Raw genomic sequence first — 72,089 nt, forward strand, 5'->3', positions numbered from 1 at the left:
GGGTGACATCTATGGACATAAGGGATTTTGGATAATTTGTTTACTCTTTAATAGTACGGCCCCTAGACCAACTCCACATGAGTTCACGTCCGTGAACTCATGGATGAGGGTTTTAAGGAGCTAAATGGATTTAAAACACTTGAGGGTGGTTGTTATGATTTAATCTAAGACATGGGAATGAGTTTTACCACCAAGGACATTACCAAATGGAGTTTACGGTAGTAAACTAGGAGTTTACAGCCGTAAGATCCTATGTATCCATTCCTTACATGATATTGTGGCCCTAGCTCAATCACATGTGATTCAAACAATTTTTACAAGCCTTAGAATGGATTTAGGGCATCATTTCACTAGTTTATGAGAGTTTACGGCCCAGGAACCCATTCTTGGGGGGTTTATGGCTGTGAACTCTCAAAGAGGTGGTTTTCATCATGTTTTTGGCCTCCAAATCCATTGTGCTTGGTTCTAGAATTTAATCCAAGGCTATTGGTGTGTTTAAGTGGCATTTAAACACTTTGAAATGAGTTTACTCCCCATGAAGATGAGTTTACGGCCCAAGCATGTTCTTGGGCAATAAACTCATGTTTACTCTTCAAAAATGATGTTCAAGGTGTTCTAAGTCCGATTTGGTAAGCCATTAAGTCATATTTAAGTCCCAAAGGTCGATTAGAAGGGTTTTTGGGCTCTAAAACCCAATTTATATGAGTTCACGGCCTAGGACTGTTCTAGGGCCGTAAACTCATGATAATGGTCATATTCCATTGTTTGAGCTCGGATTTGGAAGCTGAAAAGGTTGAACAACAAGTTAGGGTGATTACCTTGATTTTTTGGAGCTTGAAATTGAATGATTTTGGACCTTAAGTTGGATTGAGGAGAGAGGTTAGAGAGAGAGAGAGTAGTGAGAGAGAGTAAAAGCTTCAAACGGAAGCTTAATCCTCTTTAAATATGGTCTAAGATTTGGACACGGTGGAATTCTACCCGATACCGACGTTAGACGTGGCTTTTGGTCACACCCGATTAAGTTGTCGTAACCCGGCGGGAACGATTCTAAAAATTTTCAAATAAATAATTTGGGCCGTTTACACGAGTTTCTAAGGAGTTTGGACACTCATGAGGTTATAATAAACATATAAATTTAAATAACTTATCCCAAAAAAGAAATCAGAACGATTTGCTAAAGACGGTTTTACGGACGGAACGGGTTACGGCAATGGAACAAACTTTGGGTTGTCACAAATTTTGTAGCATTTTTTTGTTTTTTTAATTTTATATTGTATCGAATAAAATACTTGTTGTATTGTGTTTATTGATTAGTAAATAAAATGAGTTTTCTTATGATTTCCTTACAAATAGTATAGTATATGAACTATGCATATATGCATTTGAAAAAATATGCATAAATGTACCAAAAATGTTGATTTTTTTTGTTAAAAAATTATAGTACTTTTAAATACTCCAGTATTTTTTTAATTTTATTGAATTTTAAATACTTTAAAAAAATTGCAGTTTCTTTTAAAAAAAAAGTTTTTTCAACTTTTTTTTTCAAAAATTCATGTTTTCTATAAAAGATTAAAAAGTGTGCATTTTTTTTTAAAAAAAAAGTGAAAAGTACTATTTTTTTAAAAAACTGAAAATTACTATTTTTAAAAAACTCCAAAATTTTTATTTATTATGTAATTTTTTAGACATTTCTATTAATGTTTATGTAACATCTCAAAAATACGGACCAAGAATTTCATTCTTGATATAACGATTCATAAAACAATTTATAGAAAACATCATCAAGTTATTTGATTTCATAAAAACCATAGATCATATGTCTCAAAAGCATGCCATCAGATAGTAACAATGTCAGAGTACAAATCTAAAGAATCTCATATGTGGAAAATTATGTGTGTGATGCGCTGCTATCATGCCGGCTCTTTTCCCTTCGAAGGAGGACCTGAAACCAAAACTGAAAATTGTAAGCACAAAGCTTAGTGAGTTCCCCCATCATACCACATACCATACAATAAACATAATGCAAGGCATATCTAGGTGCCCGGCTTACCCTGGTGAGCATATCTGTGTGCTCAACCTACTCTTTTGAGGCATACCGGGGTCCCCAACTATGAGAACAAGGATATGATTGCGCATGGACAAGGTTTGAAAACTCAAACCTTAAGTTAATGCTTAAGATCAATGTCTGCTACTAAGTGAATGTTCCAGTCAAGTATGGTAAAATAAGTCAAGACTTGAAGTTAGTGATTCAACAAAGTATTCAATTCATAAATAAAGCTAGAAGATAATGATCAAGGTAAAGAAAATAAATGAACAAGAAGAATGTTTGAAATAAGTGATTTGAAAGAAATATGTAAGTGAAATAAGTGTGAAAATATCTATCTTTAGAGAGAATAATTTGTCTTGTGTTCTTGTCATTAAATGCACCATAAATAGGTGCAAAGGTTACATTAAACAAACTCCAAAACATACGTACGACTGGATAAAAGAGTTATTTCTGATACTCTGATTATCCAAGTTGATAAAACATATTGAGTCCTATGAATAGTTACATCAAACAAAATGACAAGATATATTAATACATATGGATACATCATTTCTGAACATCTTCAATTCGGACTTCCTTCACTTCGTAACATAAGCTTTTACTCATAACGCCAACTCCACTTCTAAACTGACTACAGAACATTTTCTATTTTGGAACTAAGACTGATCTCGGAACCTTGTTGTGTGATTGCTAGAGGTTCATTTCCAGGTACTAACACCGACCTACCCCTGTCAAGCATATATGGGTGCTCGACTTACCCTGTCAGGCATATCTGGGTGCCCGACCTATCCTCCAATTTATTTCACCTGACTACGGGGACTATTTCACCCCTACCACTACAAACATAAAAACATAGCATAACATACTGTCAGGCATATCTGGGTTCCCAACCTACCCTGACGGTATATCTCAACCGGGTCCGGGGACTGGTCCCCTTCTTACCACTATCACAAAATATCATATCATACTAGCACATAACACATAACAGATAATGACATACCAGACAATTATCACAAAGACAATCATCTCTATTATAATCAACTAATAGTGGGCCGGCATTGGTGACTTCATCACACTCCTACTGGAAGGTAACTCACCTCAAAGACTGTGAAGTAGTTGAACTGTATGTGGCTCTGAAATATGCTCCCCTCAAACTCCTAAGCATAAAATATTCTTTAATTACCTTTTCATACTCATAACCCCTTCAAGGGTCGACTAAGGTCAACGTCAACACCCTGGTCAAAGTCTACTACCTGGTCAAAGTCAATCTTCTGGTCGAAGTCAACATCTGGTTGACTCAAATCGCCAAGTTGGTCCATCAACTCGCCGAGTTCCATAAATCAGAGAACCTCGAACTCACAATCCAACTTGTCAAGTTACCCTCTAACTCGTCGAGTTCTTCCTTATGAAAGAATTGGGACTTTTTGCTTGAACTCGTCGAGTCCTTCCTTGAACTTTTCGAGTTCTCCAATATTCAAAGCCTCGGAAACTTATCCAACTCACTGAGTCATCTCCTAGACTCACTGAGTTTGCTCAGTAACCAGAAAAGGTTGGGGCCACGATCCAACTCGTCGAGTGTGACATCCTCATTTTTACGGCCAGAAAAGACCGATTTTGTTTATGCTTTGTTTGAAAATCAGAGAAACATTTTAAATAAAGATTTATCAAAAGCATTTCCAAAGGAATGTAGTTCATTACAAGACTCGGGATGTCATGTTTGATAAAAATCAAAAGCATAAACAGTACAACATAAGCCTTACTACATTATTTCGTATTTACAGGCCTATAATCCCTTATCTCTCATCAAAACATCTATGCTCGTGCGCCACTACCTGTTATGCAAGAAACTGAGTGGGTCAGGCTTAGGAGCCTGGTGAGCACATAGGGTTTTCAACCCACAATAAATAAGTTTATTAACTTTATCAAATCAAACAAACCCGATTACCCATTCCCGTTATCCTCACATTACGTACCTAAGCACTTATCATAAGGGACCTAGACTAAGGATCAACATCAGGATGGACACTATTGCCAAGGGTATTCCTTAGCAATAAATGTCCTATAGGCAACCATGTGGGGGATGGAGTACCCTGGTGAGCACACAGTTAAAATATTCATGCAGTTCAAATAAACACCTACAGGTTGCGAGCCTGCTAGCGTTCCACTGGACTGTCTAGAATAGTCTGTGGTCATCATCTGTACTCCGCTAGATGATTGGATCATCAATAACATCTATAACGAGGCCTCTCATTATTTTATTTTGCCACACAGCAACTATTACATCTACCCATGTTTTACCCAACACATTTTGTAGATATAAAATACATATACAGTTTAAATCATTTGAAACATGTATAAAATTGTTCATCTAGCATAATATACACACATATCACGTAATTTATATAAAATACTTCATATCTATGTGTAACCTGAAAGTAACTATGCACTCACAACAGATAATTTATATTAAATATTTCATATCTATGTGTAAGATGAAAGGGACCATGCAGTCACTTGATAAGGTGGTGACTCGGTACTCGGACATCGCTTCGTTTACTTTAAAATAATTTCCTTCGACGAAACTTAGTATTATTACCACTAGAGTTTAGTATATTATTCGCCAAGACTAATTAATAGTCTAGCTATTATTACTATTATATAAGCGTTAAACAATACTTATATAACCCATAATAATAGCCCAAATACTTATTATAAGTTCCTAATAACGTTACTATAATTAAATAAAAGCTATATTAAAAATACCGTAGGTGTAGCTCACTTACAGCGGGTTTATAGAAAACCAGGCTTTTCTTGGAGCCGCGATCCCGATCTGAAAAGCTCTTCTTCTCGGAGCCGTCGAGCACTCCGGGGCTTCCGCCTCGTGCTAGGGAGGTTCCCTAGGCTTTTTGGGGGGTTTCGGGGCTAGAGAGAGGTTCTAGACAGAGAGGAAAGAGAAGAAAGAATGGGAAAGGTGTCAAGAAAATGAGGGTGGGAGAGGTTCTATTTATAGGATGAAAAATGGCTGAACTTGGTGCCACATGTCACCATCTTGTGGCAAGAATTGGGGAGAAAGCAATGGCCAAGATTGTGCCACATCATCCATTTTCGCTCAGCACACTTCCGACTTCTAAAATCTGTAACTTTCACATACGACCTCCGCTTTTGACGTTCTTTATATCCACACGTAGGTGAAATAAGATCTACAATTTTCATTTTGACTTCGTCGGCTAATTCTCGACCGATCTTAAATTTAACAGTACGAGGAGATTATACTGTTAAATGTCCGCGTAAAATTCATAACTTCTACAAACGGACTTCGTTTGCGTCTGTCTTTTTACCGCTGATTTTCTATTAATGAGATCTTAAACTTTCATTTAGGTCGCATAGGCCAAAAACAGCTCGAACTAAAATTCAAGTTCCGGGTCGTGCACTGCTATGCCATATGTTAGAAAATTCATAACTTCCTCATACGAAGTCAGATTTAGGCGTTCTTTTTTTGTATGTTCACGGTTTAACATATACTATAACTTTTGTTTAGATAAATAAGGCTAAAATTTCCTCTATCGTAAATTCACTATTTACGCTTCCCGGTGTCGTGCCGGTTTTGCCGTAAAACTTCAACGGGCCATAACTTCTTCGTTATAACTCGGATTTCGGCATTCTTTATATCCCCAGAATCCTTGTTTCGACCACTACAACTTTATGTAAAGACATCGGGCTTATCTCACACTTTAATTTTGACGCTTATTTTTATTCTTTATTTATTACACATTTATAAATAAGTAATAAGCATATAAATTCACATAATTCACATAATATTCAAATAATTCGTCTTTATTAGCTCAAAAAGAGTTACAATAGTTGACCTAGACTATTACATCATCTAAAATGCTTAGCCCCAAAATGTGGGCGTTACATCGAGTCCTTTCAAGATATCGTCGAGTTCCCCTTCATAACATAGTCGGGACCTCTCACTCACAACTCGTTGAGTCCTTCCTTGAACTCGTCGAGGTCCTCAATCTCCGTAACCCAAAACCATGGCTAACTCGCTGAGTCATCTCCTAGACTCAATGAGTTTACCTAGTCAGAAAAGGTTGGGGGACCATGACCTAACTCGCCGAGTTGTATGAACAACTCATCGATTCCCCCATAGTCTAAATCCATATAGTCGTTTCCAGTCAGGTTCAATGCTTCCAAAACATAGATCTGGTCCCCTAGAGTCGATATATCACGTAAAGTTTCTAACTTTACGTCCATGCATGAGTTATTTAGCTCAAAAGGCCCTAAAAAGTGATTCGCAAGTTGCATGGGACTCCCATGGCCATAAAGTTGGCACCTTTATGCCATGGAGTCCCTCAAAGGTTCTAGATCTAAAGTCATGACTCCAAAACATGCTTTCATCCATGAATGGTTCCAAAATAGGCTCCTTAAGGCCCTAAACTACTTCATGAAGATATCTAGTAAATGAATAGTCAAGGTATAGACTTTATACCTCAATAAGGCTGCTTTGAAAGAGAACTCTCTGGATACAAAGCTTCTTCCTTCAACCAAGCACTTCTAATTTCCACTCCTTCAAGGAAATACCAAGGAATCACTTTCTTTTCACTCATACACACTCAAAAGGCTCAAGATCATGAATTAGGATTTTTTTGGACTGAGGGAGGCGATAAGGGAGGCCACAATAAGGTGTTAAGGTCCTTAAATAGGGCGCAAACCGTGAAAATTAGGGTTTCACTCTAGCAGCTCTACTCGTAGAGTTGAGGCTTCTCAACTTATCGAGTAGACTTCAAGTCCCGCATCCAAAAATCTCAATCCTACTCGACGAGTTTAGGGCCTCCAACTCGTCGAGTTCCTTTGCAAAAAATGAATTATTCGTATTAAAATACATACCAGGAACCGGGCATTACAATTTAGAATAACACAAAAAATTAAAAATTAAATGAAATTGATAAGATTACGATCATGCCCCTAATGAATTAGTTTTGATCTAACGCTCCACTTTTAGTTCTAGGATTCTCGGGAAAGTATGAGTTCTCAACCGATCTCACCCCTATATATATATATATATATATATATATATATATATATATATATATATATATATATATATATATATATATATATATATATATATATATATACACACTAGACGTGTACCCACGCAAGAGAACAATTATTTTAGACTAATAGTTTGTATAGGTGTATATTAATCAAACACTCCAAATATATCTTTCATTTTATAGTAATTAAACGAAAAACACTTTGTATTTAAACAACAATATTGTTATATTAGTGTATTTTCAAATTGCTTGGGTATTTGAATGACCCAAGTTACTTTACATTTTGATGATATTAGAGAGATGTTTAACTCATTTTTACTAAGGTAGAATCATTAAAAAACATGAAAATTTTAGGTTGCAAAAATAGGTATACATATCTATTGCGATATTACTGTGGTGGTAGATATTCAAATTTCAACATCTGACAATTTTACATTGCATATAAATTTAGTTCACGTCTTATAAAAGATCCAACGGGATACCAAAAGGCCAGGTAATCTACAATCTTTTTCAAAGTTACCCAAAGCTTATGCTTTCCTATGCAAGGCAAGCTACAATTGCATTAGTATTAGCATTCTTTAGAAGTTTATTTAAGACAATTAATAAAGTTAATAATGTTTTTTCTTTTATATGTAGTTCTTGATTTTGTCTCCTCCATTCTTGTAGATGCTTAATAATAATAATAACTAGATGAGGAACTCTGCGTTGTTGGGATGGATTTAGACAGCTCCTCTGAAAAAAAATCAATTAAACAACTTGTCCTAAATTGATTCAAACTACAACATAGATTAAGAAATCCAGTGTTTGAAGGAGCAAGGATTTCATATGCCAACCCAAAAAGTTTTACATGGATCTAATTCACTTCTACCCATATGGAAACATCAAATTACCAGCGCATCATCAATGACAACATGCTCACCACAAATCCCAACAATTGAATCCCAAAACTGTAGGCAATGTAATTTTCATTTATTTATTTCCATTAACACACTATAGGCAATGCAATTTTACACAATTATTGTATTCTCCATCAACAAAACAACATCATTTTTATAGCATTGTACTTTCATTTATTTTCATTAACACAGTGTAGGCAATGCAATTTTACACAATTATTATATTCTCCCTCAACAAAACAATATCATTTTTTAACGCAAAAAGTAAACGATAAAACTAAATAGATCTAATATTATACTTTCAAAATAGAAGTTTGTTGCTATTTTAAACTATGTATGCATATAAATGAATATTTACATTCATTATTTCTTTACAACATTTGTTCTGATCAAAGGAGATTATGAGGATGTTTTATACTAATAGTAATAGGAACTTAGATAAATTAGTCTATTTCTAGAGCATTTTAATTCAAAATAGTCATATGGTAAGGAAAACAATAAGTTACCTGTCCAAACACACCATAAGAAATTTCGAGGATGTTTTTCATTTTCTTCTTCAGGAAATTAATCACACTATGCTCATTCAACCCAACCCCTGTCACGTAAAAGATTAATTGAAAATGAAAACCTCAGATCTTGGATTTTTGTCTTTTAAACTCATCAAATATTTACTCAATGTCCTCCCTGTTGGAATAGTGTCTAAGGCTGCAACTATATTAGGCAAGTATTTGACCCGGTTGTGCATGGTCCTTTTGGGTTGCCTTCAACATAGCAACTTGACAGGATGATTTATTATGAGAGAAGAAATATTATTAATATGTTATGAGAATAAGATGAAGAGTAATAATATTATTATTTGATTGATATAAGTCATAAATTAATTAAGAATTAATTTGGAGACTTAAAGAGATTAATTGAATAAAGGGGCATAAACTGTCAATTGTATGATAGTTGTACTTTGGGCTGTAATCCTTTATGGATAATGGTGGACGGTTTTAAGGACTTTGGATAGGCCTTAAAAATCGTCCAAACGCTAATCATGAAGGGGATTGGATTGCTTAGGGCCTAAGTTATCCAATTAGGGTTTAAGGGTGAAACCGTAGGAGCCTTACAAGTATAAATAGACCCTAGGGGTCAAGGGAAATCGGCACTTGTGCTTTAGAAAGAAACCCTGGCGGATTTCTCTTCCCTCTCCTCTCTCTCAAATCATCCTCTTGCTAGTTGGTGTTTGTAAGCCATTAGAGGAGTGACAATTGTGACTCTAAAGCTCCAAGGACAAGAAGATCAAGCAAGTGATTCAAGGTATACTTCTAATTCTGATTTCATAATGTTATTATAGTCTATTAGCCATTAGAAGTCTTGGATTGAATGCATGTTTAATTAGAGAAACCTAGATCTAAGCATTAGGGTTTGCATGTGCACATAGGAATGTTCATATGGCTAAAACCCATTAGTGGTATCAGAGCCTAGATTGGTTTCTATTGAATTGATGCATTGGTTGCTTGTTTGATGCCTTCAAAATTCGATTTTTGTGTTTCTGTCTGATGGACTCGGCGATTCCCATAGTGGACTCGGCGAGTAGGCTCGACTCGGCGAGTCCATTGGGGTACTCGGCGAGTCCAAGCATCAGAAAGAGGAAACTTCAGGATTTCTCGCTGTTTATCTTTGAGATACTTGCCTTAATCATATTAGATCAATATAAATCCGATTTTATGATATATATATATATATATATATATATATATATATATATATATATATATATATGAGCATATTTTTGATCTAATTGAAGATATTTATCAATTAATAAAATATTTATTTCCTTATGTGATAATTGATTAATTATTTTAATTTAATTGGTAAATTTTTTTGCAAGAAATCATTAAATAAATCAAATATGGATAATTATGTAATTAATTGTTAATTTGGATTATTTGTTATTTGATCCTCTATGTTTTGAAAAGTTTAAAACTCGCCCTCAAGTTTTGAAATTTATGTTTTGTGATTAATAGTTGAATTTAGACAATTTAAATTTCAAACCCTAGAATTTTACAAGTTTAAAATTCAACCCTATACTAATATAATATTACAAGATTAATATATATATATATATATATATATATATATATATATATATATATATAAATATATATATATATATATAAATATATATATATATATATATATATATATATATATATATATATGTATGTATAATTAAAATGCTAGTCTTACCGTTAGTAGGCCTCATTCACGAAGTCGGTCTATAAGGTGGGTATAAGGTTGCTGCCTATAAAATGGCGCTTAATGGGTGTACACTCACACCCACCGCTTGCTTGATCGGTGGAGGGTCGTTAGCCGAACGGGTAGGATAGGGCAACCTCATCTCTTCATTAAAAGTATAATATGAAATACAAAGTAACTACATGTTTTCAAAATTTCCCAATCTTAGTTACTTTAGGAAAAGTGAATTGATGCAATCCCATGAAACTACACTTTGTACCCTTGCTAAGAAGTTAGTGGAGCGTGTGTGGTTTACCGGCACACTAATTGGTTCTAAGCAAAGGTGACAAAGGGTGATTCATTGTTTATCATAGTTCGATGGAGCGTGTGTGGTTTACCGGCACATCGAATAAGTGATCGTTACAATGAAGGCACCATGTGAATTTGCATGGTAATTCACACCCACTTTGTGATACTCGGTATCCCAGTCATAAACGAGAGGGGCATATCGAGATTTAAACATGCCATTGAAAAGTTTCAATGAATCTCATCCAAACCTAGGAATTCTCAATACATTTAGAACTTAAAGTTATGTTTTCATGGTGGAGAATTAGTGAATCGTCATTCACTTACCTTCACATTGTTTGCATGTTAGATTACGGTATCCCTTTTCTAATATGTAAATATTGTTGTTGGATCCAAGCCCTAATTTTTCTTATTGGGTGATAATTAGGGATTCAAATTCTAATCTATCTTTGTCCTTTCTATTTGTATATGTCGAACGCGAACAACGTTGCTGCTAGTTCGTTTACATTGATGAGCCTTTGCCAAATGGTGACTTTCGATAGGACAAACTTTAGCGAATGGATAAGATACATTCGCACAATTGCTCACTACGAGGACAAGGAGTATGTCCTCGATGAGAAGCTCGAGAAGATCAACCCAGAAATCGCTACTCCGGCTGAAATGACTGCTTTTGAGACTCATGAACGTGATGCAACGAAGGTACATTGCATAATGATAGCCACGATGAACGCCAAGTTCCAAAAGTCCTATGAGGACATGTATCCGTACGAAATGCACCAAGACTTGTTGGAGAGATACCACCAAAACGCGAGGCAAGAGCGTTATGAGATTTTCACTAACATGATTTCCACCAAAATGGGTCATGGAAATCTCTTACCGTGCACCTGCAAAAGATGCAAAGGTATGTCGATCGTCTTCGCAAGTTGAATGTTGACTTTGGGGAAGATTTGGCGATCGACATGGTGCTTCACTCTTTGCCTCCGTGTTACAATCATTTTAGGATGACCTACCACATCAACAAAGAAGAGGTCACCCTAAGTAAGCTCCAAGGTCTCCTTAGGGTTGTTGAAAGCAACCTCAAGGACAAGTCTGTTGCACCCACTCCCAATCCACCCGCTGCTCCTGTTTTGGCCATTGGGCAAGGAAGAGGCAAGAAGAGGAAGGCTCCGTCTAAGAGCCACCGCAAGGGAAAGTACCGAGATGGTTCCTCTTCTAGTGGGACCAAAGTTTATCCCGCTAAGCCTAACCCTAACCCAAAGGAGGAAAAGTCCCATCATTGCCATAAAATAGGGCATTGGAAGAGAAGCTGACCAGACTACCTACAAGCCATCAGGGAAGGAAAGATCAAGCCGTCTTTCGTAGGTACACACAATTAAATCTAACGATTCATCTCATGCTATTTATTGGGTCCTTGATACCGGTTGTGGTTACCACATTTGTTCTGATTTGCAGGGACTAAGAAGAAATAGGGATGTGTAGGATGGAAGAATAAATCTAATCATGGGGAACAGAAGATCGTCGCCTCTGACCAAGATTGGAGTGTATTCTTTAGTGCTTAGGAATGGTTTATGTTTAGATTTGAACAATTGTTGCTATTCGCCAGAAATGGCAAGAAACATCATTTCATTTCATGGTTTGTTTAGACAAGGTTTTAGATTTTCTTTTAATAATGAGAATGGTTCTATTCTTGCTTATCTAAATGGTGTCTTATATTTTGAAGCAATACCATGTAATGGAATTTATGAAACTGTTAGGATTGTAGATAACTTAGGAAATGATGTTTTATGCATGGATTCTTCCAATTGTATGGATAGAGCATCCTTGTGGCATTGTCGTCTTAGACATGTCAACAAGAAGCGCATAGCCCAACTCCAAAAGGATGGAGTGTTGGAGTCATTTGACCTTAGGGAAGATGACACATGCGAGTCTTGTTTGATGGGAAAGATGACTAAGTCACCCTTCACTAGTACATGTGAAAGGGGTGAGGGTCTATTAGACCTAATACATACCGATGTATGTGGACCATTTAGATTAACCACGAAGGATGGGAACCGCTTCTATGTGACTTTTACTGATGACAATAGTAGATATGGGTATATCTACCTAATCAAGCAAAAGTCAGAAACGTTTTAAAAGTTCAAAGAGTTCAAGAATGAAGTGGAGAATCAATTGGGCAGGAAAATCAAGATGCTTCAATCCGATTGAGGAGGAGAGTACCTAAGTTTTGAATTCCACGACTATCTCAAGGAGTGTGGAATAGTTTCACAATTGACGCCACCTAGGACACCGCAGTTGAATGGTGTGGCAGAAAGGCGTAATCGAACCTTGTTAGACATGGTTCGCTCTATGATGAGTCGTGCTTCACTACCTATCTCTTTTTGGGGCTATGCCTTAGAGACTGTCGCCCATATCCTTAACCAAGTCCCTACTAAGAAGGTTGCCAAAACACCTCACGAGATGTGGACAGGGAAAGCTACCTTGTTATCACATATCAAGGTTTGGGGTTGCAAGGCTTTCGTAAGACGAGATACTCACGACAAGCTCGAACCTCGTAGTGAGCGATGTATTTTCATCGGCTACCCGTAGAAATCCTTTGGATATCTCTTCTATAGACCGAAGGACAATGTTGTCTTTGTTGCGAGGAGAGGAGTTTTCCGAGAGCGAGAACTCATAAGCCAAGGAGACAGTAGGAGGCAAATCGAGCTTGAAGAGATTCAAGGGTCGATAGATGAAGGAACCTCTACCGCTGGCACTCAACCCGAGGAGGAAACTCTGGTTGAACCAATTGACGATTCATTACCTCTTAGACGTTCCGAAAGAGTTAGAGTTCAACCCCAGTTTTATGGTTTTCATATTACTACCGAAGGGGACACGTATATTAGTGATGGTACACTAATAAACCTTGATGAACCTAATAGCTATAAGGAAGCCATAGCAGGCCCGGAGTCTGCGAAATGGAAAGAGGCAATGGACAGCGAGATCCAGTCCATGTATGACAACCAAGTTTGCAATTTGGTTGATAATGTAGCCGGACGTAAGACCGTTGGGTGCAAATGAATCTTCAAGAAGAAGACCAACATGGATGGAAACGTACACACATATAAAGCGCGATTGGTTGCGAAGGGCTTTAATCAAACTCTCGGAGTTGACTATGATGATACCTTCTCACCAGTTGCGAAGATAAAGTCTATTAGAGTGATTCTAACCATTGTCGCATTTCATGATTATGAGATTTGGCAAATGGATGTCAAAACTGCTTTCCTTAATGGGAAGTTGTCGATCCGAAGCATCCAAATAGAGTGTGTAAGCTTGAAAAGTCCATTTATGGACTTAAGCAAGCGTCTCGCAGATGGAATCTTTGCTTCGATGAGAAAGTCAAAGAGTTTGGATTTGTACGAAGCGAAGATGAATCATGTGTATATGTCAAAGCCAGTGGGAGTATAGTAAGCTTCCTCGTTCTGTATGTCGATGACATACTACTCATAGGAAACGATGTCCCGACTCTACAGGAGGTTAAGTCCTGGCTCGGGAAGAGCTTCGCTATGAAGGACCTCGGAGAGGCTTCCTATATTCTGGGAATAAGGATAGTTAGAGAGCGAAGTAAGAGACTAATAGGACTTAGTCAGAACACTTACTTAGATAAGGTACTAAAACGTTTTAGTATGGAAAACTCGAAGAAGGGAGAATTACCGATACAAAGTAATGCCTAGTTGAGCAAGACTCAAAGTCCGAGTACCGAAGCTGAAATAGCAAAAATGAGCCGAGTACCATACGCTTCCGCAGTTGGCTCAATCATGTATGCTATGACTTGTACTCGCCCTAATGTAGCCTTTGCTTTGAGCATGGTTAGCAGATATCAAGGGAATCTTGGCAGAGCCCATTGGATTGCGGTTAAGAATATCCTTAAGTACCTTCTGAGGACGAAGGAATGGTTCTTAGTCCTCAGAGGGAGTGATGACTTGAAGGTGCGCGGGTATAGTGACGCCAGCTTTCAGACCGACAGGGACAACTACCGTTCGCAGTCGAGCTGGGTCTTTACACTGAATGGAGGAGTAGTAACTTGGAAAAGTTCCAAGCAGGAAACCGTAGCTGATTCAACGTGTGAATCAGAGTACATTGCAGCGAGCGAAGCGTCGAAGGAGGCAATATGGTTAAAGAACTCCATCGGTGATCTTGGAATTGTACCTACCATAAAGGAGCCCATGGAGATTTTCTGTGATAATGAAGGAGTGGTTGCCTTGGCCAAGGAAACAAGGGATCATGGTAGATCTCGACATATCGACAGAAAATATCACTTTATTAGACATCGTGTAGAAGAAGGACAACTCGTGGTGAAGAGGATATCATCAGAAGATAACGCAACAGATCCGCTTACGAAGGGACTGAGTAGGGTTAAGCACTTGCAGCATGCTAAGAGTATTATGCTGAAGGATGATATTAGTATAGAATAGATAGTAGTAGTATTGGAAACGTGTAATAGATAAATGTAATTAACATTTGATGATTAAATAAAAGAGTATTATTTATGAGTAATGTTAGTGTCTTATGTTAATTGCTTAACTATTGTTTCACTTTGCATGTTTTGACTTCCAGAATAATTGAGTTTATTAAGAATAATCGAATTATTCAAATTGTCCACAATCGTTCATATGTTGGAAGTAGGTATGAATGAAGATTGTCATGAATTGGTGTGTAGATTGTCTAAATGGTATTAGACATAGCAAAAGGTTGCTGCAACGTTCATGAGTGCTTATGAACTAGTTTTGAGCATTGGAACAAACCCGCGCTTGCTAGAATCACCTTATGGAATGTGATAAAAAGGGTGATCGCAAGACGATAATATCATATGGTCTTAAAACCTAGATATATGGTTTGTTATTTGTTAATTGGTTGTACATTGATAATGTGAAACCGCATCAGTAACTTGATGTTATAAAACGCATTGTTGTGTATAGTTTATTAATGAATAAGTAAAAGCATATAAGACGAAGTTTATCTGTTACTTTTATCCTAAGAGGGTAAAAGCGATATCTCGGCCGCTCGATGATTTGATTTGACTTATGTGTCGGGCCCGGTCAGAACTAAATTGATGTGTTCGATTAAGTTCTATGTCAAATAAATCGGAGATCGAGAAACCAAATGCTAGACAAATTGTTCCATAGAATTGTCAGCATGATATCTAAACAGAGGACCGTACGATCCCTTATCTAAAGGACAAGATTGATTAGATCATAGTTTGACAGCGTCTTTGAGAGCTACGATTGCTAATGGGATTATACTTGTATATATAGTTACTAGACTTATCCAAGTGGGAGACTATTGGAATAGTGTCTAAGGCTGCAACTATATTAGGCAAGTATTTGACCCGGTTGTGCATGGTCCTTTTGGGTTGCCTTCACCATAGCAACTTGACAGGATGATTTATTATGAGAGAAGAAATATTATTAATATATTATGAGAATAATATACAGAGTAATAATATTATTATTTGATTGATATAAGTCATAAATTAATTAAGAATTAATTTGGTGACTTAAAGAGATTAGTTGAATAAAGGGGCATAAACTGTCAATTGTATGATAGTTGTACTTTGGGCTGTAAATCCCTTATGGATAATGGTGGACGGTTTTAAGGACTTTGGATAGGCCTTGAAAATCGTCCAAAGGCTTATCATGAAGGGGATTGGATTGCTTAGGGCCTAAGTTATCCAATTAGGGTTTAAGGGTGAAACCCTAGGAGCCTTAAAAGTATAAATAGACCCTAGGGGTCAAGGGAAATTGGCACTTGTGCTTTAGAAAGAAACCCTGGCCGATTTCTCTTCCCTCTCCTCTCTCTCAAATCATCCTCTTGCTAGTTGGTGTTTGTAAGCCATTAGAGGAGTGACAATTGTGACTCTAAAGCTCCAAGGACAAGAAGATCAAGCAAGTGATTCAAGGTATACTTCTAATTCTGATTTCATAATGTTATTATAGTCTATTAGCCATTAGAAGTCTTGGATTGAATGCATGTTTAATTAGAGAAACCTAGATCCAAGCATTAGGGTTTGCATGTGCACATAGAAATGTTCATATGGCTAAAACCCATCACTCCCATTCAATGGCCTGTAACATACACACACAAAGCAATTATTTTTTCTAAAACGATAAACGATATGGTTTATAAATACTAAGTATTACTTATTAACAACAAAATTATAAATAAATATAATATAAAAAGCATTAGCAAATTATAAAACCAAAATTATCCAAGCAAAATATATATATATATATATATATATATATATATATATATATATATATATATATATATATATATATATATATATATATAACGTGACGCTCTTTTTTACCTTCATTACTATTAAAACATCTTCATTCATCATTTCAAATCACCACCAACAACCCTCAAAGGCGCCAAATCGAATGATGTTACTTTTGGTTTGTGTTCTACTACCGCAATGCATGACAAGCAGATGAATTTCAGTAATGGTAACTAAAAGAAACAAACTATGTAATGTTTAATTTCGTTTCATACTTTAGCAACTACAACCATCATGCACACGGAATGGAATCATGATTTAAACTAAATAACAATATTATTTTCTAAAAATAGCTAGAAAATATAACTTTATTAGGATATTAATAAGATTCTTTTATAAATAATTTATTATTCCTGTAAATAGAGTTAGAACCATACATTGTATTCCCATATAATATATAATATTCATTTGAGTCATATTGGCAAATCAAACAGTCTGATGTATTACATCACCTTTCTTATTCTATATTTCTATTTCATTCCATCCAATCAAACAAACCCTGAATTTTAACATCCAATATGATGTAGGACCAAATGGAGAAACATGTCTGATCTTAAAGCACCATATAAGAGGTTATGTGGTATACTATTTGGAGACATATGATTAAATGGGGTTGAACTATTTTTTCTTGAACTTGACACATTTGAGGTGCAAAGGATGCAATTGGAAGTTTGTACTTATCTTCAATAATCTACAAAGCAAGAATATGTAACACAACTCTTGATGAGAAAAAAGAAGTATACAATTTCTTTATTATGGAAACCTAAAAGTGTTGATGAAAAAACTGCTTCAATTAAAGGTCCCATTCCATTCTGGAAACAAATGAATTAAACTTTGAAGCAATTTCAGCCTTTCCATTATTATTTTACAAAGAATATCATATGTCTTTGTTCGTACGTTGTCAGTGTTTTTCTTAGATGTGGACATGATCTTTTCACCCTCCTTTTAATCACGAGGTGCATAAAGAGAAAACAAAAAGTCACTTTAATCTACTTTTCACTCTTCTAAAAATGAAAAAGAAGTGGGATTGCTCTTGGTTTTGATATTCTTTAGCTTACCCTTGAGCATGTAAAGTGAAATACATCTGTTACGCCTATAGAAGTCCATATACGTTATACTCTAAGGAAAACGTTGTGAATGAAAATATGAAACAAACTTGAGAGAAGTTTTTATATTGTTTTAATATATGTAGCAAACAATACTCACCCTATAAAATAGAAATAGTCATGGATTCTTTCTACTTATATCGATCTGTCGATCTTTGTCTCCACTAGTGCAGATGTCATCAACCACCCTAGTAAACCCCTTCTATGTCTACCGGTATTACTTACTCCCCATCTTGAAGGAATGGTGCAATAGTGAGCATCACATAAACCCTAGAAGAAGAATACGTGCAAACTCCGGTCAAGTCTTTCTCTATTGGCTACCAATTTCTCTGTTAAACTGACTAACCTGAATAAAGCAACGGTTGATGCATTCGGTGATAGTTCCCTTTGTAGACAACTTTAAATAATCCGAGACTTTCTGACAAGGGAAATTTGTGAATTTAGTTTAAATGATGCAAATAGGAAAACCTACATCAAAGGTAGTTATTTACATGTGACTTTTGCAGGCCATCCACAGCTTCAATTGTCATTCTTCGATCCAAACACATGATTTCCTCGGACTCCAAACATTTGTTGTAATAGTATAATGCATCATCTACCTCTCCAAAAAGTAAACGTCAGTTGGAAATAGGTTATAAATAGAAAATTAGGTTATGATTTTTCCTATGTAATAAGTAATGGAACACCTAAACGGTGGATACAGAAGATACCATCACGTAAAAAACACATGGAAACACAATATACAACATGGCAAAATATGACCCCATAAAAGAAATAATCTAAAATTGTAACTACACACATAGACAGAGGACCATTTCTGCCAAAAGACCACCTAGTTCACTATTCCTAAGAATGGCTCTTCTTTAATATATACTAGGGAAGAATCCCGCATTGCGGGTGTTGGAGTTGCGAGGGTTGGAGGGTATAGCATTGTCTTATTAAAAAATAGAAAATAGCAATAAACTTTACAATGTTTTACATATACTCATACGTTTTTCAACGTACAGTGTCTTAATAAGAAATATAATTGAAGTATAATTGTGTAATAAAAAGATTGAAAGTAGGATGCTACTTCTTGTATTTAGCCCTAAAAGAATTTGTAACATCAACTTAAGGAAGCTTCATCGAAAAACTAATCAGTTATTGAATGAAGAAAATACATAAGAGAAATGTTAAAGTATATGCACTCTAAAGGCATTTTTGTAAATATATGAAAAACGGGGAAAATTGTATAACTTTTCAATCAAGTAGGGACTATCTATGTATTTTTGTGAAGCATAGGAATCATTTCTGTAATATCTGGAAATAGAGGCACAAATTCTATAAATTCACTATTAGGAAAGGAACATTTATGTAGCTTTATGAATTGGTGACATCGTTCTCTACTTTCTGTAACCAATTTATTCAATAGAGAATCAATCACTACCATAATTACTTTCTAAAACCATCAAATTGTAACCATGATTTACCAAAGTCGACCATTAGCCACTATCTAAATCATAATGTGAGTCGTAGAGAAAGGGAATGATGAGCTTTAGAGCATAAGGTATTTAACTGATAATTACAACTTGAAGTCTTAATCATCTGATAATTTCTTTTAAGATGCACACCTAAACACCCGTTCTCATTTTGTTACATAATCACCCATTTTTGCTTCCATTTTTGTCTCTAATTTGTATATTTGGTTTGCTTTCGCCTCAACCCTGCTTTGTTAATGCAATGGATAGTTATAAGCACCTGATTGCTATAGCGATAGCAATTAAAAAGTTAGGTTAAGTGCATGGAATAACAATGCACACCCTACTTCTATTTCTTCCTACTGTGCATTCTTACTTTAAGAAATCTACTTGATTATAGCACTTTGCTATAATTGGGTAGATTGCTCATGCACAATGTCTTGATAATAAAAATATCGCCATCCCAAAGTTATTTCTTACATCTTCCAAAAGAACCAATTTTAAAACCATGGACAATCCGAATTTAACATGTTAAACAGATAAAAATCGGAAAATAAGAAAGAGCCATTTCGTTATATATAAACTAAAAAGAGAGGAGGCTTATGAAGAGTACCCGAGTTGGGTACCATCAAAAGTTCTAATAGGATTTTCATCAAACGGTTTATATTACCTTGATGCTATTCATGTCCAAACGGTGCCCAAGGAGTCGTGCAAGAATCAAAGGCTGCAAGAAAAGGTATTTTGGTCATTTAGAAATAACTTATGTTCTAATTCTTTTAACAAATTTACAGACGAAACTATTATAAAAAGCAAGGGCGTTAATAACCAATTAAATATAGACACAATTAGATTAAATATACAAAACTTTAAATAAATAGTTACGTGCATACACACACGATCCATTGCAATTACCTATCTATTTTTCAATTAATAATGAACAAAAGTCATGAAGTTTTGAGTTATAAAAAAAACTACACAACATATTTCCAACAATAAATTTCAGAAAGAGTATTACCATTCATCATGAAGTACCAGTTTAATTAATATTATTCTAAATTTTTGACAAATAACTACTTTTTTTAACAAATAAGAGACCAATTACTTACAATGAACATGATCCTTAATGTCTTCATGATTTGAATATTTGTTCTTTTCTCACAGCTCGATCCAGCAAAGCAAATCGCAAAAATATCACATATTGCCTAAATTAAATAATATTATGAATAGAAAGAATGTATATTTCCTAAATTTGCTAAGAGAAAGTAAATTATGATGTCGTTACATGTTATGCTAAATCTTAAGTTATTCAATAAATGAAAAGAATTCACACTTACTCTTCACAGATCCCATCCTGCAATAACATCTGCATTCAAACAAAAACTTACATGTTATCAACAAAATCTTATTATCAAACAACTTAAAATTCAGTAATGCAGGGTGCGAATGTAGGATAATACCCTTTGGGGGAAAGGATTTCCTTATTTATCATTGGACAATAATGCCCTGACCCATAGAACTTGTCAATACCAATCTATACATGACACCAAATTTCCTTCATCTTTACACACACACACACACACACACACACACACATATATATATATATATATATATATATATATATATATATATATATATATATATATATATATATATATATATATTATATGTTAACATCTTCACCGCGTTTTTAATTAAAGAAAGAATACAGTTATATTACCCTCCTCCATAGATAGTTGAATTAATCTCTTTTCTACGTCTGTTGCAACTCTGGAAATACTAAGTGACGTCAGAGAGCGAAGCACTGACAAATGAGGCAAAAAAAGAGTCAATATTGTGTGATTACAGTGTGATTAATGATTACACAAACTGCACACCATAACTATCAAGATTGAAGAACGATTCACATACTTTGGCAATAATCATCTTCAATCGACAAATCTAAAACCTTAACAAAGATCTGCAATATGAAATATTACCATTCCAGCGGAAAACACAATGAACTATAATAAAATAATTATATGTTTTTCCTCCTGAGTTGCATCTTATCCATTCTTTCTATACACACAAAACATCAAAAATATAGAGATTATCAATTACCTTTGATAAAGGTGAAATTAGGGTTCAATAATTTCACCAACGGAAATCATCAAGGTCATCAGTGTTAGGTTCCTGTCAGCTAAGAACCGCATCGTTCCATCCTCGTCCACCCTCACATCCAACCACTCCTGCACCGTACACTCCATCACTCGATTTATCGGAGAATTGAATAGGGAAAAGAGAGAAAACAAAAGTGTAACAACCGGACTTCCAGGTATATTGCTTATTTATGTTTTTGGAAGGACTATTGAGAAACTCGACAAGTTGGTGCTACAACTCGTCGAGTAGGGTCGTGATGTGCCACGTTGATTAATGATCTACTCGACGAGTCCGAGAGCCGACTCGTCGAGTAGACGTTGTGAAGAGAAAGCATAAATCCTCGGTTTGGGGCCTATTTAAGGGAACTTATAGCCTCATTTGCGGCTCATCAACTTCTTTCCTTCACTAAGAGAAACCCTAATCACCCATTGAGCTTATAGAGAGAGTGTGTGAGTTAATATTGAGTATTTTGGTGCATCTTTGGAAGAGGAGAGAAGGATTTCAAGCAAGGAACAAGAAGAGGTTGTTAGATCTATTTTTATTCATCCAAGAGCTTCTGTAAAAAGGTATAAAGTTTGTACCTTTCTCATTACTTTGGGTAGATCTCATATTAATGGAGTTTAGGGCTTTTTTTTGGGATCTTGAGTTTTTTATGCACATATAGAGATTTGGACATTAGATCTGGACCTTGTGAGGTCCCTAAAGTCCAAAGATCCCTGCTTTATGCATCCATAATGGAGCCTTGAGTGGAAACCCTTAGTAGAGCATGTTTTTGGCATTTCAAGCTTGTGGCTTTACGTGATAAGCAAGTCTTGAGAGCTTAGATCTATAGTGTGAGAGGGTTTCCTGCCTTGAAATCGTCTGATTAAGTCATGGGTCTGAATGGACTCACCGAGTCGATGAGCCGACTCGACGTGTCAGTTAGGGTTTGTCCCGATGAGATGGTCGTGCTATAGCTTGGCGAGTTAGGGGTTAACTCGACGAGCTGGACCTTCATGAAGACTTCTGAGGGATGAGTGGACTCGACGAGTCACATAAGTCCACTCGGAGAGTCAGGTCAAACTTAGATTGTTGACTCGAGTTTGACTTTTGTTGACTTTAGGGTTTGGTCAACATGAGTAATGGGGACCAGGGAGGGGTAAAATGGTCTTTTACCCATTCCAAGAATTTGAGAGAGAGAGAGAGAATAACCTTTGGTGTATTTGAGTATGAATATAGTATTAATTATATATGATTAACCTATGTATTAGGCAGAGGCTAGTTCGAGATTTCCAAGCACGATACTTTTACTTACTAGCTTACGAGGTGAGTATTCTCACTATACTTACCATGAGTGGTATCTTTGTGTGACTGGGATGTCTTATGTGCTTATTTTTTATTGTGATACTTAACATTTTGTCCATGTGGTTTATGCTTATTTTATGAACTTATTAAGTTAGGGCCGGAGGGTCCTCCCGAGTGGTGGGACCGGTGGGTCTCCATGGAATACATTGACCAGAGGGTCATATTGAGTTAGCCTAGAGTGGCTAATGTGATATGTGTAGTATTTTGGGGAACTCACTAAGCTTTCTGCTTACCGTGTTATGTGTTATGTGTTTCAGGTACTTCTAAGGATCACGAGAAGGCGCCAACCTGATTGTACACACATCAGTGATTGAGTTATGATTTAGAGGATCCTGGAGTTTGAAATATGAACAGTTTTTTATATGAGATTTAATTAATTGACATTGTGACATTTTGCATTTTATTTATTGAGAAAAATGTGTTTTCAAAATGAAATTTTTGGTTGAAATTTTATGTCGTTACAAGTTGGTATCAGAGCTTTGGTTTGAGGGATTCGGATGCACCTCTGGTTGTTTGTGGACTCAAACTGAGGATTTGAGAAGAATTTTTAAAAGAAAAGAATTTTCCAAAATGAGAAAGAGTTTTAAGAGAAAACAAGTTGAAGCAGTGTGTACAATCAGCCAGAGCCCGACCGGTGATTTATTAAAATACCCTTACTTTTGTGTTATAAGATATCTATGAGATATTTTATTAGAATTTCATGTTAGTGTTGGATATAGTGTCTATGAGATGTATGTACTTGAGCCGACCCGGCATGGTCTATTTGGGTTGCATGGCATTGCAATACTTGGATAGACAAAATGAGAGAAAGTACACTTGTGATTATTAATATATTATAAGTTCTAATATATTATTTAATTAGTATTGATCAAGTATTAATCTAGTATTAATTTGGTGATCAAAGTGAGACTAATTAAATATATAGGGTTGATTATGACAATCATCAATTCTTTTATAGTGGATTAATGATCCATGGTTTATGGGTTTGGTTATAACCATATGAAGCTCCATGGATAGTCCATGGGAGTTACAAACCCATGGGTCATGAGAAATGAAGAGTCATGACAATTAGGGTTTACATTTGTAACTCCTAATTATGACACATTATATAAGAAACCCTATAGCATGCAAAATAGATAGGGTATTCATAAAAAGGCATAACCAATTTTTGAGGCTAAGTGACATTCTCTCAAGTTATTCCAAGTTTGTAGTGTTGTGTGAAGCATTTGAGGCACAACATTTGGGGTGCTATGCTCACAAAGTCTTGAAGGAATCCAAGCAACAACAAGGTATGTATTTCCACTAGTTTTATGTTTTATTATATATGCCCCATGCCATGCTAGTTAGGAAATAACCATGAAAAAGAAATTTGCATGTATATAGAGAAAACATAGATTCAAGGTTATTAGGGTTGCATGTACACTTAGGAAGTGTTAGAATGCTCAAAACCCATCAGTGGTATCAGAGTATAGGATTGTTTTCTGTATACTTGATGCAAAACTGCTTAAAAATCGAAAAATCTGCTCACTGATGACTGGACTCGCCGAGTTCATGGGGAGGACTCACCGAGTCCATGAACAAATTCATCCTACTCGTCGAGTAGGTTCTTGCACTTGACGAGTAGGAGCGTGTTGGGCAGTTTTTCGAGTTTTGTTGCTGGAAATGGATTAAAATCATTATCCTAAACTGTTTTGGACTTGTAAAAAAAATTGTTTTTCAAAGTGGTAATGATTATGTTAAACCATTTTAAATTACTATTATCAATTTTCAAGTTTTATATGTGTTAATATGATTTCTTGAAATTGTCTGATATTAATATGTGTTCATATGAGTTTTAGAAGATCATAGGAATTGTGTGTAACCTACATGCTTGTTTAATTCATGATCTTAATGTTAATGATGGTGTCCATAACTTGTCCTCAAGTCATGGATAACCAAAAGTCACTTCTTTAAATTGTGATTAAAGAACTAAAGAGGTTTCATAAAATGAAGAGTCTTCATTTTTATGAACCATTAAAACTCATAAGTTACAAATTGAAGAGACTTAGTTTCAATTCTTGTCCTCAAGTTTTGGAAGTTGAAAAGTCTTACTCTTTAATACTTTAATTCCAAATTAAACCTTATATTTTTAAAAAGTTTAAAAATCAACACTTATACTATTATTATAATTTTATTATTATATAGATATGTATAAGAATATGTCATTCTTACCGTTAGTAGGCCTCATTCATGAAGCCGGTCTATAAAGGGGGGTTTATGGTTGTTGCCTATAAAATGGCGACTTAATGGGTGTCCACTCTCACCCACCATTTCTGTAACGACCCGTCTCTGGTATGTTGTTTCCATGTTATTTATTTAGAAGTTTTCAAGAGGGACTCGGTGAGTCTATAGCCCGACTCGTCGAGTAGAGACGGGATTTCGAGCACGTGTAAGTCGGCGACTCGACGAGTCCATATGCGGGACTCGGTGAGTCCGCCCGCCAGGAAGAAACCCTAAATCCCCGGGTTTCCTCACTATTTAAGCAATGTTATGTGCCCCAAACTCGCCTCCTTCACCCTCAGAGAGCTTGTGAGAAACCCTAAACCATTCCTTGTATGATTAAAGTGTTTTTGTGTGGATTCTTGAAGGATTGAAGAAGAAAAAGAAGAAAGGACCAAAAAGAGGAAGTGTAGAGCAAAGATCCAAGGCCAAAGTCAGAGTTCATTGAGGTATGTCTCGGAATTATTCTGTTTTGTGCTTAAACCTCCATTAGAACACCTCTAAGGCTAGTTTAATGTATTTTCCAAGCTTTATAGTTGTATGGATGCCTTGTTGGGTTGAGATATACCTAGATCTGTTCATTTAGGAGTTTTGGAGCCCTGATCTAGTGCCTTTTCGGAGTTTCTTTGCTTGAGAACCCTAGATGTAGCCTTTATTATGCTTTTTGAGCCTTTTAATCTTCATGGGTGCATATGGGCGCGTAAAGATAGAATCTTTACGTGTTAATCGAGCTTAGGGAGCCCAGATCTATAAGTTTTATGCGCTGGATTCAAGCAGAATCGAGTTTAGAGTAGTTGCATGCATGCGACTCGGCGAGTCGAGTCGCGAGTCCCCGATTTTTCCCCCTTTTGAGTGATGCCGAGTGGGGACCAGTGAGTAGTAGAGTGGACTCAGTGAGATGGAGGTCAGACTCAGTAATGGAGGGACTCGACGAGTTGTTCATACAATTCGGCGAGTCCAAGGCAATCTTCTTAGCTCAAGAACAACTCGTCGAGTTGTTCATACGACTCGGCGAGTTAGATGCAGATAGCCTGAGTTCTAGAATCGAAAGGAAACTCGTCGAGTTGATGCCATACTCAACGAGTAGCAGCGAGTAGGGTTGAGAAGTGAGAATAGGGACTTGGCGAGTTGGCGGCCCAACTCGGCGAGTCAGGTCAACTGTAGGTTGACTTTGACCGGGAGAGTTGACTTTGACCAGGGGTAAAAGAGTCATTTTACCCCAATACAGTGATTAGTATTTGATTGAGTGTGTTTATGGAATTGTAGCCGGGGAGATACCAGAGCAGCAGCAAATAGCTTCCAGAGCCAAACACTCAGCAGCCAGTTCACGAGGTGAGTTTCCTACCAGTAGGAACGGGTCTACGGCCACAATGTCGGCCCGTTTAGCTAGCATTTAGTTCCGAACTTCGGTCCGAAGCAGTAGTTCAGGGTGCTTGATGTCTTTGTGATTCAGGCATGTCTATGTGTTATGTGTTCCGGACTTCAGTCCGATGCAGTATATGTGTTATGTTAGCAGATATGTGTTTATGTTATGCTATGTTCAGACAGTTCCGGATTTCATTCCGATGCAGCTAGTTCCGGACTCCGGTCCGATGCAGGGGACAAGGTCCCAGTCAGTTCCGGATTACGGTCCGATGCAGTCAGTTCCGGACTTCGGTTTGATGCAGTGGGCAAGGCCCAGTATATGCTTTATTTGTTATTGTGTGGTATGTGGTAGTTTGGGGGAGCTCACTAAGCTTCGTGCTTACAGTTTCAGTTTTGGTTTCAGGTACTTCCGCAAGTAAAGGTAAGAGCTCGGGATGATGGCATCGCACACACCACAGCTTCAGTTTTTGTCCTGGGAGTTGATTCAGTTTCTTAGATATGTTTTGATACAGTTGTGACACAATTTTTCTCACAATATTTTAGTATGGTTTTGAGATACGCAACGTATGGTTTTATTATGTGATACTCAGTTTTATGATCTTTGTTATATTAAAAATGAAATTTTCGGGTCGTATTTTTGGGATGTTTCAGCTTCCTTGATCGGTAGAGGATCGTTAGCCGAACGGGTAGGATACGACTTTAAATGCTCATTAAAAGTATAATGAATTATAAAGTAACTATACATTATAAATTCCCAATCTTAGTTACTTTAGGAAAATGTGAAATTGGTGCTAGCCCATAAAATTACACTTTGTACCTTACCAAGTCGTTAGTGCAGCGTGTGTGGTTAACCGGCACACTAACATGGACTAGTAAGAGTGGAAAAGGGTAACTTGACTTTCTTATTGATCGGTGGAGTGTGTGTGGTTAACCGACACATCGATTAGGTAATATTGTTGAGGGTACCAAATCAATTTGTATGGTTATTCACACCTTGTTTGTGATCCTCGGCATCCCAGTCACAAATTTGAGAGGGCACAATTGAGATTCAAACATGCCATTGAAAGTTCAATGTATCTCAAAAGATCTAGGAGTTTCAAATTCAATTAAAACTTAATTATATTTCGTTTTTCATGGTGGAAATTGGTAAATCGTCATTTACCTACCTTTAACTATTTTATAATTTGGATTACGGCATCCCTCTTCCAGTTATAAATAGGTTATTGGGTCCTAGCCTTCATATTTCATATTGGGTGTTATATTAAGGACTTTAAATCAACTAACTTGAATTTCTCCCATTATAGATGTCTAGTATAGACAGCTATGGTCTTCCCAAATCTTTAGGAATAAGCTTCCTAATGAAGATGATATCCCAAATGGCAACCAAGGTGAAAGATCAATCCCTTTGTTGTGCACTAGTGGGACTAGAAATCATACTTCACTTCCTCCATCTCCTCCAATAAATCTCCCTATCCCACAAGTTTCAAGACCTGATAAGTTCTAAGTCACTCAATCCCTATTGGCAAACAAAGTCTATATGTGCTTAGGTCTTGGATATTAAGTCACATATTGACAAGTCGGGAGAGTTGGGTGTCGAAGTTTCAAGGTAGCTGGTTGTTGACTTGGTCACTCCCTGATGACAGATCACGACATGACCCTTAATGATCTTACCTATTTGCTTGATGATGCCGAATCAACAATGATTTGGAGCATTGGTAAAGAAAAATTTGATTGGAAGATCAACTTCCCAAACTTCCATGGATATTGACAATGGTAACATTGGAAGTCCAGAAAAAATTTCTCTTCCCAATTGAAAGGGATTCGCCATAGTCAACTCGGTTGACCAAATCGTAAAGAGAAAGGCTAAGTCTGTGATAGTCCCGTGAACCGTTTCCAAAGAGTCCATATGTTTCTTTTGCCAAAGAAAGGGCATTGGTTGCGAAGCAGCCAAATTTACCTAAAAGTCCTTAAGGATAGTAATGTCAAATGTTTGACTCTACTTCAGGTAAAGTCCATTGTCTAACTCTATGAAGTTTCTATTCTGATATTCTTATTGCATGATGTGACTGGGTCACATGTTGATGTTTTAAGAATCAAAGATAAGTGAAGAAACTTAAAGGAAGTATATGTTGATTCTGATCGCGAAGAGGGATTTTGATCGCATGGTTCGGTGATCAGAATTTTGAGTTGTTACTTAAGAGTTGAGACATATTGCTTCGGAATAGATAACAATAAGGTTTTCATATGGGTTGTAAGGATACGTTTTCCGCAAGGTTTTAAAATAAATGAAAAGTTTTGATTTTATTTATTTTAAGTATCCTTACAATGGCATTTGTGAAAAATTGTTAATTATATGTTTCCATTAATAGCAATATTTGAAAATAAATTTGGTTCTTTCATTGGTGGTAGTGTCTAAATTTATCAAATAAGGAAAGATTCTCGTCACCCAAGGTTCAATTGGACAGAAACTTGGAATCATGCAAGTTGTATTGTGTGATGAATGAGATTTCTATATTTGGTAAATTAACTAATTCCTTGTTCACATTCGCATGTGAGTCAAGCGAAGGACTAAAGGATCGGGTACATTAAGTTGTGCACTAGTCAGGTCCACCACAAAGGTAGATAAGATTATTCGTTATAATTTACTAAAGTTTAGTAAATATGGTTATGCTTATGAGTTTAAGTGTAATTCTGAAACATTGGAAAAGTTTCAATGTATGGCTGAATGAATAAGAAGAATCAAATAAGGCAGAAAGATAAAAGTTTCCCCAATCTGAAGAGATGGGAGAGTACTTGTGTATTTTGTTTTATGATTATCTTAGTGATTATGGAACCATATCATAATTGATCCTCTAAGGACACCTTAGTGTGTTTGTTGCCTAAGGAGAGGAATCGTGAATTGTTAAAATGGTTAAATCAAAAGATAATTCATACTTCGTTCCCAAAACAAATCCTGGAGTTATACTCCAAGATTGTAACTTGAGTGACATAGTCTTTAGAAAGTTCATAACACTTGTCAAATGTAGAGTAAGATGTTTCCTATTCTTGTACATTTGAGATTGGTAAGTTGTGATGTTTTGGATAAAACAAAGACCAGCTAAGACCAATAGTGAGAAGTGTTTAACATAATAAGAATCCGCACTAGCTCTTGAATATTTGTATTGTCAAGGAATGGTTCTTGACAAAGAGAAGTCTTATATGTCAAGAGGACAATGGGAGTCTAAAAGATTCTGAAATAGTTTCAAGAACTAATCAAGAGTTTTGTTAATCACTAGTCCACGGCTTGAGGTTTGTAACCTATCGTGTTGACATATTCTTATTTATGTGTCTATTCCAGTTAAAAGTTGATTATGCTTGTGAGTTCTATGAGTTCTCAATTGTTTGCATAACAACCCGGAAGCAATGGTGGGCATTGTGCTACCAGGTGGCAAGAAATTAAGATTGCACAAGTTCAGTCCATATGAATTTGGAAGTGTCACTAACCTAGTCCTGTGATTATGGTTTTGACAAAATTCACATGGAAAAGAAAACATACACCATAAAATCTAAGTGTCATAAGGTTTCTCTTCGATTCATGAAAATGATGGTGAGGAAACGCTTCCACTAAGAAGATTTTAAGTAGATAGCGGTTGTAATATTTGCATTCTCATATAGTTAGTGGAGCGTGTGTGGTTAACCGGCACACTAATTAGTGATAATTGCAAAAGGTCTAGACAAACATGTGAGCTATCTAAGGAAAGGTGTATGTTTTTGATAAAGTCTTATCAAAGCAATCTAGTATCAGAAATATGAACTTTGGTTAGAAAGTCAATAAAGTATTGATTTCTAAAAGTCCAGTTGATTTCTGAGTACATGTCAAAGCTAGTGGGAGCATAAAGTGTTATGCTGGTAATCATTATGCTAGTGGGAGCATGATGGTTATGTTAAGTATTGCAAGTTAGCAATGTTAATTATAGAAAACAAAAGTTTCAATTCGCTTTGAAAAGTTGTTTGCTATAATTAAGGGAGAGGATTTTATACTTCATTCCAATTCTACCAGCTTAGATTGAGTTTAATCTACTTTAGTCAAGAATATATATGAATGTTATGTTGGAATGGTTCAACATAAGGAAATTCTATATATGTTGTGTTCTCAAAATTCGATTATGATTACGTCATCCCTCTTCATAGTTCGAATTATGAAAATATGGCAAATAAAAATTTTATAGCATAAATCATGTCCCATATGCTTTGGGTATAAGTTTGATTACATGTGCTATAATCCATTCTAAATTTTCCAAATGTCTAGGGCATTAAGATGGAAAAGGGAATAGAACTTGAAATGACTAAAATGATTAAGCAAAATTGTCGAGGACAATCTGAGGTTTACCAAAGATTGGCTGCTCATGGACAATTAGAAGTATAGAGTAAGGACCATATTGACATATTTTGAAAAGAGGCAACTCTTGTTCAGAAGTGATGGTCAAAATGGTAATATGGAATTGTCTCCATAGGTGAAAGTTATTCTTTGAATCTGTGTAAGATTAAAGAACTTAATGCTAAGAAGGATGTTCAAAGGAATGTACTTTGAATTTGAGACTTCATTTCCATGGAATTGTTTTCCATTGGAATACTTTGTAATGTTTGTTGCCAAGTCTTTGTGACTTCTGTGCATAGTCATTACAAGGGGATCATTACATATAAGTTTAGAATCTAACAGATTACAGTAAATGGCAAGAGTTTGGTATTCTTGCATTTACAACAAGGATTGGAATTGTGAAATGAGCATCATTGCAATATTGTCAATTGATCTATTTCACAAAGAGAGGACCATATGTAAACATAGTATACATACTTGGAGTATGGCATAATTGTTGGTTGGAAAACCATAGTGTACATGCTTGGAGCATGGGACAACTAATGTTTTAATTCAAGCATAAAGTTGATTAATCGAAACATAAATAATGATTAATCAATATGGTGCTTAAATAAAAGGTGTTTTTATTTACACTCAAAGTGTTGGGGCCATATAAGATTAGTATTATTCTTGTGTTTCACTTTGCATGTTTTGACTTCCAGAATAATTATGTTATGGTATATATCATATTATTCAAACCATCCACAGTCAGTCATATGTTGGAAGTAGATATGAATCAAGAATGTCATGAATTTGGCTTGTATGATTTGTCTAAAGTGCTTTAGACAATGCAATGGTTGCTACAACATTCATGAGTACTCATAAGGGCTGAGTATTGGATTCAACCCACTCTCACTTGCATCACTTCATGGAATTTATCTCGAGTGATCGTGAGACGGTAATATCATATAAATCTTCAAACCTAGAGATATGAGTAGTTGACTATGAGTTGGTTATTCATTGATTGTACGAAAACGCATTGGTAACTCGATGTTATAAAACGTGGCTTTGTGAATAATTGAACAAGTAGTTAGTACAAGCGTATCAGTCAAAGTTTATCTGTTCCTTCTAGAAATAGAAGCGATATCTGGGCCCCTCGATGATTTGGTTTTGACCTATGTATCGGGCCCGATCAGAACCTAATTGATGTGTTCAATTTAGTTCTATGTCGAAACAAATCAGAGATCGAGAAACAAATGTTGGACAATAAGTAAGACCATGTTCCATGTGTTGTCCGGCTAATATCATGAGAACAGAGGATTATATGATCACTTATCTTAGATGGCGTATCATCATCATCTCAGTTCTGAGAGACTTTGAAAGAGCAACAATTGCTACTCGGATTTTGAAGTCATATTTGCAAATATAGTTATTAGACTTATCCAAGTGGGAGACAGTTGGATATAGTGTCTAAGTCCATAACTTTATTTGGTATGTACTTAACCCGACCCGGCATGGTCCATTTGGGTTGCATGGCATTGCAATAATTGGATAGAAAAAATGAGAGAAAGTAAACTTGTGATTATTAATATATTATCAGTTCTAATATATTATTTAATTAGTATTGATCAAGTATTAATCTAGTATTAATTTGGTGATCAAAGTGAGACGAATTAAATATATAGGGTTGATTATGACAATCATCAATTCTTTTATGGTGGATTAATGATCCATGGTTTATGGGTTTGGTTATAACCATATGGAGCTCCATGGATAGTCCATGGGAGTTACAAACCCATGGCTCATGAGAAATGAAGAGTCATGACAGTTAGGGTTTACATTTGTAACTCCTAATTATCACACATTATAAAAGAAACCCTATAGCATGCAAAATAGATACTAGGGTATTCATAAGAGGGCATAACTGATTTTTGAGGCTAAGTGACATTCTCTCAAGTTATTCCAAGTTTGTAGTGTTGTGTGAAGCATTTGAGGCACAACATTTGGGGTGCTAGGCTCACAAAGTCTTGAAGGAATCCAAGCTACAACATGGTATGTATTTCTACTAGTTTTATGTTTTATTATATATTCCCCATGCCATGCTAGTTAGGAAATAACCTTGAAAAAGAAATTTGCATTTATATAGAGAAAACATAGATTCAAGGTTATTAGGGTTGCATGTACACTTAGGAAGTGTTAGAATGCTCAAAACCCATCAGTTATAGGGTAGGCTAGGTATTTCATATTCTAGGGATAGAGTTTCCTAATTTGTGATGACTTAGCCTATGGGATGCTTTTGATCAGTGTTATCTATTATTTGCTTAAGTATGTGTTGAGTTCTGAGTTGGGAGATAATCTAGGAAGAGATACGTAGATGAGCTTAATAGGGGTCTACTGAGAGAGTAGTCTGTGATTCGTGAGATATAGAGTATTGGTGAATTAGAATCCTAGGAGGAGGACTTGGGGTGACTACAGGTAGGGTGTGGAAGGTAGTATTGGGCCCGTACTACTAAAAGCACCCAATATATATGCAATCCAAGTAAGAATCCTTAGGATGCTAAGGAGCAAGTAGAGATGAGTATGCTCGAGCGAGTCTGATGATTTTGTTTTGTGTTTCAGAGACATCATGGTAGGTACACGCCACACCCCAAGGAGTAGTGGAGTTAGCAATGATGATATTCGTAGGATGATTCACGACGAGGTGGCCGCAGCCATACAGGAGGCTATTTCGGAGATGTTTGGGTCTATTAAGACAACTTTGATCGAGACGTTTGATGAGTAATATGTTGTAGTTTCTGAGGCGGCTGCTGTTGCAGCCACCGCTGCCGTCGCTACTGCCAAACCACAAGGAGGTGACTCGTTGCTGTACCGGGAGTTCAGCAACACGAAGCCACCAAATTTTGATGGGACACATGATCTGATTTCCGCGATGAGATGATTTTTGATATCAAGGGGTGTTTCTACACTTGTTAATGCCCAGAGAATTTGAGGTTACGGTTCGCGCTGAACCAGCTTCGCTTGGGAGCGAAGGACTGATGGAAGTTTGTGACGACCAGTTTTACTCCTACAGAGCACGCTGCAGTGACTTGGGAGAAGTTCACTGTGATGTTCCGAGATGAGTATGTTCTCCTAGTGGAGAGGGAAAGGTTAGCCCAGGAGTTTCTTTCTCTCAAGCAGAAGACAGAGTCGGTGACTGAGATTACACAAGAGGGAATTGTTCTGCCATGAGCATTGTTGGGTAGCGTAGGACTTTATTTTTGTATTGCGTCATTGGGCTCGGTTTATAGTCCAGTTTTGCACTCCGGTTTGGGCATGTCCAATCGTGAGCATGTAGGGTTTACTATATAATAATATGCTTGCATGCATATTTGGTTAACGATCTAGAAGACGATAGCATTACGATAGCATTACAGAATACTTTCTTTATCGTTCCTGTAAACCTTTAATCCTCTACAGTTGTAGTTCTTCATCGAGCTCTTCTGAGGATTGTTTGATAATCATTCGACACGTTTGATTCATTCTTGAGTTGTTTACTGCTTTCGTGTTCTTGCTGTTTACTGTTTATTTGACCTGTTTAAGATCTAATCGATCTTCAAGTTTAGTTTTAGACTTATCAATTGGTATCAGAGCAGGAGGCTGTGTAATTGATACACTTCTTTTCTGTGAAAAAGGTTTCGATTAGGGTTATTCCGCAATTATTGATATTTATTGAGCCGTCATCTCATTATTGACGTATCTCGATATTTATTGGTTTTCCCTAATTTGAGTTATTACAAGTCTGATCTTTGAACAGGTTATTCGATCATTATGGACGAGTCACAATCGAATCCCATCAATATTTCGAACAACATTGGATCAACAACGAAGATTCCCATCCTGTACACCCATGATTATGAAGTCTGGGCGCATCACTTTGAAGATTATGTTATAGGATCTGAGGATAATGGATACCTCATCTGGGAAGCAATCATCAATGGACCGTTTTCTCATTCTGCAACTTCAAGGATTATTAAAACTCAAAAGGAGTATAATGATCTTCTGAAAGATGTCAAAGATATTGCGCAAGATGAAAAAGACAAATTTCAGTGCAATATCAAGGCGTTAAGATTGATCAGATTCGCCCTTCAGTCCGACACTTTCAGGCTGGTAAGTTCATGCACGACGGCAAAAGAGATTTGGGACAGGCTTCGTGAATTGTACTCTACAGACGAGGATCTTGAACACTCCATTCAAACCTTACTTTTGTCTGAGTTTGGTGAATTCAGGCAAGGAGCCGAAGAAACTGTGACCCAAACGTTCGATCGCTTCAATCATCTTCTTAGCAAGATGATCAAACATGACATCGAAAGGAAGCTTATTGAGCAGAAGGTTACGTTCTTAAATGGTCTAAGATCAGAGTGGAGAGCAGTGGTGTCCACAGTTAAAGCCCATGAGCAATTTAAATCATATTCCTTGGCGAAACTGTTGGGCATTCTCAAATCTCAGGAGAAGATTGTGTTGCAGGAAAAGAATGTGGTTTCAAGCCTAGGTTCGTTAGCCCTCCTGTCCAAAAGTAAAGTTGTGATGGAGGATGAAGACCTCAACTTGGAGGATTATGACCTCACATCTGAGGATTATGCTATGATGGTGTCTAACCCCAAGAGATTCATCAAGAAGAGATTTCCCTCCAACAAAAACAGAAAAAGGCAGGGGAGTTATAGTTCTGAAAAGGTTAAAGATGAACCGAAGGTTGAAGAGTCTAAGAAGGAACCGAAGGCAGAAGGTGATTCTGGAGTAAGCTGTTACTATTGTGGTGGAAAGAACCACTATGCAAAGGATTGTGTCCTTAAAAAGATGGCTGAAAAGGATGAGGAAGCTTTGCTGCGGAAAAAGCTTGATGAGATAAGGAAGAAGAAATCTACCGCTAACCCTTCTATGAACGCTCTAATTGTGCAGGGTTCGGTTGCTGATGACGAGTTCGGTGGCGTGGAGGTTTGGTCAACCGACTCTGAAGACGATGAAGTGAGGAAGCCTTCTCATGGAAAGGCTTGTGTGGCTAAGGAAGAAAGCAGTGGAGGAAGGTGCTTGATGGTGTCCGACGTATCTCAGATGAGGGGATACAACACTGATGGTGGGAGTAATGAACCGAAGGAGCAACAGGATATGTGCTTTATAGCCAAACCGCTCAGCGTGCAGTTCAACGAGCTTGATGAACTGATCAAGAAGGTACAATCTATCTTTGTCTCATTTAAAGTCCCACAAAGCTCATATGAAAAAGAACTAAAAAGTGTTAATACAAGAATCTCTCATCTAGATAGTAGTCTTACTCAAACTCGAGTCACCAATTCTAACCTAACTGATCAATTAAGCAGGGTGTCTTCGAAGAGTGAGGAACGGCGCATGTGGATCGAACTAAAGGAGTCGGAATAAATCAAAACAAAAGACGAAAACATTTATTTACAGAGAGACAATTTAAAGTTGTTGAAATAGCGAAATGTTTTTTGTTTAATTGTCAAACGTCTTTACACTAATACTACTCAGCTTCATTTGGATTGTGAAATAGGACAAAAGATTCATCGCATGATTTTACCCTTCCTTGAATTTAAGGAAGATGAAATTGATGCTGAAGCATATAATTGTGAGAGTGTTATTTCATCTGAGGACGTTAATCCGATGTACATGTATGGACTGGACAATATAGAATCTTTCATTAGATCCAAAGACCATAAGGACATGCTTAAAAACCTTTTGGATGAAAATGATAAATTGAAACTGAGAACCAAAACCATACAAAAATTTGATTCTTTAAACGCCAACTTGAGCTCAGAAAATAAAATTGATATTGAAAATGCATCTGAGCTTAATGAGGACGATAATATGAGTGAAATTTCTGTAGAGGACACGGTTGACTGCTCAGAATTTGTAAAAAGCGAACCTGAAAACCACAAGAATCTAATTTCAGAAAATTCTGTGGAGTTCGCTCGTTTGTCCCAACAAAAGTCCCCGATTCTTGCAGAGAAGGCCGTAGTATATCAAAAGGTTAGAACCACTCCAAATCAGGTATACAAGGTCACAGGTGTAACCGAACATCAGACTGCTGAACTCACAGCTATTGTAAACGAAGACAATGTTGATGGCTGCGATGAGTTCTTCTGGTCAGCTCCAATCGATAATGCTAATGAAACAGTAGGTTTGTCTGAAAGGACCTCATGGAAAAGCAAAAGGAGATACGTACCAGAACCCTTGAATAAACCTGATAACTTCGATGTGCCAAGCACAAGCGGTACGAAAGACATTCCTCAAGAAAAAGGAATTCCAGCAAAAGAAGTCACAACTTCAAGTGAAACTTCCTCAGTTTAGAGTGAACCAGCCATAGAAAAACCGAAACCGAAATCTAATATCCATCATCAACCGAAGCAGATGAGAAATCAGAAACGTCAAAGGAATCAGAGATACAGGAAGAATCTCTCTGAAAGAAAACAGTTCTGGCAATCCCAGAATGCTTATTTCTCTCATCAAGACAAGAACCTAAAGTCTGAGAAAAATCCAATCGAATCACAAGAGAGACACAACAACCAAAAGCAGAGGTTCGGTTCAGAGAAAAACATCAACCGAAAGCAAAGGTTCGGTTCAGAAAATGATCTCAACCGAAAGTAGAAGTTCGGTTCAGAGAACTATACCAACCGAAAGCAGAGGTTCGGTTCGGAAATCAAAAGAGATCAAAGCTCTAAGGTTAGTCCCACCAATGATCAAAAGCAAAAGGGTCACCTAGAGTCTCCAGCCAAGAAGTCATCTCAATCTAAGCCTTCTCATTCTATCTCTTCTCATTCTATCTCTTCTCATTCTATCTCTTCTAATTCTGTTAATTCTCCCAACTCTTCTTCACCTTGTTCTAAATTCCATTATGCTCTTTCTCAAAAATCTCAATCATCAGCAGAACAAAAGGGAAAACAGAAGGTTTCAGCATCTGAACCAGAGTCAAAACCGAAAGAACCAAATCCTAATAAAATTAAAGTTTTTACCATCAAAAAGAAAGATGAAACAACTCTAATTAAACGAACATATCTTGTTGATATCTCTCTTACTATTCATGTTCCTGTGAAAGGCTCACGAGGACCTAAGAAACTTTGGGTTCCTAAATCTGCTTAATTTTTCCAGGTTATTAGTGACGAGCAGTTTGACGACGAATGGTACATTGATAGTGGCTGCTCGCGTCACATGACAGGAAGAAAGGAAGAGCTAAGGGAATACATGTCTCTTTCAAATGGTGGAAACGTCAAATTTGGAAACAACTCCTTCGGCACCATAAAAGGATATGGAATGATTACTAACGGTGATTTCACGATAAGGAAGGTTGCATACGTGGAAGGGCTACAACACAACCTCATCAGTGTATCTCAGCTTGTTGGAGGTACCGGTCTCAAAGTCTCGTTCGATGATGAGGGTTCTGAAATAATTGAGAAGAAGACGAAAAGAGTTATTCTCAAATCTGAACGCAAAGGTGAAATGTTTCCTCTAAACCTCAAACCCAGCTATCTGCTTGTTATCAAAAGCGCAATCTGACGAAAGCTGGCTGTGGCACCGAAGGCTCTCTCATCTTAACTTTAAGGACATCAACAAACTTGTCACTGGAGGTCACGTTCGAGGTCTTCCACTGCTCAAGTTCGATAGAGACCATCTGTGTGCTGCATGTGAAATGGGGAAGCAGAGTCGTCAAAGTCATCCATCTATAATAAACACTAAAGTTGTTGAACCACTTGAATTACTTCATATTGATTTATGTAGTCCTTCATCTATCGAAAGCATCTGTGGTAGCAAGTATATTCTTGTTATTGTTGATGACTTTTCACGTTTTACATGGGTGTTCTTTCTGAAGCTTAAATCTGAAGCGACTCACAAGCTAAAGAGGTTCATCAAGCAGATTGAGGTACAACTGAAGAAGGTCGTTCGCAACATCAGGAGCGACAATGGTCTGGAATTCAAAAATAGAGAATTCGAAGAATTCCTAGTGGAAAAGGGAATTAGTCACAACTTCTCAGCTCCCTACACTCCTCAACAAAACAGGATTGTCGAAAGACGAAACCGTTCTTTGTGTGAAGCCGCCCGAACCATGCTAAGTTTCGCTTTCTTACCTCTTTAATTTTGGGCTGATGCTATCTCTGCTGCTTGTTTTACACAGAACAGGTCATATCTCAACAAGCGATTCTCACTCACACCTTATGAGATTCTCAACAACAGAAAGCCCAATGTGAAGTTTTTCCATGTGTTCGGTTCTAGGTGTTTCATTTTCAATTCCAGAGAACACCGAAACAAGTTCGATGTCAAAGCCGACGAAGGGATATTTTTAGGCTATTCTCTCACTTCTAAGGCGTACAGGGTACTAAACAAGCGTTCGAGGAAAATCGAAGAGACTTACTACGTGACCTTTGATGATAGCTATGTCAAAAAGCTAAAGGCCAATGAAGACACAGCTGGGGAAATCTTTCCTCAAACTGGCCAAGTCATAGTCTCGATCGCTAATCTATTCGAGAAGTTCATGGAGCTCTTTGACGAACCAGAGAAAGCCACTCTCTCAGAAGCAGGCGCAGCAGACAACAAATTTGATAACATGAAGAAAATTGTCGAAAAAGCTGCCAGAAGAATGAATGAAGGAGAATCAACTTCTGACGAACCTCCTCCACATAATGCTTCAGTCGAGGGGGAGGATCAACCATCATCAACTCAGCCGACCTCACAAGTTGAGGGGGAGCCAAGCACTTCACCAACCGAAAGTGCCACACCATCCGAAGGTGTATCAACGCCTGAAAGCTCCATACCTCAAGAAACCTCTGAAGCTCATAACATTCTTGAAAGCTCATCTATCGAGGGGGGGCATGCTGATATGTCTTACAACTATGAAAGCCACTCCGAACCAGAAGAAATGATAAATGCTGAATTAGATCCAACCTTTGATCCAAACTACCCACCTCTCACTAAATGGACCAGAGATCATCCTATCTCTCAAGTTGTTGGTGATGTATCTGAAAAGGTTCTGACTCGATCACAACTCAAGGCAAAACAGACTTCCTTGTTTTCCAAAGTCGAATTCTGCATGTCTAACTCACTCGTATCAAAAGTTGAACGAAAGACAGTTAATACTGCTCTTGATCACTCCGATTGGGTTCAACGTATGCAAGATGAACTGAATGAATTCGAGAGGAACAAAGTCTGGCGTCTTATTCCAACTCCTCCAGATGCCTCGGTTGTTGGTCTTAAATGGGTCTTTAGGAACAAAATGTACAAGGAAGGAAACGTAATTCATAACAAAGCTCGTCTGGTCATGAAAGGCTACTGTCAGGAGGAAGGGATTGATTATGAAGAAACATTCGCTCCCATAGCTAGGCTGGAATCTGTAAGAATATTTCTAGCCTATGTTGCCCACAAAAACTTTGAGGTTTACCAAATGGACGTCAAATGTGCATTCCTCAATGGTGAACTCGAAGAAACTGTGTATGGAGCAACCTCCTGGCTTCGTAAATGAAAGGTATCCTAGTCATTGCTATATCTTGGATAAAGTCGTGTATGGACTGAAACAAGCTCCGAGAGCCTGGTATGAAACGCTGACTAAATTCTTAAAGATGTCCAAATTCAAACAAGGTTCGGTTGACCCAACCTTCTTTCGCAAGAAGGAAGGTAACCACCTTATGATCGTTCAAATTTATGTCGATGATATCATCTTTGGCTCAACGAATCCTAGCCTCACAGCTAAATTCAGAAAGCTGATGGAGACTAAATTTGAAATGAGCTCAATGGGTCATATTAACTTTTTCCTTGGTTTAAATATTAGACAGGGACCCGAAGGCATCTTTATCAATCAGGAAGCTTACATGAAGACTCTCCTAGCAGAGTTTGGCATGATGGGAGATTCCAAAGTCAAAGTTCCAATGGCGTTCGGCACCAAGCTCACCCCATCCCTGGACAAACCGGCTGTTGATATTACGCTTTATCGACAGATGATAGGCTTACTGATGTATCTCACCGCAAGCAGGCCTGACATAATGTTTTCAGTTTGTTATTGTGCTAGATTTCAGGCAAACCCACGCGAACCTCACATGCTTGCAGTGAAGAACATTCTACGCTATCTCAAGCGAACCACCTCTCTAGGTCTATGGTATCCTTCCAACTCAGGCTTCTTCGTTAAAGCCTATTCAGATGCAGACCTTGGAGGTTGTGGACTCGACAGAAAAAGTACAACTGGTGGCTGCCAATTCCTTGACGAGAAGTTTGTTAGCTGGCAGTCAAAGAAACAAACGTGCGTATCCTTGTCCACTGTAGAAGCTGAATACATTGCAGCTGCATCCTGCACCTCTCAAGTGATTTGGATCCAGAGTCAACTCAGAGACTATGGACTCAATATGAAAAAGATCCCACTATATTGCGACTCTGAAAGTGCAATTAGGATCTGTCATAACCCAGTGCAACACTCCAAAACCAAACACATAGCACTGAGGTATCACTTCATCAAAGATCATGTGGAAGATGGAAACGTTGAAGTACATTTTGTAAGAACCACTGATCAACTGGCTGATGTCTTTACCAAAGCTCTTCCTGAAGCCTCATTCAACAAAATTCTACAAGGCCTAGGTATGATGGAATCAGAATCAGTACCACAAACTACCTCTCGATCTCAAACGTAAGAAGCGAAATTGACCGAACGTTCGGGTTCGGTTGCATCATATGTAATCGCTCATCCTCTCCAAGGTAGTTTTCTTGGTTGTAAATTTCATGTACAAAGTTGTTTATTTATTCGTCTAAAGTATTTCCTAATTGAAAGTCTAAATTCCTTGGTTTTCCAAAATTTTTCAAAACCGAAACCTACCGAAGGTTCGGGTTCGGTTTTCCAAAATTTTTCAAAACCAAAACCAACCGAAGGCTCGGGTTCGGTTTTCCAAAATTTTTCAAAACCGAAACCTACCGAAGGTTCGGGTTCGGTTTTCCAAAATTTTTCAAAACCGAAACCAACCTAACGCTCGGGTTCGGTTTTCCAAAATTTTTCAAAACCGAAACCTACCGAAGGTTCGGGTTCGGTTTTCCAAAATTTTTCAAAACCGAAACCAACCGAACGCTCGGGTTCGGTTTTTCAAAATTTTTCAAAACCGAAACCTACCGAAGGTTCGGGTTCGGTTTTCCAAAATTTTTCAAAACCGAAACCAACCGAACGCTCGGGTTCGATTTTTCAAAATTTTTCAAAACCGAAACCTACCGAAAGCTCGGGTTCGGTTTTCCAAAAATTTTCAAAACCGAAACCAACCGAACGCTCGGGTTCGGTTTTTCAGAATTTTTCTCAACCGAAACCAACCGAACGCTCGGGTTCGGTTTTTCAGAATTTTTCTCAACCGAAACCAACCGAACGCTCGGGTTCGGTTCCAAAGTTTTTTTTAACTCTTTTTAATTTCTTTCTGAGTCTTATTTTTTTTACTTTGTTAATTTTAAATTTTTTTTATATATATCCAAAATTCCAAAAATATTTTGTTCTTTATTTACTTTTTAGTCTTTCATTTTATATGAGTGTTCGTTTGATTATGGGGAAATTTTTTTTTAATGGATTAGTTAAGTGTCCCTAGAAGCATGCTGCTGTATGTGACCAAAGTCTCATCAGATTCTGAATAACAACCTTAATGACTTGGTATACACAAACCTTGTCTTCCCAATTAGGCTAACACATTTATTCTAATCAAGAGCTACCTAACTCTCTTCTCACATGAGATAAGAGTTTTCTGCTTGGTCCTTCGTTTATAGCAGAGGTAATTTGATTTCTCACGCCATCTCCATTACTATCTCCATTACATTCGTTTCATCAATGTAACCCTTGAGACTCTCAGAAATTACCACTGAGATTTATGGTTACTCAAAATCTGTGTTTATGATCTTAGTTTTGTGCCACTATGAGCTGAGTGAAACCCAAAATTCAATACCAAATCTGAATTGACGGTGAACAATTAATTTGATCAAGTTTTCACTAATGAATTGACGGTCGTATCCTCATGAAATCTCAACTTTTTCTTTTGTGTGATTCTTTTGTGTGATTTCTTCCCTTGGGATCCAGTTTTAATTTTTTTTGTTGAGATTTCTATTTACCAGTCACTTTAACATTATTTCATGCCTACTTGTTCAACAGACTACACCGGTCTCACAAGTACTTTGTTCACTTTCTATCTTATTTCAAGATTAGAACTGTTGAATCAAAGCTAAAGCCACCCTAAAGAGCCTAATTAAAAGAAGCCTTTCAACACTTCTTAATAAGTGTTTGATCGTTATTCAACAGGAAACCACACTAACACTTTAAGGTCTCTCTTGACTTTGAAGGTAGAGATTCGTGCCCGGGATCATTTGTTTCGTGTCATTATTGACATCACATTTATTCCTAAAAAGATTTGCTTTATTTCTTTTCTTTTTACACCCTTAGCACGAAAATCTATGATTTTCCAAAATTCTGGTACTAATAATTACAGGCTGTTTTGCTGAATTGGTGGTCAATTAAAAGACGTGGTCAACACTAATCCACGTGGCAGTATCATTCAAAAGATGCCGTTACAAGGATAAGATGAACGGTTGTTGACTCAGGCGGGCAGTCTAATGGATTGAATTTCAAACGGCGGTAAATCGGGGACGCATGCGAAATTGAAACGTCCATTCTTTACCTGCCACTGTGGACGCGTGTGCGAATTTGAAGGGATTCCACTCTGGCACATAAAGGCGCGTGTGGATTTGAAACGATTTCTTCAGAAACGGCGCTTGTTGGGCGGCGTGTTACAAGGAATCTGACATTCTCTCTCATGCGTGATCATCGCATGCCTTAACTGTCACGCATCAGTCATTCCGAAAAACCTTTCGTATTTCGATCGAAGATTTGAACAGATTTTTCTCTCTCCTTTCAACCACTATAAAAGGCGACCTCATCTCCCTTTTACCTCTTTACCGCATCCAAATTTCCAAGAGAGCAAAAACTCCCAGAAAACCTAACTGTTCATCATCTTCTTCTCCACTTCAACAATGGCAGAATCCTCGTCAGTTCACGCTACTTCCCACATCCTTCCCATTCGCCCTCAACAGTGTTTGGTGATCGATCTAACCCCTCAGGCGTATGATTCATACATGTTCCCGATTATCGGGTGCCTCAAGTATTCCCCTATCGCTCCTGCACTTTCACAGGTGGAAACAGTGCCCATGGAGATATTATCGCAGATCTATGCGACTGCACATTATGACAAAGCAGTTGATAGAATCTTCTTCGAGGTTGCTGATCACAAAGCCTCGATTTCCAGGCAACGATTTGCCTCCTTGCTAGGGTTTGCTGCTGACCCTTCTAGGGTTAATCCGGAGACGATTCCATTAGGGCACCTCTACAATATGTTCTACAATATGGGGTACACGGAGACGCTCACCTCCGTCGCGAAGTTTAAAAAGTCATGTTTGCCACCACAGTGGAACGGTATGTTCACTGTCCTTTTCAAGGGTTTATCAGAGAGGAGCTCAGGTTCAGACGGCTCCAGTCGGCTCTTTATCTCTATCATGTGCGGAGTTTACAACGGAGTCAATCTTGATTATGGGTTGGTTCTCTGGCAACAACTCATCCAGAGTTTATCATCCTCTTCCCGACATTCTGAGGTGTCGTATGCTAGGTTCTGGACCATCGTTACTAAATGGGCGATGGATAAGCACGATGTTCCCACTGCTGCCGGTGCATCGATGTCTTCGATTGATACATTCCATACCACGAAGATTATCGTCTCAGATGCATCGAGGTTTTCTTTCATTGGTTCCATCCCGGAGACCATGTACGGCGATGTTCCATCTGACAGCAGGATCATCCGGACTATCAAGAAGTTCAAGCAGTCTGGACCGAGGGAGCTCACACAGGAGATGCTCAAATCTATACATGATGCCGATAAGCCTGTTTCAAGAGGCAAAAAGGCAGAAAAAGGGAAGCAAGTGGCGAAAGGGGCTAAAGGCCCTTCTCCCAAAAAGAGGAAGACTACTAAACCTGCTCAGTCCCCCCAGCAGAAGAGGCGCAAAACTCAACCGAAGCGAAAGTTGATAATTGCTTCCTCTTCCAGTGAGTCGGAAGGTGAGAGTTCGGATTCGGACGGCTCTCAAAGAGGCGAAACCCCTCCAAGAGGCAATACCCCACCCAGATCACCTACCCCTGACATGGAAATGCATAACTCACCAATTCCCTCCCCCACTCAAACAGTTCCCACTTCCATTCCCACCATAACCCCCACTACCACCATTCCTCCAACCTCTTTCCCTATACCACCACCCATTTTCACTGATACAACAACCACAACCACTGCAAAAGTTACAACCAACGTATCTGATACGGGGGTTCATACCGATGCAACCGAACCACCACCAGTAACCGAAACCAGAAACACAACCGAAACTCAACAACCACCCGAACCTACCCACACTCAAACTCAACTTGAACCTACCCATACCACAACACCACCAGCTTCACCACCACCTCCATCTCCTGGTCATGCCTCTGACGGAGATAACCCTTTCCTTGGAGGGGAAAATATGACCTTCGACTCGGTCTACTACAGTCCGTTTCAGGTCCAAAGCGAAGAAGATGAGGAAGCTCCAATAACAAAGAAGCATCTTAAGGAGTTGCATGACAAGGTTGATCTGCTTATTGCTTCATCCTCCAATTCTCAGTCCTCTCTCTCTGAAGTTGCTCTTCAGAAGATCGTTGATGCCTTTTCCCGGGCTCAGCATGATTCCGTCGCTTCAGCCACTGCTGCCATTAACGCCTCAACAAAAGCATGTGAGGCTGCGACCGAAAAAGTCGATAAACTATTCTCTGACGCCTCTTCCCTGTTAAAGTCCTTACAGGAGAGTGCCACTAAGACAACGTTGGAACCAATCGTTCAACAATTGGCCACGTTCGTCTCCACGGAGTTGAAGTCGTTCGCTACACTTCGCCAATCAATTAGTGACGACAATTCGGCCCTTCGTGCCTCCATTGACGAGCGCCTCTCTAAACTCCAAGAGGATCTCCCTACAGAAAACTCGTTGATGGACGTTCTTGCAAGCAAAACCACCGCCCTCAAGGTCAAGAGCGCTCAGCTTTCCAACTCTCAGCAACATATTGAAGCTCTTCGATCCGAACGGGAGGTTATCAAAACATATGTTTCGGATGTACACTCTGCCCTATCCAACATCCTGGAAGCACACGATCCGATTCTCAATCATTCGGTGAGGCGAACCCTTGCTGAAAAAATTGCTCCTGCCCTAGACCTCCTCAGCAAAATAGAAGGTCTACCTAGTTTCATGTCCACTCCGAAACAAGGGGGAGAAGTGAAGTCCGGATCGAAACCACCTCCTTCCTCAAAAGCTGCTCACACAACCGAACCTCCTCCTACTGGTCAAACTTCGGGTTCGGGTGTGAAGGATAAAGGAAAGAAGATAGCTGAGGAAGAAGATAAAGATGATCAAGAAACCATTGCTGACTTGCTGAAACGCAAAAATAGTCGCAATGTTGATAATGACAACATTCGTGTGGCGCGAGAAGCTGAAGAAGCTGAACGCAAGAAGAAAGAAGCCCACGATCTCCTCGAGAGCAGGAAGACTCTTTTCCCTTCCTGGACTCGAGAGAGAATGATTAAGGAGGCTATCGATACTCCAAGCATCCTATGGCTCGAACCGGTGATCTCCTTTGACTGCTACAATTCTGTCGACTCGCAGTTCGACATGCCCTTAACCCGAAAGGCGTTTATCTTCCACGCCTTCTCCAACGTTCATGAAGTCCCTCATCCTCATCCGGAGGTTGATCGGGAATTAATCGAATTCTATCTGAAGGCTGCTCAACCACACTATCAAACATGGAGCGCTCAGAAGATCGTTAACGTTCGGGTTTTGAAGCCATATACCGAAGGTAGATTCATCAACGTTCGGTTCAGGGTGATTCGAGGGTCTGCAAGAACCGAACATCTTATATCTTTAGCAGATCTACCGAACCTCAACCCCCATGACTAGATCGTTCTGCACAACATCCTCTTGACGAATGAAGTTGAATATGGTCCTATCATAGACCATCTCAAAAGGATGTTGGTGTGCTATATCATGGAGGTAGCACTGATGGATCAGGAGATTGCTACTGTCTTCAAGAAGAAACCGAAGATCTCTCCTGTTGGCTCGGCCAGTGATCTCAACCAGATGAAGATGGGAAAGATTGACCCAAGGCGTAATTCGGTCATGTTCACTAGGGCTGAAGGACAGAAATGTCTCTTTGCCTTAGCGGATAAACATCTTTATACCACTGCTTGTCTAGAGCATGTGCTGGAGATCATCCATCGGTGTAAAGAGAATGCAGCGGATGATATCAAATACTTCAACGATATGATTCAGTGGTACATCCGATTCAGACAGACGATACTTGCTCTTATCTCTCGTCTGTTTCAGACTGTAAAGAAGAAGGTTCCTGCTGCTGCTGGCCCAAGCAAGAAGTAATGATCTCGCTCCAATTGACGCAAAGGGGGAGATTGTTGGGTAGCGTAGGACTTTATTTCTGTATTGCGTCATTGGGCTCGGTTTATAGTCCAGTTTTGCACTCCGGTTTGGGCCTGTCCAACCGTGAGCATGTAGGGTTTACTATATAATAATATGCTTGCATGCATATTAGGTTAACGATCTAGAAGACGATAGCATTACGATAGCATTACAGAATACTTTCTTTATCGTTCCTGTAAACCTTTAATCCTCTACAGTTGTAGTTCTTCATCGAGCTCTTCTGAGGATTGTTTTATAATCATTCGACACGTTTGATTCATTCTTGAGTTGTTTACTGCTTTCGTGTTCTTGCCGTTTACTGTTTATTTGACCTGTTTAAGATCTAATCGATCTTCAAGTTTAGTTTTAGACTTATCAAGCATGTGTTGATGGAGCAGGCACACATGAGCTGGTATTTGATCATTCTGAGGAGGGATATTTTAGAGTCCATGGTGAACTCATCTTATCGGAGGAGGGAGATCGAGTTGGAGACTCAAGCCAAGGAGGATGCGGAGTCTCAGGGGAGAGATTGGAGGCCAAGCGCAGTCGCAGTCGGCATTGAAGCGGGCTAAGCCCTCTAATTCTAACACTGGGGGCCAGAAGGGCCAAACTTGTGGAAAGTGCGGAAAGAGTCACAAGGGGTCCTACCGAGCGGGTATTTGCTACAAATGTGGCAAGGAGGGGCATATGGCGAAGGATTGCCCCAAGGGGTTTGCAGTTTGCTTCCACTACAACTAGACCAGCCACCGGAAGGACGAGTGCCCCCAGCTTCGTCACGGATCAGCACAGGGATCTGCACCTGCTGCTTTGCGTGCTGCTGATAGTCGGTCGGTGAAGGTCGAGGTTCCGAGGGCTAGTGGTAGAGCTTTCAAGATGACAGCGGAGGAGGTCCGCACAACACCTGATGTCGTGGATGGTACGTATTTTCCCTTTTATTTAATTATTTTGAGATTTATTGTGCTTATTCTATGTTCTATTTACGTACATTTCTTGTGAATTATGTACCTGCTTTAGTGTTATTCGACTAGGGTGCGAGTCGATCCTTCGTGTCCTTAGCTTTTAGTCATCACATCAGTACTCAGCGTGAGGCATTGAGTCAGCCTTTGAGGGTTTCTATAACTGTCGAGCATGCGATTTTCGCTACAGATGTGTACCAAGGGTGTGTGTTGGAGATTTTTGGTGTCGAGTTTCCGATTGATCTGGTACCGATTGCGATGGGGGATGGCTATGTCATCGTGGGCATGGATTGGTTGAGTCGTTTTGGATCTGTGATTGACTGCGAGCGTCAGTTGGTGACTATACGAGACCCTATTGGGTAAGTGCTTACAGTGTATGGCGAGGGTACCAGATTTGGGTCAGCTTTCCGCTCTGCTTTCTGGGCGAGGCAGAGTCTACAACAGGATTGTATGGGTTTTCTAGCATATGTGTCGGATACGTGGGTTGCTACCGAGAGACCGAGTTCTATCGCCGAGGTTCCGATAGTGAGTGAGTTTCCTGATGTTTTTCTCAAGGAGCTACTTGGTGTGCCTCCCGAGAGTCAAGTGGAGTTCCGGATTGATTTGGTTCTAGGAACGGCGCCTATCACCAAGGCACCCTATCGCCTTGCACCACTTGAGATGCAAGAGTTATCCTCATAGCTCCAAGAGCTATTGGGGAAGGGATTTATCAGAATGAGTAGCTCGCCGTGGGGAGTGCCGATCCTTTTTGTCAAGAAAAAGGATGGTTCACACCGGATGTGCATTGATTATTGGGAGTTGAACAAGCTGACGGTCAAGAACCGTTATCCACTTTCGAGGATCGACGATTTGTTCGATCAGTTGCAGGGGCGTCTTGGTTTTCCAAGATCGATTTCAGGTCGAGATATCACTAGATGAGAGTCCATGAGGAGGATATCCAGAAGACGACCTTTAGGACTTGTTATTGCCACTACGAGTTCGTGGTGATGCCTTTTGGGCTCACCAACGCACTGGCAACGTTCATGGATCTCATGAACTGGGTGTGCAAGCCCATGTTGGATCGATTGGTGATCGTGTTCATCGACGATATCTTGTTATATTCAGGCTCCAGAGAGCAGCATGAGGAGCATCTGAGAGAGATTCTTGGGGTTTTGAGATCGGAGAGGATGCATGCCAAATTCTCCAAGTGTGAATTATGGTTACGAGTGGTCCAGTTCCTGGGGCACCTCATTAATCAGAATGGGATATTGGTCGACCCGACCAAGATTGAGACAGTTATGCGATGGGAGGTGTCGAGATACCCATCTGAGATCAGGAGTTTTCTGGGATTTGTCGGCTACTATCGGAGATTTATTAGAGATTTCTCCAAGAATGTCGTCCCCCTCACCATGTTGACTTGGAAGGGTGTCACTTTTATTTGGGTTCTCGAGCAGCAGGCTTCATTTAAGACGCTTCGCCATAGATTGTGCGAAGCCCCGGTGTTAGCCCTTCCTGAAGGAGTAGATGACTTTATGTTATACTGTGATGCATCTATATCAGGGATGTGCGCGGTGCTGATGCAGAGGGGGTACATGATAGCATACGCATCGAGGAAGTTGAAGCCTCACGAGATGAGATATCCCACCTACGATCTAGAGTTGGGGGCAGTGGTGTTCGCCCTTAAGATCTAGCGCCATTATCTGTACGGGATTTGATGTACCATATTTACAGACCACAAAGCCTAAAGTATCTCATGGATCAGCCCAACCTAAACATGAGACAAAGGAGATGGTTGGATGTGGTGAAAGACTATGACTGCGAGATCCTGTATCATCCGGGCAAGGCTAATGTGGTAGCCGACACCCTGATCCGTAGAGCTGAGAGTGCTCCGATCCGAGATGTGTGTATAAGGATGATGGTGATGATTCCAGTCTTAGATACCATTCGAGAGGCCCAGGTTGATGCAGCGCAAAAAAAACAACACAAAGATAACCAAGAATGAACCTATTGATTCTAAAAGAATAGCCAAGACAATCTCTTCAAAACCACGTTGATTCTACGAATACCGTGGGATTGGCTTCAAAATCTGGGTTAACACGCAGAATTTGGGAGAAAATTGAAAGTTCATAAAATTGATGATTGACCATCCAAATTACATCAAAAACAGTTAAATAAGAAGCAGAAATTAAAATGAAACCCTAAAAGTCCATGGGCCAAATACAAACCCAAAAACAAAACCCAAAAATTAAGGAAAAATAACAAAATTGCTCATAACTCCATTTAGAAAGCGATTTCTGGACTCAAAAATGGGTAAGTCCCCTTTGGGGACTTATCTAGAAGTGCTCCTTGCTCCAAGCTTCGATTTGACTGGTCGTAGGCCCGAAACGGAGATTCGTAGCCAAAGTTATGGCCATTTTCGTGAAGCCCCTTTAGTCACACGATCGTGGGCCTCTAGGAACGCAAGGTCCCGATCCTCCACACTAGGGCCCGCATCATCCCCTCCCGGGTAGACAAAATTTGGCCTCGAATGTGCACCATGGTCATCATCAGAAGAATCCCCATAATAAGGAAGCAAATGCTTTACATTGAATACATCGGAACAACGAATGTGGCTTGGCAACTGTAGACGGTAAGCATTGGAATTAATCTTCTCCATAATCTCCACTGGTCCAATCTTCTTAGCTGATAGCTTGTTGTACTCACCAACCGAAAAACGATCTTTAGTCAAAATAGCCCAAACAAAGTCACCTACTTCAAAATCAACTTGTCTGCGTTTTTTATCTGCATCTTGCTTGTACTTGGAGTTAGCTCGGACCAAGTTGTCATGAACAGCCTTATGAAAATCATGTAGTCCTCCAACAAAATCCTGCACTTTCTTTGGAACAACCCTAGAAACAGGCAGTGACATCAAATCAAGTTGTCCCCGTGGCTGAACAGAATAGACCACCTGGAATGGACTATATCCAGTACTTCGGTTGATAGCATGATTATGAGCAAACTCAGCTTGACAAAGCTTCTGATCCCAGGTCTTCACATGATCACCCACTAAACACCGCAAAATATTACCAAGGGATTGATTGACAACCTCTGTTTGGCCATCCGTTTGAGGATGATATGCACTACTAAAATTGAGGTGAGTGTTCACCATTTTCCATCGGCTGCGCCAAAAATGACTCAAAAACCTAGTTTCTCGATCAGATACAATAGAAGACGGTAATCCATGCAAACGGTAGACATCTCTAAAGAATAATTGGGCCACATTAACTGCATCCGTCGTCTTTTTGCAAGGAATAAAGTGCACCATCTTAGAAAAAAGATCAACAACCACAAATATTGAATCATTTCCCCGTTGAGTACGTGGTAAACCCAACACAAAATCCATACTGATGTCTACCCAAGGTTGTGATGGAACAGGCAAAGGCATATAGAGTCCTGCATTGGTAGATGTGCCCTTTCACACCTGACAGATTCGACACCGTTTAACATATCTATCCACCTCCTTGCGCATTGTAGGCCAAAAATAAGATGATTGTACCAACTGTAAAGTGCGATCTCGGCCGACATGCCCTTCACCATGCAGCTCCCTAATGATTTGAAGGCGGAGACTTGAATCAGGGATGCACAATTGATTGCCTTTGAAAAGAAAACCTTCATGCAGTAGAAAATCAGACATCTGTCCAGATTGTATACCCTACAGAACAACAGAAAAATAAGGATCAACCGTTAGCTGCTCCATGAGGACATCCATCCTCGGCACACCAACCCTCATGGAAACTAGCAAATTACTCCTCCAACTCAAGGCATCAGCCACCCGATTTGACATCCCAGACTTGTGTTTAACCACGAAAGTGAATTTTTCCAAGAACGTCATCCACCTCCCATGTTTGTGTGACACCTTATCTTGACTGCGAATATGTCTTAATGAATCATGATCTGTGAACAAAACAAATTCCTTATGAAATAGATAATGGCGCCAATGCTTTACAGCTTGGACCACTGCATAGAACTCAACATCATAAGTGCTATAACGCAGCTTTGGCCCTGTCAACTTCTCACTAAAATAGGCAACCGGTCGTCCTCCTTGACTTAGAACTGCTCCAATCCCAACCTTGGAAGCATCCGTGTGTAATTCAAACACTTGAGAAAGTTCTGGCAATACAAGAATCGGTGATGTAGTAAGCTTCTCTTTTACTAATTGGAAAGTTGATTCTGCTGCTTCGGTCCAAGTAAAGGTCTTCCCTTTCATACAATCAGTCACCGGTGCCATAATAGAACTAAAGTTTGGAATAAACATCCTATAGAATGAAGCAAGGCCATGAAAGCTTCGAACTTCAGTGATGGTAGTTGGACTTGGCCATTGTCTGACAGCTGCTACTTTAGACTCGTCCACCTGTATTCCTTCCCCAGAAACAACGTACCCCAAGAACAAGACTTTAGGAACCATAAACACACATTTCTTCATAGCTGCGTACAAACTATCCCGTCGAAGTACAGTCAAAACCTGCCTCACATGGTTGACATGCTCACCAAAAGTAGCACTGTAAATAAGTATGTCATCAAAATAAACGACTACAAATTTACCAATAAAGGGCCTGAACAACTGGTTCATCACACGCATAAATGTACTAGGAGCGTTTGATAAACCGAAAGGCATCACCAACCACTCATACAATCCTTCACGAGTCTTGAAGGCAGTCTTCCACTCATCCCCAGGCCTAAGTCGAATCTGATAGTACCCGCTCTTCAAGTCCAGTTTCGTTAAGATAGAGGCACCGCTAATCTGGTCAAGTAGGTCATCAAGTCGAGGAATTGGAAATCTATACCTCACCGTGATCTTATTGATGGCGCGACTATCAACACACATACGCCAAGTACCATCCTTTTTAGGAGTCAACAAAGCAGGAACAGCACACGGGCTCATGCTCTCCCGAACATGACCTTTTGAAATCAAATCCTCCACCTGTCGTCGCCATTCCTCATGCTCTCCGGGACTCATTATGTAATGTGGCCTATTAGGCAACTGAGCTCCTGGTTGTAAATCAATATGATGTTGGATGTCACGTAAAGGTGGAAAACCATCAGGTAATTCATTAGGGAAAACATCAGCGAATTCCTTGAGCAGAGGAACCATAGCCTCAGGAATTTCAACCTCCTTAGCGACTTCCTTCCCGAGCAATACAAAAATTTCACCTTCCGCCTCCAACTCGTCTTCAAACTGATTAAGGGTTAGTAGAGTACCCGAAGGTCTCGGAACTGGCTCATTTGGCTTACTGGGAACCAATGTTATCTTCACACCACCAAAAAAGAAACTGTAAGTGTTAGTCTGCCCGTTATGATCTATGTTACGATCATACTCCCAAGGTCTGCCCAACAACAAATGGCATGCATCCATAGCAACAACATCACACCACACATCATCTTTATACGTGGTACCAAACAGAAAATTGAACAAGGGCTCGTTTAGATACAGTGACCTCGCCACCCTTCTTAAGCCACTGTAGCTTGTAAGGCTTAGGGCGATTTTCTTTTTTCAAAGCCAACTTTTGAACTGCTTCTTCAGATATAAGGTTATCCCAACTTCCTGAATCAATAACAAAAGTACAAACCTTTCCCAAAATAGTACATGTCGACTGAAAGATGTTGTGTTTGAGCCAATCATCACCAACAACTTTTGGTGTAAAACAAGACCGCCTTACCACCAAATTTACCCCCACATCTCCAGTTACAACTTCCTCTTCGCATTGATGCTCTTCGTCATACATAGGGGGATCTTCGTAATTTTCACCGGCATCATCATTTTGCCAATCATCTTGCTCAGCAAACAAATGACGTTTTCCGACCTTCTTGCACTCTGATTATCGGTGACCTGTCTCCCCACAACTAAAACACTTCAAGCTGCTACTAACAGTTGTCCTAGGATTTGGTCCAACACTGTTAGATGTCGGTCTTTGTTGATTAGGCACAACACGGGGTACCATACCACCCGTCCCGGGACTTCCTCCAATATTGGCAGTTGAAGACGAACCGCCCACCCGACGACTTTGTTTCTCAAAAGCCAACGCCTGTTGGTGCGCTTCAGAAATAGATACCCGGTCAAACATATTTACAGAGTCCATGATTTGGACCCGTAGACCCCCAATATATCGAGCAACGAGTTGTTCCTCTGTCTCCTGGATATTGTTTCGGGAAATCAATTGGTAGAACTCAGTTGTGTAATCGTCAACTGATTTGGCACCCTGCTTCAGATTTTGCAACCGTTGGTACATCAACCTTTGAAAATTATGGGGTAGGAAGTTGGATCATAAACACTTCTTCATCTTTCTCCAAGTCATGACCTTTGACTTTCCGAGCCTCTCTCGTGTCAGTTTCAGTTGTTGCCACCATGCAGATGCCCTACCACGTAGCCTAGTAGCAATCAATGACACTCTTTTGTTTTCAGGGACTTCTTTGAACTCAAAAGCTTCCTCAACAGTAGCCAACCAGTCGATGAACCCCTATGGATTCAAACTGACCCCGTCGAATTCTGGGATATCAATTCTAATTCCGGCCTCCCAACGCCTATTGTCACCTCTATGATCACGCCTTGGCCGCCTTTCTATATCATCTTCAGAATATGAACCGTCACTGCCACCGAACGGGTTCCCAAATTCACCATCTTCCACTTGAGAATGTGTTCGAGACCTTTGCCCTCCTCGATTCATCAGTTCGACCATCCTATCAGTCAGTTGGTCAACCATTTGATCCATCCTCTCCTCCATTCGTGCCATAATACGTTCTTCTAGTTCTTGCTCATGAACATTAGCGGGCGTCTTGTTTCTCCTTGGAGGCATTTTGAACCAGGAATTTGGCTCTGATACCAACTGCTGCAGCGCAAAAAAAAACAACACAAAGATAACCAAGAATGAACCTGTTGATTCTAAAAGAATAGCCAGGACAATCTCTTCAAAACCACGTTGATTCTACGAATACCGTGGGATTGGCTTCAAAATCTGGGTTAACACACAGAATTTGGGAGAAAATTGAAAGTTCATAAAATTGATGATTGACCATCCAAATTACATCAAAAACAGTTAAATAAGAAGCAGAAATTAAAATGAAACCCTAAAAGTCCATGGGCCAAATACAAATCCAAAAATTAAGGAAAAATAACAAAATTGCTCATAACTCCATTTAGAAAGTGATTTCTGGACTCAAAAATGGGTAAGTCCCCTTCGGGGACTTATCTAGACGTGCTCCTTGCTCCAAGCTTCGATTTGACTAGTCGTAGGCCCGAAACGGAGATTCGTAGCCAAAGTTATGGCCATTTTCGTGAAGCCCCTTTAGTCACACGATCGTGGGCCTCTAGGAACGCAAGGGCCCGATCCTCCACACTAGGGCCCACATCACAGGTGGAGGTCGTGAGACCAGAGAACCGCAAGAGGGATCGGGTGATTAGGCAGGTGTCTGAGTTTGTGACGGACAGTCATAGGTTTATGACTTTCTGAGGGCGGATTTGGGTGCTCTATACAAGTGGAGCTCGACGTATACTGATGGAGGAGGCGCATATGTTGAGATTCTCGATCTATCCCAGGGCCACTAAGATGTATTTGGACCTGAAAAGGAATTACTAGTGGTCCTGTATGAAGAGGGATGTGGCTTGGGTGGTTGAGTGGTGCTTGACTTGCCGCCAGGTTAAGGCAGAGCACCAGTGTCGACATGGTCCATTGTAGCCTCTGGAGATTCCCCATTGGAAGTGGGAACAAATTTCTATGGACTTTATCATGAAGTTACCGAGGACTATGCATGGAGTTGACGAGATTTGGGTGATTGTGGACCGACTGACGAAGAGCTCTCACTTTCTCGCTATCAGTGAGAGTTCTTCTACAGAAAGATTGGCCGAAATTTATGTGAGGGAGGTGGTGGCTTGGCATGGAGTGCCGAACTCGATAGTTTCAGATTGAGACATGTGTTTTACTTCCAGGTACTGGAAGAAATTTCATGAGGAGTTGGGTACCTGATTACATGTCAGTACCGCATACCATCCGCAAACAGACAGGCAGAGCGAGCGGACGATTCAGACGCTTGAGGACATGTTGTGTGCATGTGTTATGGATTTTGGAGGAAGTTGGGACACTTATTTGCCCTTGGCTGAGTTTTCTTACAACAACAGTTGTCATTCAAGTATTGGTATGCCTCCCTTTGACCTTCTTTATGGAAGAAAATGTCGGACTCCCATTTGTTGGGGAGAGGTGGGGTAGCGAGTGATCGGTGGCACTGAGATAGTGCTGAAGACGACTGAGAAGATTCGGCAGGTCAGACAGAGGTTGCTGATGGCCTAGAGTCACTAGAAGAGTTATGCAAACAGGCAACGATCCGGGCTGGAGTTCCAGGTCGGAGATTTTATACTCCTGAAGGTATCCCCTTGGAAAGGGGTGATCCGATTCAGGAAACGAGGCAAGTTGGGGCCACGATACATTGGTCCTCTCAGAGTGACTGCCAGAGTAGGTAAGGTAGCATATCGGCTGGAGCTACATGCAGAGCTGAGTCATGTTGATAACACCTTCCACGTGTCTCAGCTGAGGAAGTGTGTAGTCGATGAGATGACAGTGGTGCCATTAGAGGACATTTAGGTGGATGCGAGCTTGAATTACATTGATAGGCTGATTGCGATCATGGACCGAAAGGTGAAGGTTCTGAGGAACAAAGAGATGACCCTGGTCCAGGTCCAGTGGCAACATCGAAGAGGGTCCAGGTTGACTTGCAAGCCAAAATCCGAGATACAGGAGCAGTACCCAGAGTTATTTCCAAAGCATGACCTCGAGGGAGAAGTCTGATTCTAGTGGGGGAGAATTTTAACATCCAGACTTCCGGGTATATTGCTTATTTATGTTTTTGGAAGGACTATTGAGCAACTCGACGAGTTGGTGCTACAACTCGTCGAGTAGGCTCGTGATGTGCCATGTGGATTAATGATCTACTCAACAAGTCCGAGAGCCGACTCGCCGAGTAGACACTGTGAAGAGAAACCCTAAAACTCCGGTTTGGAGCCTATTTAAGGGCAATTATAGCCTCATTTGCGGCTCATCAACTACTTTCCTTCACTGAGAAAAACCCTAATCTCCCTTTGAGCTTATAGAGACAGTGTGTAAATTAATATTGAGTATTTTGGTGCATCTTTGGAAGAGAAGATAAGGATTTCAAGCTAGGAACAAGACAAGGTAGTTAGATCTGTTGTTATTCATCCAAGAGCTTTTGTAAAAGGTATAAAGTTTGTACCTTTCTCATTAGTTTGGGTAGACCTCATATTATTGGAGTTTAGGGCTTCTTTTGGGACTTTGAGTGTTTTATGCACATATAGAGATTTGGACATCAGATGTAGACCTTGTGAGGTCCTTAGAGTCCAAAGATCCCTGCTTTATGCAGGAATAATGGAGCCTTGAGTGAAAAACCCTTAGTAGAGCATGTTTTTGGCATTTTAAGACCTAAGTGCCATGCATGAACATAAAGCTTGTGGCTTTACGTGATAAGCAAGTCTTGAGAGCTTAGATCTAGAGTGTGAGAGCGTTTCCTACCTTGAAATCATCTGATTAAGTAATGGGTCTGAATGGACTCGTCGAGTCGATGATCCGACTCGACGAGTCAGTTAGGTTTTGTCCCAATGAGATGGCCATGATATAGCTTGGTGAGTTAGGGTTAACTCTACGAGTTGGACCTTCACGAAGACTTCTGAGGGATGAGTGCACTCGGTGAGTAAGGTCAAACTTGGATTGTTGACTCGAGTTTGACTTCTGTTGACTTTAGGGCTTGGTCAACATAAGTAATAGGGACCAGGGAGGGGTAAAATTGTCTTTTACCCATTCCAAGAACTTGAGAGAGAGAGAGAGAGAGAAACCTATGGTGTATTTGAGTACGAATAAAGTATTAATTAGAGATGATTAACCTATGTATTAGGCAGAGGCTAGTTCGAGATTTCCGAGCACGAGAGTTTTACTTACTAGCTTACAAGGTGAGTCTTCTCACTATACTTACCATGAGTAGTATCTTTGTCTGAATGAGATGTCTTATGTGCTTATTTGTTTATTGTGATACTTTTCATTTTGCCCATGTGGTTTATGCTTATTGTATGAACTTACTGAGTTAGGGTCAGAGGGTCCTCCCGAGTGGTGGGACTGGAGGGTCTCCACTGGAACACATTGACCAAAGGGTCATATTGAGTTAGCCTAGAGTGGCTAATGTGATATGTGTGGTATTTTGGGGAACTCACAAAGCTTTGTGCTTACCGTGTTATGTGTTATGTGTTTTAGGTACTTTTAAGGATCACGGGAAGGCATCGGCCTGATTGTACACACATCAACGATTGAGTTATGATTTAGAGGATCCTGGAGTTTTGAAATATGAACAGTTTTTTATATGAGATTTGATGATTTGACATTGTGACATTTTTGTTTTATTTATTGAGACAAATGTGTTTTTTAAATTGAAATTTTTGTTGAAATTTTACGTCGTTACAAAAAGACTACCAAATTAAGCGCAAGAAACCTAGAAGTAGCTTGGAGAACGGCTCTCTGTAGAGTGGGAACAGATATGAGCAGCTCCAATCTTGAGTCGACGTCTTCATCATCTTCATGAACTTCGATTGTCTTAAGAGTGATGATTTTTCTAGTAACTCTCAGTGTCGACGTACGTTGCTGCTTCTTCCTTCCTACGTCCCTCTCGATCTCCTCCGGAACATAAATTCATCATTAAATTGAGACTGAGGAACATATAAAAAAGGCAAACAAAAGGAGAAGTAGAAAAAGAATGGTGGTGGAGGACGGGTATTTCCAAGCGCGATGAATTCGGTGTTGGCTGAAGGTGGCGGCACCAATAGCTAAAGCTAGGGCTTGAAGTCGTGTGTGGTATAACCTAAAAGAGGAAGCAACAATTGGTGACTGGTGGTTTGTTCTCAGTGGCATAATTCGAATGAATAGGCAGAGACAGAGGAGGAGGCGGAAGCTGAAGAAGGAAACTAGAAGAGTGGGATTGAAGGATTAATTGAGTGAGATGAAGCGGTGGAGGAAAGAAGGCGTATTTAATGGTGGCAAATCATATGTTATCGGTTTGTAGTTGGAAGCAGTGAAAAGTGTTGGTTTGCAATTGGAACAGTGAGAGGTGGAAGCAGTATAGAACACGTAGTCATTCTATATGATACAAATAACACCTAGCAATTGTGTACAGTGGCTGTGACCAAAAGGAAACCTAATTAAAAAAAAGAACTTGACAAATAGGAAAGAGTTAATGTTCAACAAGGAGTTCAAAATTAGTATATTATATAATAATAATAATAATAATAATAATAATAATAATAATAAAACAAAAGATCAACGTAATACCATGTAACCGGTTTAATATTGTTTAAATTTAAAAAATAATCTCTTAAATGTGGCTACTGATCTAATTTCTTTGTAGACCTATTAATAACAATTATAAATTTAATTAAGTTGAATATTATGAAAGAAATAACAAGGAAATCTAAGAATATCTATGTTTTGGTTTTAGTAACTATTTGAAGAATACCTATGCTTCGGTTTTAGTAACTATTGCCAACGTTAACTATTTTCAAGGTTAAAGCGATTTTATAATAAAATGACTACTTGTAAAAAATAGAATTCGGAGTAGAAATATTCTTAGGTGCCGTTTGGAAGGATCTGAATTTTTAAGAGGTCTTAATTTCTAAAATGGTCTAAATCTTTAAGATCTTAATTTTCAAATGTTGTTTGGTTGGAACCTCTAAATTGTAGTGTTGAATCATAAAAATGACAATTTTACCCTTCTGTGTAATTTTTTGATGAATTTAATGTTTTTGGTTATAAAATAACCAAATCAGCTTCTTAAATAATTATTAAAAATACAAACATCATATAAAATTCAAATTAAACGTAAATCAAAATTATACAAAAATCCAAATCAAACTTAACATTATCATTTCTTTATTATACCCAAACCAACTGTTCAAGATATAGCATCATACTTTCAATTAGTGAATCCATAACATGCTAATATTTCAGATGTCATCAAGTAAAACAACAAAACATATGATTTCATCAGCAACATTATCACATTTCAGATTTCATCAACCATATGATTTCAGCAATATTATCAAATTACCCGATTTCAACAATATTATTTCATATTTTATCAGCAACATTATCAAATTATAGAAAAAGAAAAGACAAACACACACACACACACACACACACATATATATATATATATATATATATATATATATATATATAATTAGGTTCAAATGTTTTCAATAAATATTGTGTGCCTCTAACAACCAATCAGAATTAAGCAAAAATAAATTCAATAATAAATCATAAAATGGTATAATAGTAATCTAGGCCTAATTATTTATGGTAAAAATTAAGTCAATTAATATTCCGTTATATTAGGATATTAGTTCACAAACCCTATACTCATATAACCTATTCCATCTATTTCTCTAATATCCGCCGGCCACAACATATTCTCTGTTTATAATCGCTGGCCAAAAAATATCACTGCCCCTCTTCACCGAAATCGTTCATTAAATATATGAACGAACATATCATTATCTATCCACCTCTGTGTAAATTAGGGCTTCTTCACTTCTTCCCTCCCCTTCATCAAAATACAATATGTTAATCACCAAAGTTTATTTTGAATCTATCATGTTCGTCAGTATCAATATGCTCGATTGTTAGTAGTGGGTTGAAGATGATGATTTGCATTTCGTTCTTGCCTAACATTCTTAATTTCCAAGTCTCCCCTATTTGGAGATATTTCATTCTGGTAAGTATTTTTTTCAAGTAATTGTTCTATATTCATCATTTTGTTTATGGATGAAAAGGAAAGAATTTTATATACTTAATTCTTGTCTCATAATGGTCTTCTTTCTTTCTTTATGTTATGTTTTTGATCCACCATATAACCATTTCCAAATTGCCAGAATAATTGTTTTTTTATTTGTTTTTAATTGGTATGTTCTTATTATAATGCGAAATATCCAGAAGCTATCTTTTATCGGTTTACCTACAAATTGTCAATTTCAGTTTAGGTAAATTTTGTGTCTATCGGAATTTGACTCAACATTCATTAAATTACATTTTTATGTAGTCTATAATTTTTTATCTAATTTCATTCATTGTAATATTGTTTGGGTTACTTCCTCACCATCTTATTCTTAACTGTGAGTAACGATATTATTCATTCTTAACTGTGAGTACCGATGGATAATTATTATGTTTTGTGATTATTGATGCATCATGCATACATATTATTTTTCTTAGATGTGATCTAATTTTGATTATATATATCTTCATTGAATTTTTTTGTATGATGGATCATGAAACTAATTTTGATTATAGCAAGTTTCTCACAGAATGTTACCATCACATAGTTTTATTCGATGACAATTATTCTTAAAGAATAGTATATTCTAGCAAAATGCATTTTATGTATTCTAGCACAATGTATTTTATTTATTCTGTCAAAATTTATAAAACGATTCTTATCAGTAATATTAATTTAGAATGGATTAGTGTTTTTGTTAGATTTTGATGGTTTTTTTAGGTTTTGAAGAGTTTGTCATTCATGTTGGGAGGAAAGAAAAATATGGAGAACAAGCGTGTCTTATAGCAGAATGTATTCTGCAAGAATGTATAAAACGAATCTTAGCATTATTATTTTTTTCAGAATGAATTAGTGTTTTTTGTTGGGTTTTGAAGTTTTTGTTACATTTTTTTATAGGAATGACTTGAAGACATTATAGAAATGACGTGAAGAATGAATCAAAGATTGATCACACTCACAGTTTAAGAATGTTGTTGTTTTTTAAAAATTACACTTGTTATTCTTTCAGAATGTTGTTATTATTCAACCATTTTCTTTTTGTATCACAATCATATAATATAATTATTTGATAGATTATTAGTTCAAGAATCGATTTTGTATATTGTTTCATAATGTACTTATTCATGTTTTCTTCTTATTTATTTATTCTTAAAGGATATCATAAACTATTATTCTAACATAATGTCATTATAACAAAATTTCATTCTAACAGAATCGCATTCTGACATAATAAGATAAGCTATAATCGGTTATGATTAAAAAGTAATTAGAACTAGAATTGAATTAATTTTTTTTAAAAAAACTCATAATTATCCCTTTAATTTCGAAAATTTCCTTTTATAAATATAGTTAATTGTCTAAAATACCCTTTTAATTAAATTTGAGTGATTATATGATATATGTTATCCTATTGTAATATCGTAGACCCTCAGATCATAACCATTGATTTTATTCATCTATTGGTCCAAAATTGTGCTTACGGACACACAATAGATGCAAAAAACAAAATAACCTAGCCCTATATATATATATATATATATATATATATATATATATATATATATATATATATATATATATATATATATATATGTTGATAATCGAATTCAAGGTAAAAAAAAAGAAGAAAAATCAATATATGAACTTATAGTCGATTTCAGGAAAAAAAAAGAAGAAGAAATTGACGTATTTACTGAAAATCGATTTTTGGTGGAGGAGAACGGTGAACCAGCGGAAGAATCCTCTCCAGCATGTCGACTTACCTGAAACGTGATGAGGAACATGGGATTTTCTCAGATGGCGCTGGTGGAGGGTTTCTATCAACAAAGATTTAACAGATGGCACTGGCGGAGAGTGACGGCTTAAGGAATGGCAACGCTGGCCAGAGTTGAAGGCGGAGAGGACGCTGACGAATGTGATGGAGCAGGCAGAACAGAACAGTAGATCGAGATGAGTGTTTTGTGTGTGTGCATCGATGAGAAGAAGTAGTAGGGGCATGATATTGAGAAGAAAAGAAAGAACGAGGACTAGGGCACTTTCATCCTCTTGTTTTTCAAATGTGCGTTGAAGTCTGAATTTTTAAGAGGACTTTGTAAAATTTAGATGCATTTTATAAGAGGGTACTAGACATGCCATATCTGAATTTTTAAGAAGTTCCCTCTTAATTTTTCAATTAAGAGGTAAACAAACAATATCTTAGCCAAAGGAAGCCTATTTAGCATTTAAAATCCTCAAAATTCGTATTTTGTATTGCTTCGTAACAACAAACGCCAAAAGTGCTCTAATTCTAGTACATGCCATTAATTTAAAAGCAATCAATTTCTAAATACTCATCTTACAAACAATAAAGGAAAAGATTATGGAATATTGATAATGAGATATGGGGGCTTAGATAGGGAAAGATAAGAAGTGAGCATGGTACTCGATACCTATTTACAAAGTTTAAAGCAATCAAGTCACATCCTAGTCTTTGCAGTTGCCTTTCATCAAGTCATGATGTTACTCGATTTGTTTGTATAATAGAAAACAGAACCATAAAATGGAAGTTGTCACAGATAGAGAAAGGAAAGAAAACCAAGCAGCAGACTCGCTACAAGGGAGATGGAGATTCAAATTTCAAATGTTTAATATACAGATTCGTATATAATTGAATATTTGTGCAGGTTTGTGACATGATACTTACCAGGAACATAATATATTCAATATAAACAATATTGAACTTTTTTTTTTGAATTTTAAGATGATAAAATATTTAACAACATTAAGTACAATAGTGAAATGCATAAGTTTTTAAACGGAAATGGTTAGCTGCATAGATTTTTAAATGGAAATGATATTTATTTGAATTGAAAGTTCAATTGAAATGTGAATAACATAAATATATGTCTCTTCCCTTCCCCTGTTTTCGTTATTTGAAAACCATTAATTGTGAGAATAGACTATGTTGTTAAATACTACTCCCTCCGTCCCAATATTATTGTCCAAAGACAAAAAACACACAGATTCAGAAAAACATTAATTACCACTAACTTTATATAATAAAATGACAGTTTTGTCCTTACTTTGCATTTAATGTTTCATTCGATGCTTAAATGGTTAAGTATTAATGAGGGAGTATTTTAGTAAAAAATTTATTTATTTTTAGAAATAGACTATTATTTTGGAACAAACCAAAAAGGAAATATGGACTATAATTTTGGGACGGAGGGAGTGTATATATATATATATATATATATATATATATATATATATATATATATATATATATATATATATATATATATATATATATATATATATATATATATATATATATATATAGGATCCGGTTCCGATGAGGACTCGTGAATACATCTTAAAAAATTTGAAAAAAAAATCTTAAAAAATACAATCATAAAATCGAGCATAGTATTATATACGGGAGAAAAAAAAATTGGAAAAAAATGCATCATTAAAATTGAATCATTGATCATAAAAGTTGAATTATGGATTACAAAAATGATTAACGCTTCAATGTTAATGACCCAAATTTTTTTTTCTAATTTTTTTCTCTCCGATATAGTATTATGCTCGATTTTATGATTTGTATTTTTTTATAGATTTTTTAAATTTTTTTAAGGTGTTCTCACGAGCCCTCACTTTAAAAAGAGTCATCACCCGATCATGTTTCTATGTGTGTGTGTGTGTGTGTGTGTATATATATATATATATATATATATATATATATATATATTACATACTTATAAAGCTTGCATTTTCCCTTGATTGTCATGCATTTGAAACCCCCCACAATATTTTGCTAAAACCTCATGCATTTGAAACCTCCAAACCTTTTCACCTTCTTAATAATTAATCACACATAATCAATGGTAATTCATATGAGATAATAATTTGCTAAAACCTCATGCATTTGTATCGTATTAGAACATGTTTCAGTTTTTGGGTTTTAGACTTTAGTAAATGGGTAATCCGTTTGATACGTTGGATTTGAAGCTATCTTATTTGAATTACCCAAAATAAGAGATAAATTAATAATATATGGTCATGCATGTTTTGTACAAGCCCCAATCAAAATACAATATATCATGATCATACAATTAAGTGTCTTTTATTCCATTTTTTGCTTTATAACAAAAGTTTGTTTACGTGGCGAAGAAAGAAAACTTGAAGATGAATATTTAGGTTGGATGTTTATATAAGATTTGTTTTAAATATACAATATAGATATAAATACACAAATGTGTGTAAAATACAACCCATCACAAATTTAATGTTATAAACTACAATATAACTCAAAGTGGTTTTCCAAATATAATGTTTATACTATAATATAATATATTAGAAGAATACCATATTGTAGACAAATCTCACATGTTGTGCAGAAATTTAGTTGCATAGATAATATAATATAATTATATTTCATTTAAAATATGTTAGGGTCATTTGGTTATTACATTGTTGTATTAGGCACTATAGTCTCATATATTTTGAATGACTTACAAAAAAGATGTCTGTAATTTGAATATAACGTAATATCTTATGATATTTATTGAATGATATTATCTTCGATTGAGCACTTTTTAATTGGAATCAACTTTATTATAGTTAAAAATTTTGGCTCCATTTTTTCTTTTCAATAGTTCTAGAATATGATTTTTTATATTAACTTAAAATATGTCACTATCTTAAAATGGATTGAGAATGAGATTTTTTATATTTACTTAAAATACGGCACCATTTTCTATTCAATAGTAAAATTAACAAAAGTCGTTAAATATGTATTTTTATGAGGTTCAACATAAATAGATGACCACAAATGAGAATCCATATCTAATCAATCATCAACTAATTACATTAGATACTAATGTGTACATCAAAATTACATTTAAATTTTTAAACTAATAGTAAAAAAATTTCATTATTTATTATGATAAAAAATCTGTAAATCAAAAAATATACATGTTTTTTAATCGCATACAAGTTTTATGTATGGCTTATTCACAATACATTAAACCATATATAACCATATTAAACTACATAATTATCCCACTGCGCAACGCGCGGGCATTTGCCTAATATATATATATATATATATATATATATATATATATATATATATATATATATATATATATATATATATATATATATATATATATATATATATATATATATATATATATATATATATATATATATATATAGAGAGAGAGAGAGAGAGAGAAAGAGAGAGAGAGAGAGAGAGAGAGAGAGAGGATCATGCAAGGCTATAATTAGTTATAGAATACTACTCGTGAAATACAATATCAAATCTAGTATAATATTGGTTGTTGCAAACAATCGATTCACCATGCCAAAACAACTAGCATCCAAAAATATTAGTCATTTTTATTACTAGGGTTACCAAATATTATTCTTGCAATTCTCTTCCACCGGTCAGTCACCGTCTTAACCAGCACCTCCGCCTCCGCTAGCGCCACCCTCCAGCTCCGTCAAGCTCATCGACAACATTATTGAAGTCGTTTCCTTTTCTTCTTGCTCTAAAACTTGTCCCTTTTCGCCTTTACTTCCTCCTCTAGCACCACCTTTTTCGGTTGTGTTTAATCAATTTTGATTATTTGTTGTTAGATCATTCTTGTTTTTTGAAGATGTTTTCTTTTGTCTTGCCATAAATGGATTACATTCTATTTGTTTTTTGTTAGATCATTCTTAGTCTTTGTGTTAGCGATGTTGTTTGTTGTCGGATCATTCTTGTTTTGACATTTCAAGCAAAAATATGGATTATATATCTAAAAAAAATTATTTTTTATGTTATTTCGTTTGTAGAAAATAATACCTAAGGGTATACTGTTATTTTTTTTATCATTTATCATAACAATTCAAATGTCTAACCAAACAACATGTTTTCGTTAAGAAATAGACTTCTTACAAATTCAAATCCTGACAAACCCATTAGGCCTAAGTTCCAACAAGTTTGTGACCAATATCCGCCCAACAAACCAAGGTACGACATCTCCGACCATACAAGAGCTCAAAAGGCGAAGCACCAATGTTGGAGTGATAACTATTGTTGTAGGAGAACTATGCAAGGGGTAGGTAGGAATCCCAACTCCCACCAAAATCGATAACATACACCCACAACATATCCTCAAGTGTCTGTATCGTCCGCTCACTCTGGTCGTCAGTGTGCAGATGATAAGCAGTGCTGAAATGCAACCTCGTGCCCAGTTCCTTGTGGAACGTCTGCCAGAAATGGGAAGTGAACCGAACATCCCGGTCTGAAAGAATGGAGACATGAACCCCATGGCGAGAAACAATCTCTCGGACATAAACATTGGCCAACTTTTTGACTGAAGAACTCTCCCAGATAGCCAACAAGTGGGCACTCTTGGTCAATCGATCCACGATGACCCATATAGCATCAAAACCCTTTTATGTCTTTGGCAACTTGGTGGTAAGATCCATCGTGATCTGCTCCTATTTCCACATGGGAACCTCCTGAGGCTGCAGCTTGTCATGCAGCCTCTGACACTTAGCCTTGATCATCTTGCAGGTCAACCGTCTCTCAATATACCAGGCTATCTCCCTTTTCATACACAGCCACCAATAGCTCAATCCCAAATCCCGATGCATCTTGGAGGCTCCCGGGTGTATAGAAAACCAAAACTCTTAAGCCTCCTCTAACACAATCTGCCTGACCCCTCCAGAAACTGGAACCCAAACCCGATCACACCAGGTCAATAACCCTCGACTATCCATGAAAAAATTTTCAATCTCACCTCTGATCATTTCCTGCTTCTAGTTCTCCTTCTAAAATCCCTCAACCTGAGCCTCCCTGATCAAACCTAAAAGCAGAGAATAAACCAATATCCTCATACACATCTCCCCAACTAAAGATCTAGCCGACTTGCGGCTCAAAGCATCCGCCACCACATTCTCTTTTCCCGGATGGTAATGGATCTTGCAGTCATAATGCTTGACCACGTCCAGTCACCTGTGCTGCCTCATGTTCAGGTTCGGCTGGTCCATCAGATATCTCAAACTCTTGTGATCCATTTAGATAGTATAACGGAACCCATAAAGATAGTGTCTCCAAATCATGAGGGTGAACACCACTGCCCCCAACTCCAGGTCATGCGTGGGATATCACGACTCATAATCTCCTAGGGAGATTTCGGAACCTCCCACTGCATCACAACCTCTATCTTGGCTGGATCGACCAAAATCCCATCCTGGTTAATGAGGTGTCCCAGGAACTCAACCTCTCGTAACCAAAACTTGCACTTCGAGAACTTGGCATAAGTCTGTTCTTGCCTCAAAACCCCCAAAAGCTCTCAAAGGTGCTCCCCATGTTGCTCTAGGGTCTTGGAATACACCAAGATATCATCAATAAACACAATGACGGATCGATCAAGCATCGGCCTATGTATCGGATTCATCAAATCCATAAACATAGCAAGCGCATTGGTGAGCCCAAATGGCATCACCACGAACTCTTAATGTCCATAATGAGTTTAGAGAACGGTCTTCTCTATGTCCTCCACTCTCACTCTCACCTGATAATACACAGACCTCAGGTCTATCTTGGAGAACCAAGATGCACCCTGCAACTGGATAAAGAGGGTCATCAATCCGTGAAAGGGGATAACAGTTCTTCGCCGTTAACTTGTTCAACTCCCGGTAATCAATGTACATCCAGTGCGAACCATCCTTCTTCTTGACGAACTATATCGGCGCTCCCCAAGGAGAACTGATTGGTCTGATGAACTGCTTCTGCAGCTAAGATGACAACTCCTACATCTTAAGCGGTGCTAAGCGGTATGATGCCTTGGTAATCGGGGCGGCACCTAGCATGAGATCAATCCCGAACTCAACCTGCTTCTCGGGAGGCACAACGGGTAACTCCGGGAGTACATCTGCAAACTCCCTAACAACTGGAACCTCAGAAACCGAAATTTGATCCCCCAACTCGAGTATCAACCACATAAACCAAGTAACCTACTGTAACATCCAAAAAAATTACGCCAAATTTAAACTTTTTCAATCATAAATAAAACCAGTTAGTATTTGTTTACAAAATGCTTTCAAATCATTATTCATCAGAGTGTATCAAAAACTCGATCAAAAGGATGAGGAGCGGTACGGCCACAGCTTTGCCTTGCCATGATCTCCTGAAGTACCTGAAACAATAAACCGAAAACTATAAGCCCAAGAGCTTAGTGAGCTACCCCCAAAATACCAATACCACACTGATAATACCATATCAACAACAAACAATTAACAACATGCATACTGGGCCATCGGCCGGACTTGACCGCCTGGCAGGGCCTACAATCTAACTGAATCTGTCCCAAGCCTTCGGCACGACTGGACCACCACATGGGCCTACAGTCTCCTCGGACCGCTCATAGGGTATGTTGGCCTTCAGCATAAAGCAAGACCTCCTCAACCCAACCAACAAGCAAATAACCAAGTGCGCATAACTATCAAATATTGGCATATACACACATCAAACATATCTATCTCACTGATCATCGATCATAGAAATCCCTCGTAACTAGAGTACCGACCTATCAGGTCACTAACATACCAATCCCTACGGATCGTAAGAGCATAATATATTGTCTATCCTGATTCCGATCTAACAGATCATAATCACATGTAGCACATCATAACAATAACCACCTAAGGGCCGGCCTTGGTGCCGTAGACCCTATTGATATAGTGAGGATAACTCACCTTGCAAATGTTGACTCGGTAGATGAACTCCAACTCTCAGATCATTATCAAAATCTCCACCACCTATTACCATAATATAATTATACCCATAAATTCCCAACCTTTCAAGGTACTCCAACAGTCTACTAATCAAACCTTGGTCAAAAATCAAAGTCATCATTCAAGGTAAACACTTCATATTGACCTTAACTCGCCGAGTACCCTCGACTACTCACCGATTTCCTTAAAGTACTTGTCCACTCGCCGAGTCACGGAGTGACTCGTCGAGTTCCTTTGGGTTACGATCGAACTCTAAGGCCACTCGTCGAGTTTTCCTTCTTACAACTCGATGGTTACACACGCATACATAAATTGGGGAAAACTCATCTGACTCGCTGAGTGGTTCATACCACTCGTCGAGTTCTATGGAAATCCTCATCGGACTCGCCGAGTTGTTCATCCAACTCGTCAAGTCCGTGTCTATCTTCAAATGACTCGTCGAGTCGTCCTTGCGACTCGCCAAGTTCCTTCAGTCCATAAGCCATACAGACTCTTTTTAAGCCATGCAGTGACTCCAAGTTACAGATCCAAGCTTCTAAGGCATGCATTTCACGTAAAGTTGTCAACTTTACATGTATGCATGGCTACAAAGGCTCTAAATGACAAATCCAAGCTTACAATGGAGTTTCATACTCAAGGAAGGTTTCATACATGGCCAAGTTCATAGCTTTCTGACTCTAGAACCCAAGAAAGGTCCAGATCTGAAGTTACAACTTCAGATCTAGCTCATACTCCACATTATCATCTCAAATATACCATAAAAGCCCTAAATCTCAACCAAATAAGGTCTAGGAGGAAAATGAAATAAAGGTGGCGACTTGATACCTTCAAATGATGCCAACTGAGGTAGATTTATGATTCCCACACCTTCCTTGCTCCTAATCTCTTGTCCTCCAAGCTCTTCCTTCCCAAAAACTCCTCTCTAAAGCTCAAGACACACAAGGATGAACACCACATGAATTAGGGTTTTTCAATGGACTGCAAAGAGGCTAAAGGGGGTTTATGCTTTTTTAAATAGGGTGCAAAACCCTGGGATTTAGGGTTTCATCTGCCAGCTCCTACTCGTCGAGTCCCTTTATGGACTCAGCGAGTAGGCCACTAAATACGCGATCCCACCTCGCTGCTACTCGACGAGTAGGGTAACAAACTCTTCGATTAGGTCTCGAAACCAAATAACTTCCATTTAAACCCATACCTGAGAATCAGGGCGTTACACCTACACATCCGTGCTGAATGTACTAATGAGCCCTGGCTGCCGAACAAAAACATGACCCAACCCTGGTGCCCTCCCAATAGATAACCAGTTCTCCCCCACTTGGGGTTAGAAATACCACTCGATGTCCCTCACAGTCAATCATGGAACCAAACCTGCTCAAGTCCATACCCACTATCACTCATACATCCCCCATTGGAATAGGGATCATATCAATCGGATAAGGCAGCCCGAAGATATACATCACACAACCTTGATATATCGTAGATGCATAAAACTCGTGTTCGTTAGCGATAGAAACCTGCAACAGACACTCTAAATCCCCAATATGCATATCAAACTCCTTACTGAAAGATCGAGATACAAAAGTTCGAATCGCACCAAAGTAAAACTGATTGATTTTAAGCATTACAACATTCCTATGGTGCACATGCAACCTTGTTTGCTTTGGATCTAGGGTTTTCTCAAGTATACATGAAAATTAATTTTCCAAAGCAAGAACCCTAAATTAGCATACATTTTTCGGATTTAACAATTAAACTAGAGTTAAAAGAATGCCTTTTTTTGTTAGCTAGTAGTAACAAGCAATCCTTTCCTTGATCTTGACCTTCAAGAGCTTAGTGCCTTAATTGTTGCACCCCTAATGGAGTCACAAACACCACTTAGCAATGGATGAACAAGAGAGAGAAAGATGGAGGCTACAGGATTTCGGCTAGGGTTTCTTCTATGGAATCAAGTGCCAATTTTAAGAGCCTTGGGGTTCCTTTTATAGTTGAGGTTACTAAGGTTTTCAATCAGAAGCCCTAATTCCCTTGCTTAAGCCCTAAACAATCCACAGACCCCCATATGATAGGCCTTGGATGAAAACTCTATGGGCTTCCCATAGATTTTCATCCACCACATATCAATAGAGTCCATTAGCCCAAACTACAACTATTA

At 38.2% G+C, this 72,089-nt stretch overlaps 1 protein-coding gene across 1 annotated transcript; it reads right to left on the reverse strand.

The window, feature by feature from the left end:
• Window positions 1-20,543: 20,543 nt before the first annotated feature.
• On the reverse strand, window positions 20,544-54,570 carry LOC128133560 (uncharacterized). The gene is made up of 6 exons (XM_052771047.1): window positions 54,345-54,570; window positions 53,731-53,885; window positions 53,238-53,591; window positions 50,817-51,608; window positions 20,749-20,777; window positions 20,544-20,616 (listed from the first exon to the last, which is right to left on the reverse strand). Exons 1-6 carry the CDS (start codon window positions 54,568-54,570, stop codon window positions 20,544-20,546), a joined length of 1,629 nt encoding a protein of 542 aa, XP_052627007.1.
• Between the last annotated feature and the right edge of the window lie 17,519 nt (window positions 54,571-72,089).

The sequence above is a fragment of the Lactuca sativa genome, chromosome 4 (assembly GCF_002870075.4).
Source record: "Lactuca sativa cultivar Salinas chromosome 4, Lsat_Salinas_v11, whole genome shotgun sequence".
In the NCBI taxonomy this organism is placed as follows: Eukaryota; Viridiplantae; Streptophyta; class Magnoliopsida; order Asterales; family Asteraceae; genus Lactuca; species Lactuca sativa.

What these genes read in the sequence shown, in the direction of transcription:
- LOC128133560 (XM_052771047.1), bottom strand. Translation starts at nt 54,570, where the DNA reads ATGTACCAACGGTTGCAAAATCTGAAGCAGGGTGCCAAATCAGTTGAC. An exon ending in GTTGGCTTTTGAGAAACAAA is followed by an intron (nt 53,886 to 54,344) that starts GTCGTCGGGTGG and finishes TTATTGATTCAG; the next exon opens with GAAGTTGGGATAACCTTATA. An exon ending in CAGGATGGGATCTGTGAAGA is followed by an intron (nt 20,617 to 20,748) that starts GTAAGTGTGAAT and finishes TATTTAATTTAG; the next exon opens with GCAATATGTGATATTTTTGC.